At 34.9% G+C, this 72089-nt stretch overlaps 3 protein-coding genes across 5 annotated transcripts; 2 read left to right on the top strand and 1 right to left on the bottom strand.

The window, feature by feature from the left end:
• Positions 1-7871: 7871 nt before the first annotated feature.
• DNAJB9 (DnaJ heat shock protein family (Hsp40) member B9) lies at positions 7872-18317 on the bottom strand. 2 transcript variants are annotated; one of them, XM_051963180.1, is made up of 3 exons: positions 18226-18317; positions 15878-16104; positions 7872-10583 (listed from the first exon to the last, which is right to left on the bottom strand). In XM_051963180.1, the coding sequence occupies exons 2-3, from the start codon at positions 16098-16100 to the stop codon at positions 10147-10149; spliced, it is 660 nt and encodes a 219-aa protein (XP_051819140.1). In that variant the 5' UTR covers positions 16101-16104; positions 18226-18317; the 3' UTR covers positions 7872-10146. The 2 variants fall into 2 exon arrangements, with proteins under 2 accessions (XP_051819140.1, XP_051819139.1); XM_051963179.1 differs by lacking the exon at positions 18226-18317 and adding an exon at positions 17907-18167.
• Positions 18318-18336: 19 nt separating this feature from the next.
• On the top strand, positions 18337-31633 carry THAP5 (THAP domain containing 5). Its single transcript, XM_051963176.1, has 3 exons — positions 18337-18628; positions 26752-26944; positions 27724-31633. Exons 1-3 carry the CDS (start codon positions 18549-18551, stop codon positions 28657-28659), a joined length of 1209 nt encoding a protein of 402 aa, XP_051819136.1. The 5' UTR covers positions 18337-18548; the 3' UTR covers positions 28660-31633.
• Positions 31634-66284: 34651 nt separating this feature from the next.
• Positions 66285-71453, top strand: SMUG1 (single-strand-selective monofunctional uracil-DNA glycosylase 1). Of its 2 annotated transcripts, XM_051963177.1 has the most exons (3): positions 66285-66478; positions 68303-68604; positions 70199-71453. In XM_051963177.1, exons 2-3 carry the CDS (start codon positions 68314-68316, stop codon positions 70727-70729), a joined length of 822 nt encoding a protein of 273 aa, XP_051819137.1. In that variant the 5' UTR covers positions 66285-66478; positions 68303-68313; the 3' UTR covers positions 70730-71453. The 2 variants fall into 2 exon arrangements, with proteins under 2 accessions (XP_051819137.1, XP_051819138.1); XM_051963178.1 differs by lacking the exons at positions 66285-66478; positions 68303-68604 and adding an exon at positions 68615-69051.
• Positions 71454-72089: the final 636 nt, after the last annotated feature.

Raw genomic sequence — 72089 nt, forward strand, 5'->3', positions numbered from 1 at the left:
GCAGAGACAGGATGGTGGCTTAGGGGCAGTAACTAGATGAACTTTCCCAAATTCTCTTCCAAACAATTTTAAAATAATACCTCAGATCAAATTTTGAAGGAACAGAGCCAACAAAAGTTCAGGGTGAGAAATTTTTCCACCTTAAAAAAACTTAAGAGGTCAGCAGGAGAAATCTGTAGCACTGAGATGAAGACTTGTACAGAGCTCACACATATGGCCATGGTAAGAATGGCTGTTGAAGCAGTTCGACAAGTTCTTGGCCTCGAGTTGCTTAAGGGGGTTAGGCAACTGGTCACAAAGTGATTACAGGAGACCTTTTGCTATCACTAGGTACAATTGATGCTTTATTGCCCACAAGCAATTCTGGGTCATAGAAAGGAGAAGTTGTGGTCAATCATAAGTGAACAAGCACCCTCAGTACAGTTCCACTGCAGAAAGGAGCATTAGCACTTCTTGCTGTAGAAAAGCAGGAACCCTCCCCTGGTAAAGACCTGGACAGCAATAATCACTTTCTCTCAGAATCACACAAACATGAAAGCATCAAAAACTTGAAGAACCTCAGAACTAGATCTAAAAATAGCAGCATGAAAAAAATCTGAAGTTTGGGATAGTATCTCCCTAGCTCTGGGTAAACAGAGTCCAAGATTAACATAAAATTCAAAGTGAAGAAATAAGCTGGAAAATGAGCAAATAAAGACAAAAAAAAAAAAAAAAAAGAATTTTACCATTAAAAAAAAAGCTTGTCAAGGAAAAATAAGACAAACTCAGAGGAAGACAACAATGTAAAAACAGTTCCCCAAAAAAGCCTTAAATGAAAAACACTAATTGTACCCAAGCCCAACAAGAATTACTGAGATAAGTGTGGAGAATGGACAAGTGTGGAAAATTGGGAAAAGAAGTGAATGATGCAAGAAAATTATAAAAAGAGAATTAAAAGTTTGATAAAAGAGATGCAAAAATTACTGAAGAAAGTAACACCTTAAAAAAGCCAGATTTGGCCAAATGATAAAAGAGGCACAAAAATATACTGAAGAAAATAAATCCTTTAAAAAATTGAACAAATGGGAAAAGAAATATAAAGTCTCAATGAAGGAAATTATTTTCTAAAAATTAGAATTGTGCAAGTGGACATTAATGATGAAACCTCAAGAAAAAAATAAAAGTCAAAAGAATAAAAAAATAGAAGAAAATGTGAAATACAGGAAAAACAACTGTAAAAAACAAAAGAAAATAGGATGGAAGAAAATACAGAGTAAATATACTATGTGAATGCGAGTAGCATGAGTTCTCCCATAAAATGGAAGCAAATAGTAAAATAAATGAAAATCAGAATCAACAAAATGTTATATACAAGAGACACACTTGAAACAAAAGATTGGAGCAGAATATATTCTGCTTCAGCTGAAGTAAAAATGGCAGGAGTAGCAATTGTAATCTCAGAAAATGCAAAAGCAAAACATAGACCTAATAAAAAGAAAAAAATCATAGAAACTACATTTTACTAAAAGATATCATAATAAAAAAAAGTAATATTAAAAGATTATAAGAAATTTCTCTAATAAAGATCTCATTTCTCAAATATTTACTGACTATAGAAATTAGTCAAGCTTATAAAATAAAAGCCATTCTTCAAATTCCTCAAAATTATATCTTATATATTAATATAATAATTATATAGTATATAATAATATAAATATATGATATAATATATAACAGTTATATATTATCATATTACATATAATATGATAATTATATATAATAAGATATAAACATGCAATTTTCATAAGAAATCAAAGCTATCAAATTTCATAAATGGCTATCCATTACAGAAATGCAAATAAAAGCAATTCTAATGTACCACCTCATACCCATCAGAAATGACAAATACTGAAGGGGATGAAGGAAAAATAAGTATACTAAAGAACTGCTGGTAGAATAGTGAACTAGTCCTATCATTGTGGAGAACAATTTTGAACTATATCCAAAGGACTATAAAGTTATGCATACTTTGATCTCCCTCCCAGGCAGCTAGGGGCACATTGGATAATGTGCCAAGCATGCAGTCAAAGAAAACCTAAATTCGATCTAGCCTCAGACTAGCTGTGCAACCTTGGCAAGTCATTTAACCCTCTTTACCTCAGTTTCCTAATCTGTAAAATGAGCCAGAGAAGGAAGTGACAAACTATTCCAAGTATGTTTGCCAGGAAAACCAGATATGATTGAAATGACTCAACAGCAAACAACTCTTTGACTCGCTAATACCACTCTAGGTCTGTATCCCAAAGAGAATTTTTTTTTTTAAAAAGAAAAAAGTATATATACAAAAATATTTACAGCAGCTCTTTTTGTGATAGCAAAGAATTGGAAATTGAAGGCACATTGTGGTATATGATTGTAATGGATTACTATTGTGGTATAAGAAATGATGAGGAAGTCATTTTAAAAAAATAGAGCAAGATCTATATGAACTGATGCAAAGTGAAATGAGAATACATTTTTTCCCTTTTGAACTGATTTTTTTTTTTGTGTGTGCCTCATGATGAATGTGGAAGAATTGCACATGTTTAACCTATATTGGATTATTTGCTGTCCAGGAGAGGAGAGAGAAAGGAAGGGAGGGAGAAAACTTTGGAACATAAGGTTTTACAAGGATGAATGTTGAAAATTATCTCTGCGTGTATTTTGAAAAATAAAAAGATATTATAATTAAAAAAATAAAAATTAAAAAATAAATTGAGAATAATCAAAAAATCATTGTGTATAGTAACACCAATGTTGAAATAATTATCAACTATGAAAGACTCCGGTCAATACAATTATCCAAAACAATTTCAATGAACTTATGACAAAAAAAAAAATGCTACCCACATTTAAAGGAAAATAAACTGTCCCAGGGGGCAACATCCTGGGTAGTGAGATGGATAAATAGTTGGATTGTTCTCCTGTTGAATCCAAGAGCCAAAGGAGCTCAAGGTTCACATAAGGTTTTCAGACAAAAGGTCTGTCAAGACAACTCCCAGATGATACAAAAAGGATCAATGAGGATGGATCAGTAGCCAAAGGGTGATTTATAAAATTAACCAAGGAGGGCCTACTAATAATGAGGAAGGTATAAATCATTGTTCTTCTTCAGCAAACTTGATGGACAGTTTCAGAAACCATTGCTAACCAGAATTGGATACAATTTAAAGCTTATATATTCTAGAATTGCATAATATGACACAGTCCTAGGAAAAGAATGCCATTTTGGCTATTCAGATACCAATTCTTCCCAATAACAAAGATTCTATTGTATTAACCCTGAGAGATTCCATACCCTTAGCTATATAGCAGTCACTAACTATGGTTAGTATATATAAAGTTTTTGTTTTTCATAAGTGAATTCTAAAGCTTTTTTACCCCTTTTTCCTGAAGCAGTGCTGCTCAAAAACACCTTTTATGGTTCCTTCAAGAGCCCTAATTTATGTGTTAGAAGAACATAATAAAAAAAAAAAAAAAGAAAAAGAAGAAAAGTATAATAAATTATATTCTGCAGTGCATAGAGTAGTTAAAAGACTTTTAGCTAATGGTAATGGTAAATTGGATAATAACCACTGGTCTGAAAGAATTTTGCATACAATTTTTGAGTATATAGTTGTAGATTCCATTTGGCTGAGATGCTAGTTACTTGATGAAGATTAAAGTTGCTCCAGGGTATTATAGTAGAAAGTCTTTAATAATTTCCTGATGTGGTTATAATTTACATATTTTGAAAACTTGTGAAAGGCAGCCTATTTGTTCTGCTTTTACTAGGACAAAAATGGACATAGTAATAGTGGTATTATAACATAATGAAGGAGATAAGGCCAGAAGTGAATTATGCTCTCACAAAACTTTCTTACCCACACTTATCCCAAAACATCAGTATTTTAGGAATATGCAGAAGTGCAAATACACTTTTTTCCATTTCTCTAAGCAAGCTTTCTACATGGCTATATTAAATGCTATCTGTATACTTGACTCTATTAAGTTTCTACTGTGTTTGAAAGTGTACTCTCCCGGATTTTTTTCTGTACATCTTTAAAAAAATAAAAATAAAAAGATTCATTGTTAAAGGCTTGAATCATGAAAATTCATTGGTAAAATAGCTTAAAGGCCACATTCCCGTAGGAAGATAGACATCTGATAGAACTAGTTTTGTGCTGCAATCAATTGACCTAGGTATATAAATTTAAAAAGGAAAAAAATTTTAATTGAGCATCATTTCTAGAAAAGGGGCCACCTCTAAATTCAGTTACATAATGCATTTGAAGGAATTTGTTTTACTAGAATGTATGAAATAAACCCAATATATCTGAATCATGCCTAAAAAGTTGGCGAATATGCTGATTTTTTAGCTATAATTTCAGAATATTCTCAAATGTTACTACAAATGTGTTGTAATGGTACAATTTAGAGAAAATGTTTAATGAAAGCAATGAAATCTATATCTGAAAGGACAATTACATACTTATCCCTTCCACACTGAGACTTTGTCCATGGAGGTCTGATGAACATATCACATCTGAAATTTTGTATTTGTATACATTTACCTATTTCTATGTATACTATATATATTTACTATTGTATACCACACATATTTGTATTTTTCCCTTTTTCAATGAGTAAGGGAAGAGAAGAGAGAGGATTCAGAATTGAAAATAAAATTGAATTTTTAAAAATATGCAAATTCACCAATAGCTACATCTGAAAATGTTTTATTTTCAGTTTATCACCTCTGTGCATAAACTCTATTGTCATACTTGATCATTGTGTTAGTCACCATTCTTAAATTTTCCATAATTGTTTTTCTTTAAAATGTTGTAGGCAATATATAATTCTGTACATTTTTTTTTCTCTTGGTTCTGCTTATTTGACTCCACATTAGTTCATAGAAGTTTTTCCAGATTTCTTTGGAATCATCCCTTTCATCATCTTTTACAGTACAATAGTATTACATTACATTCATATCCCATAATTTATTTAGACATGTCCCACTTTGTTTCTATTTCTTTATTATAATAAAAAGTGCAATTATTGATATTTATATGCCTTTCTTTGATCTCCAATGCTAGTAACATAAGAGTAGAACCTTTGGGCAAAAGGCTATGCACAGCTGAATTTTATATAGGAGACAGTAACAAAAATCATTCCAAAGAAAAGGAAGAATGACAAATCAAAATAGCTATTTAATGAGGCGTTATTTGAAGAAAGATTGAAAGCCCAAAGGGCAAAGGAGAAAGGGAAAAATACCCAACCAAGTGTAGAATTCCAGAAAATAGCAAGGAGAAAAGATTTTCTTAAATGAGCAATGCAAAGAAATAAAAGAAAATAATAGAATGGGAAAGACAAGAGATCACTTCAAGACAATTAGAGATATCAGAGAAAGCAGAGAAGAAGCAGAGAAAACAGAAAGCAAACTACCAACATTTGCTGGATTATTATGAAAGCAAAGGAGTTCAGAATAACATCTACTTCTGCTTCACTGATTACACTAAAGCTTCTGTGTGAATCACAATAAAATGTGGTAAATCCTCAAAAGAGATGACATTACCAGATCATCTTACTTCTCTCTTCAGGAACCTGTATGTGAGCCAAGAAGCAACAATTAGAATCAAACATAGAACATTTCCTTACTTTAAGATTGGAGGGGAAAAGTACAAGGCTGTATTTTGTCACCTTGTTTAACTTATAAGCAAAAATGCATATATAATATATCATGCAAAATGCTAAACTGATGTATCAAAAGCTGGGATTAAAGTTGCCAGGAAAAATATCAACAATCTGATATGTAAATGGTACCACTCTGATGATAGAAACTGATGAGGAATTAAATTTTTAATGAGGATGAAAGAAGAGTATAAAAGATGGTTTTAAGTTTAACATAAAAAAAAAAACTAAGATATTGACATTGATCCCATCCCTTTCTAGAAAACCAGGAGAAAAAATGGAAGCATTGTCAGATTATGTTCTCAAGCTCAAATATCATTCACTGCAGATTGGATAGGCAGCCATAAAGAATGGTGAGTACTGCAGAATTGGTGCTTTCCAATTATGGAGAAGACTTTTTAGAGTCTCTTGAACAAGAAGATTGAATCAGTCAATATTTAAAAGAAATTCAGGCTTTTCACTAGAAAGTAAAATACTGAAGCTGAATCTTAAATACTTTGGTCCACAATAAGGAGGACCTTATTGGAAAATAGGCTAAAAGGAAAAAGGGGTAGCAGAGGATGAAGTGGATAGGATAGTATCATGGAAACAATGAACATAAACTTGGACAAACTTTTGAAATATAGTCGGGGATAGAAGGGTTTGGTATGCCATGATTCATGGGGTCAAGAAGTCGATGACAGAAAAAGTTAATGGTAGAATCCATCATGAATTTTTTAGGGTGGGGAAGACTCCAGCAACAGAAAAGGAATCAGTAATTAGGGAAAGATTAAATAAAGGGGATGGGGTGATTATAGTGGAGACAATCTGCTAGTAAAAAGAGAAAGGAATGGGAGCAAGGGTATATAAAGAAGTTAGTTATAATGAGAAGTGCCATCTCCTCATCAGAGAGCAAAGCATTTAACAATACTTCAAAGGCTCATGATGTATCAATTGACATTGCAATTATTTTAAATCCATAAGACCAAGAAATTCATCCTATTTATATAGGAAGAAAGATATTTCAAAGTTGAATTGATATCCACATATAATTTTCTAAAATATATTTGAAGACATAAAAGAAATTATAGTATTTTAAATTGCATCATAAGCCTGATCCTTCAGTTGACATCCTTGACCCTTCTAGTACTAAAGAAGAGGGGAGATGATTTCAAGGAGAAAAGAAATCATGAAATGAGGGTGAAGAGAAAAATGATTCTAAGAAGTAATCTCCTTTTATTTTCTAGGTAAAATATGAGCAGTTAGAGCTTCATCTTGAGGTTTGGAACAACCTTTGTGTTAATAGGATAAATAATAAATTTGGGAGGGGTAAAAGGATTATCTTATTGCAGCCTGATCCACTTAGAATAAATTTTTAATGAACCCGCTAAGCATTATTGGGTAACATTATCCCCCAACCAATAGCACAAGTATAATGAAGGTAGATGTGTCAGTAATACAATGTTATGGCTGAAGTCCATGAAATATCTCAAAGTAATTTGAATAATGTAAACTCTTATATGCAAATGAACTTTATCATTTTTAAAATATTGAGGTTGAAATCACTGCATATTTCTCCAACTTTTTAAGTCTTAGTTTATAACTTTATTTCAATTAAAATTTAATTGCTATTTATTGAAGTGCTTCCTGTGTTGGTAAATTCCCTCCCACACGCTTAATACTCTCTAAATATATCTTTTCCTCTTCCTAGTTTTTGTAACATAGATGTGCTAGTATTTGTGAATTTAACTTGTACCCTACTTTGCTGATGCTGCCGTCTCCATTTCTTTTGATTTTCTAAATAAACCAATCACAAAGCTAGCTTTGTATCTTTTCTTTGCCAATGTATATTTATCTTTTCGTGTTACCACAATTTATATTTCTCTGCCAACTTCCTCTCTATCTCTTCAGTCCCTATCCTGCTCCCTTGCTCTACGTCTTCCATATTCTTCTGGATGTTGCCTCACACTTCAACCTTTGGCTCAAAAGTGGATGACTGGTTACTAGAAACCATTATGAAAATCTTGTTCTTGTTGTCTTCAGCATAGTTAATAATAAACAGTAAATTCTTTAAAGCAAATCCATGCCTATAAAGTCATTTTTCCCCCATTCTCAACTACTGGTTTGAAATAATGCAGGTATAGCCTTATTTCAAAGTAAAGCAATATCCAGTATTCTTATTCGCACAACAAAAAGACAAGATGTCCTGAAATTTGTTTATTTAACTGCAAAACTGAGTGCATACTTTACCTTCCTCATTATATGTTATTGAGAATGGCTATAAAGTACAACATTATTGCAGAGTCTCTACTCTTCCCCAATAAGCAAAAAATCGTCACCCAGGGGAAAAAATATCTTGTGGCACTTAGCCCAAACAAGCAAAGTCAAACAATAATTAAATAAAACCTTCTAATGACCAGATATTTGTCAAGACAGAAATGTGGAACCATAAGAAAGGAAACATGTAGCTTTTAAGAGGAAAAAGCAATATAATAAGAAAACAAGGTCATATTTAGGATTGACAAAAAACTTTTTTGAGTACATGGTCTAGTCAATAGACATTCAGCCCAACCTTTTCTAAATTCTACAGTACTATACAACAATACAAAATGATATTCAGAATTACATTTAGGCATTACAATATCCTAAATGAAAAATGAAATCACATACATTAATACTCCTAAGGAAAGAAAATATACTAACACAGTTTAAAAAGACTTTCATGATTACAAGTTCAAATAAACTGTGATGTATAGAGAGTATGAGAGATTAAAACCAACTTCCAGTACTGATTTGACTGTTGACAATTAGATGTATAGTCTTCTTGAACAAATTCTTTAGCCTTTGTGGCCTGAATTACCTCTGCTGCCTCTCCCATCTCTAAAAACCATTTATTGTAACTCTCAGTTTACAATTTATCTGACTCTCAGTTAACCTTAATAAGCCCAATTCCCTAAGCATTCCAGTTGAAATTATACAATAGTTTCAAAACTGCACAACTTCTACAGAAGTACTGTTATTTAATATTTAGCCACACTCTCAAAACTGAATGGCTAGTGACAGTAGCAAGCAAAATAAACTAGTAGAACAAATTATACTAAATGTAAAAAGAAATTACCATTTTTGATAATCTTAGTCTCAAAACAAAGTAATCTGTAAATTAAAATCAACTGAAGCCTATTTTCAGGCATTTAAAAATGTTTGATTAATTCCCCATAAAAGTAAAATACTGATAAATGTTGAAGCTCACTTGCCTTGAATTTTGGACAAATGATTTTGTAGCTTTCATTATATTAAAAGAAACACTTTACCCTAGTAACCAAGAATAAACAGAACATTCAAGTTGCAAATATTGTATTTGTTTCACTCACATACAACTGTTATGATAGGTGCTAGTTTTGTCAACAACAAATATATAGATATGATTAATACTCAAAGTATGACATAGAAAAATACAGAACTGAAATTTTATAAAACTACAAAATGTAGTTACACAAAGAAATTAAGTCTGTGCAAAAAACAAACAAAAACATTACTACTATTTAAAAATATTGCACATTAAGATAAGGGTATACACATTGGCTGTTTTTAAAGACTGAGGTATTAGTTAATTACCAAATGATGAATGCAAAGAAAAAAGGAAACGCACTTGACATAATGAGGACATTCATAAAAATAAGTAGATGGTCAAAAACTAAAGAAATATGAATGGCACTAAAAAGCAGGTATGAGTTCCATTACAAAGAGAGTAGCTCAGCAAACATGAAACAATTTCTTGGCAACATATCAATTATATTTTATATCTGTCAAAATAATCAGTCCAAATATATGTGAACAAGGTTAATTCCTTTCACAAATACATATTCCATGTTTAAAAAAGTATTTTCATGGAAAGCACTACTAAACTATCCCATGACTCTTTTCTCCTTTGAATAAATTCAATAGAAAAATAGAATTGCAAAATTCCTAAATTTCATGAATGAAATGCTATCTCTGATAATCCTAATGGAATCAGACATTTTACTTAAGTAGCTCTCTTCATAACAAAATTCTATATTTTAGGCATAGTTATCAAGAAAATTAGTACAGATCATGCACATAAAGTTACTAAAAATTTCACTGCAAGAGTCTATTTAGTTCTAATTTAAGTCAAGTAAATATCTGTTTAATCATTAAATTCATGAACCCTTTCTTGGTTTTAACAAATCTAACCAAATGAAGGAATTTGTTGTCAGGTAAACCAAATTTATTATAATTAATTATATTTCTAACATACTTTCATGGCCTAATTGAGGAAATGTTAATTAAGCTCATTGTCATCTAAAGTTGTCAAGATTGTTTTACATACACCTCTTTATGATATTTATTAAGTACTTTAAAATGTGAATTCATGCATTTGTCAAAACAGTTCACAGAAAGGTTTGTTTCTATTTGTATTCATAAGAAAAGATTAGTTGGCTTTATGAGAGTGAGATAGAATTACTGTCCTGAACAGTCAGTGTATGTAGTAACCATATTTCCTCTACGTTGAGTGACAGTCCTACAATGCTTGCCAGACCCATGGAATCTCTTTTCAGTTTGCACTGTGTGTCGGTTTGCATTGTCAAAACCATTAAAAGAAAACATTTTTTCCATATCTTCAAACATGTCATCAAACAGTCCACCTCCAAAAGAGAATTCCTGAAAATGATGTCTTTGCCTGCTGGAACCATCCTGCCGTGTTCGGAAGTGAGTTTCAAAATGTTTTTTGGTTTGAGTGTTTTTGTCAGAACCGAAGAAATCAAAGTCTTTAAAAAGATCATCAAAGTTGAAATTGAATGACTGCTGGAAGGTATTTCCACCACTACTAGTAAAGGTACTATGTCCAACTGAATCATACTCTTTTCGCCTATTGGCATCTGAAAGTGTTTCATAAGCTGAAAGGGAAAAAAAAAAAATTTAACTGAAGGCAAAGAAATATGAAATTTTACACAATAAAACCTTTAAATAAGGTAAATCTTTTAACTCAATGACTCTTAGATATTATGGCCATTTTATAAAACATTTGCTTTGCGTAGTAGTGATTTTTTTAAAAATATCCACGTGTGTGTGTGTGTGTGTGTGTGTGTGTGTGTGTATGTCTATATATACGCATGTATATATACACATCATATATACACACATGCATACATAAATACACATCCAGAAATTGGACTGTATGAATTTGTTGGTAAATTACTAGACATATAACCATATATGTGTCTCTAAAATGTAAAAGAGCCATATGGCCAAAAATTTTAGAGAGGTCTCTTACATAAAAAAAGCAGAATTCTAGAATCTAAGATGGCTAATAACACAATTTATACCACAGATTATTGGTCACAACTTGTTTTTCTTAAAATCAACACTGTGAAGCACATAGTGTAAATATTAGTACATTCATTTTACATATGAGGAAACTAAGTCTGAGAAAACTAAAGGTGCCACTAGAAAATGTTTTGCTGAGACAAAGATCATGTCCCATGTAATATTTCAAGACCAGTGACCTTTTTTTTCACTCTATCAAATATCAAGTCAACAACAGTAGTGAAATTTTGAACCAGCACCAAAATATAATTTATCAAGCATAAGTAATATTGTATTTAACAGTCCTACTTAAGTCGAGAAGATATTTTAAAAGCATTTTTAAGTATCATTACATCAAAGTATACACAGAGGCTGTTCTAAACATTCTCATTGCTCCTCAAATATCCTAAGGAACTCTTCCCCACACCCTTGCTGCCTTCTTCGTCCATTATTTCCTTCTCTCCCATCCCCTAAACAAAGGGAGCCCTTCTCTTTGTCAAAGCCAACCCTTTCACACGCACTCTTGGTGCCATACTCTCCTGAATTCTCCTGAAGACTTGCTCTCACTCTCTTTCCCTTTTTCTTCCATTTCTCCCTATCTACAATAGCTTTATCTACTATTTGCAAACACACTCAAGTCTTCTCCTATCCTTAAAAAAATTCCTGTTTGACCCTAACAGCTGTTCTCTCACCTCTCCTTGTCAGCTAAACTTTTTAAGAAAACCACCTACATCTGGCGACTTCCCTTCTACTCCTCTACATCCTCTAATTAGTCTAGTTTCCAATCTCATCATTCAACTGAAAATGTCTCCTCAAAGTTACCAGTGACTTCTCAATTGCAAAATATAACAGGCTATTCTGTACCTGATACTATTAATCACCTTTCACTACTAATACTCTCTTTTTTCTAGCTTTTCATAACACTGCAATACAGCTCTCTGATCCTTTTCAGTTTCCTTTCTTTTTTGAATCTTTGTGCATAGGGAATTCCCATAGTTGGTGGGCATGTACTGAATCTTGTTTTTTGTTTCTAAACCAGTACACTTGGGGAATTTCAGCATCTTCTAAGATTCCATTTACCATTATTAGGCTTATGGTCTCCAGGTCTATATATATATATATACTGCTCTACTTTCTTTTAAGTAAGTCATGCATCATCAAATATCTTCAAAATATGTCAAACTATATCTCCATCTCAAATCTACAAGTCCAAAACAGAATTCACCTTTCTCCTCCCTGCCTCCCTTTTCCAGTTTCTAAACTTTTACTATAGAAAATACCACTATCCACTCCCAATTACCCAAGTTCACACCAAGGTTTACAACCTTAGTGATTCCTCACTCTTTCTTAGCCCTTGTTATCTAATGTATTATCAAATCTTGACATCTCTATCTTCCCAACACCTCTGGCATATACTTCTTTCTCTTTATCCACAAAGCAACTCTAGTACAGGACGGCATGGCTTCTTGCAGGGATTATTACAGTAGCTCACTTTTTGTTCTCCCTGCGTCACATCTCTTCCCACTCTGGTGATACATCACCCAATGTGACTTTTCCCAAAAGCATAAATCATATCAACCACTATTCAAATAAGTCTAGAGTCTCTGAATTATCTTCAGCATTCAATGCAAACTCCTCTGTTTGGCATTTAAAGCTCTTTACAACCTCAGTCCCTTCTTATTTTTCTAGTCATCTACCTTTCTTCCATGCTTTCTATGACCTATCAATGCTAGCCTACTTTAGTTCCATCTTTTCACTGTCCTTCAGGCCTGGAATGATCTGCCTCTTCATCTCTATTTCTTAGCTCCCCTAACTTCCTTCAAGATAGTTCAAATTCCACCATTTTATAGGAATTCACTAATGCCTCCCTCTTTCAAACTACCGTCCATCTACAATATACATGTGTTGTAAATATATATCTCATTATATCTTATTCATTCAAAACTGAGTTCTTTGAAGGCATGGCCTTTTTTAAATTTTTGCCTTTCTTTTAAAATCCCAGAACCTTGCAAAAGGCTTGAAAAACAGTAGAAAAAGAAAAATCCATTAACAATGGTTCATCAAAAATTTTAACTGGGGAAAAAAGGAGATGAAAACAAAAGGGGTAAGGAAATAAGTATTATATAACCCCTACTATGTGCCAGATATTGTGCTAAACACTTTAAAAACATATGTGTATATTAATCATTTGATCCTTCCAACAATGCTGTGAGATGGGTACTATTATCCTCATTTCACAGGTGACGGAACTGAGGCAGAGGTTAAATTACTTGTCCAAATAAGCATCTGAGATTGGATTTGAAATTGTCTTCCTTTTCCCAAGACCAACACTTTATTCACTGCATCCCTAGCTGCTTCTAAAATCCACTAAATCTATTCTCCAAGTTTGTCCGAGGACTTATAAATATAAGCTTTTAAGGAAAATGAGAAGAAATAGAAGTAATGGACTATTTACAACCAAAATACGAATAACAGAAATAAAACTTTTAGATTTAGTAACAAAATGTTTAATATCTTAAAAGAAACTACTTTCACTGAAGGAAATGTGATTACATATACATAACATACAAAAATTTAAAAATTTGCATCACTATGTTACTTTAGGTCCTACACATACATGACTCTAAAACCAGGTTTATATTTGTTTTTAAAATATAGCATTTAAAAAACAATTTTCTGAGCAGTGCATGATTTCAAATGTACCAAGGAGCTTTTTATTTAATGAAAATCTTTCATATATTCAAAAATGTACTTTATTATGTGGTAACAGCAAAATGCTATACAGGGCAGCTGAGTGGCATAGTGAATAAAGTACTGGGCCTAAAGCTAGGCACACTCATCTTCGTGAGTCTTGAGAACATAGTCTCAGACTTTTTAGCTGTGTGATTCTGGGTAGGTCACTTACCCTGTTTTGTTTCAGTTCCTCATTTGTAAAATGAGCTGCAGAACTCAACTCCAGCATCTTTGCCAAGAAAATCTCAAATGGGGTCACAAGGAGTTGGAACAATTGAACAGTAACAAAGTGCCATATACATAAGCACTTAACATAAAATGTTTGTGAACAATGAATGACTACTCTTAATTTATGTTTCATTGATGTTTTTATCAGATTTTCCCATAGCATGCCATTTACATTCTAATATATTCCCTCACAATGAGCATTTTCAGTAAACTCTTACTTTAAACTCTTAAATTTAAAAATTAAACTTAAATTAAATTAAATCTTAAATTAAACTCTTAGATTTCATCATAACACAGAGAGGACCTTGGATTATCTAAGGCTATAACAATAGAATTCAGGCTCTGATGGGTCCTACACAAAGCTTTAAAAGTTTACTTTGTAGAGCCAGTGACAAAATGTTAACATAAGTTTGGACTAATTCATAAGTTTGAAGAATCACCAGAACATTGGCCAACCAGGTAGTGAACACTTTTATGAACATGCAATTCATAAATGGGGATAAAGAATTGAGTTCTATATCCATAGGCACTGTGGATCCACAGCTGCTACATTTTGGTTCTTTTGAAATAAAAATTGATAAATTTAATTTTAAGATGTGATCATATACGTCATCATTCCCTAAGCTTTCATTGAAAGAATCTGGTTTACTGTAAACCACATAATAGCATTAGCTAACATTTATATAGCATTTACTGTATGTAAGGCCATTAAGCGTTTTACAATTATTACCTCATTTAATCCTCACAACCACTTTGGGAGGTAAATATTAGTATTGCTCCTCCCTCCTCCTCTCCCACCCTTCCCCATTTTACAGATGAGGTTATTGAGGCAAATAGAAGTTAAGTTATTTGGCCAAGTCACACAGCTAGTGTCTGAAGCTGCATCTGAACTCAGATCTTGATTCTAGGCTCTGTTCTATTAACTGTGCTACCTACCTACCCTTTAACAAGTGTGACATACTATTCAGGAAGTATTTCATGGCATTAGATGAGATCTATTTTTAATGTATGACTGAACAATCTCCTTCTATGGTATTTAATACAAGTTGTATTTTACATACAACTAGGTCCTGATTTTTATGAATAACAAATCCCCCAAAGTGATCAAATTGTTCAAATTCACACTGTATATTTCCATTGGATGGAAACAATGACTATGGTTTATATAATTATAACTCTGAATAGTGCTGATTCAAAAAAAATGCAACAACTTCATAGGATTAATTATTCACATGAACCAGAACCTAGCTGTACATACAAACCAGAAGGTAAAACTTACCAATTATAAATTATGAGGCTAGTTATATATACTATAGAAGAGGTAACAATCAATTAACTCAAGTGGAAATTTTGAAAAATCTAAAATTCTCTATGTATTCTAAAAGTAAACTTTTTATTTTCAGATAATCAGGTGTTTTCATTGCTGACAATTTTTTAGTTTTCTTTTACAAAACAATCAGAGAATGCCCTTTGGGAACAAAGAAATATCGTTTTATTTTCCATGTATAGTCTACTTGTGGCTATTTTAAGATTTATCCATTCCAAAGGATATATAAGGAAAAAAATTCATATAAAGATATCTTTAAATAGCAATATAGTACAGTAAGATGGATATCTACAGTAACTTATTTACATTCACTTAATTCACTTAATCTCTATGATATTCAGTTTCTTCATCTATAAAATAAGGACTAATACTTCTGCTATTACCTATCTTATATGACTGAAAGGTTTTCTAAATCTTAAAGGGCTAGCTATATAGCTATATAAAATGTGAATTATTACCAGATATTTTCCATGACATTACCCAGAAACTACAGAGAATGTTTATATTTCTTAAACATTCTTTTTGAATAACTATAAACCCCACAAATTTGAGAAAATTAATCAACCAATCAATATAAGTTATTTATGTCTTCATTACCTTCTGCAATCTCTCTAAATTTAGTTTCAGCATCAGGACTCTTATTTTTGTCAGGGTGGTATTTCATGGCCAACTTGTGAAAGGCCTTCTTGATTTGGCGTTCAGATGCAGATTTTGGAACTCCTAAGACATCATAGTAATTTTCTGTAGCTAGAATTAATTCTGTAATCATTAAAATGCAGATTGCAAAGGTGAAAACTGCCTGTGGGGTAGCCATTTTCATGACCCTGGAAAAGAAGAAAATAATAACATAAAACAGTTATTGGCTAGCATAAGTGCTCTCAAAATTGAGAGGTAGACTGGCAGAGAGGATAACAAAATGTCACTTCATCTCTCTACACCTATTTCCTCATATGTAAAATAAGAGAAATGGATTCTGTGCACCTCAAAAGTTCACTCCAGATGTAAATATATTATCTTATGAATTTTTTCATAAATATAGCATTCAAGGCTATCATAAAAGTACACAAATAGTATTTTTAAAAGAAATGATTTTTTATTTTTTTAAAGAAAATTTTGTTTAAAAAGGTGGTTTTTAAAAAAAATTTTTTTTAAAAGAAAATGTTTTTATTAAACATAGCTAAGCCAAATGTTACATAATGCTTTATATGATGAAAAAAGCAATAAACTAGTGAAGAAGGGAAACATGGACTCAAAACCTGGTTTAAAAATTGTTCAGTCATGGAACCATGAACACATCAACTATTAGCTTCTCAGGGCCTCAATTTCCTCATTTTTAATGTCAAAATAATTCCAACTTGGTGGAATTATCTATTCTCTTATTATTAAATGGAATCCACAATTCCATCTGGCCTACTTTGGGGAGGATCAAATATGGCCAAGTGATATGCAAATCTCAAAAGCAATAAATGTTGGCCTAAAATTTTAAGTTCTTGTATGAAGCTTTACTTTCACATACCTTCCAACAGCATCTGCCAATAACACACTCAATAAAAGCGTAATGACTATTTTTCCTTAATTAATACTAGAGGATGAACAATATGAAAAACTTTTGCAAACATAAACAAAAAGTTTAAATTAAAAATCCTTAAGTGGGGTATTCATTCTCAAGTCAAATGTTGAGAATGTCAGTATCTCACAAATTTTCTTCCAACTTATTCACACGTCTTAAAACTTTTACACCGAAAATTTCAGATAAAAACCAGTCTCTTGAGCACTGTATTGCTCCTGAGAGCTTAATACTCGAAGGTGTTATAACCACAGAGATGATGAAAAACACTATGGATTAATTGAAATTGCCAATTTAACTATCAGGTGGAAAATCCCTCCATCCCCACCCCACCCCCAATTACTCATAGTCACGAGTACTCGGGCTTAAAGTACACCTTCCTGTGTGAAAAAGAATATAAATTTAGTAACTTGTTTCAACTGGGTTGTAGATTTGTTTAAGAGTTTAAAATGCCAGAAAAGCCCCGGATGCCAGGACCTTCAACAAGCAGGCAAGTGATGAGCTTCAATGCGTTCAAAACAAAAGCATTTAGGACTAAAACCTCCTTTCAGTTTTAATGGTCTCTCTGTGGACTGAGAAGGACCAGCCGATCAGCACAGGGCCACCTACCAGTTGCTCACAGTCAAAGTCTTTAACCTGGCAACGTAGACACAGGGCCAACGTTGCAACATCAAATCCGAGCGACGGATGCTGGGCTGGGGCCCTTTCCTGAGGTGATGCTCCCCAATCAAAAATCAGAGAAAAGAGCATCGGGTACGAGAATACTAGACACCTGCACTTTGCCCAGCCTCTCCACTCGAGCTCCCCTAGACTCATCTCCCCCACCCCCACCCCGCCTTCAGCCAATGCCGGGTGAGCTCAGCTGACGAGAAATGGGCCCATCAGGTGCTCAGCCTGTGACCACCGCCCCTCTACCCCGTAACTCCCGCAGCTCTGCCATCCCTAGATATAGGGCCCTTTGTCACCAGCTTCTCCCCTTAACTTCAGTTCCAAGTTCATTCCCTTATCCTTCTCCCCGTATCTTGTCACAGCCACGGCCGCCACCTTCCTCAGTCTCACCTTCTGCCGCTCCGTGCCCCCTCAGGAGGCGAAGACGAAGCAGCGGCCCACCTCGTCCTCCAGACCGCGGTGGTGCCCTTCTTAGTGCCAGACTACCCCCTTTTTAACCCGTCCTCCTCCCAGACGCGCAGCGCCGCCGCTGCACGTCAGCCTCGCACCAGCTCCAACTCTGGGTCCCACAGCCGCCGCCGCTCCCCAGCAACCCGAGCCAGCGCCAAACCCGCACCAGGCAGAGTCCTACACGAAACGTTTTTCCATTGGCTGAGGCCACCCCACCTGACTCCCGGCGCCTTTAGCGCACGTGGAAGACTGTTGTTACCTCTTTTCTCTCAAGTCACTTCCGGCCTGACGTGAAGAGAGGGCGAGATGGAGGAGGGATTTCAGGTCGGACGGAAGGCGGAAATGGGTGTGCGGCGGCAGTGACAGCTCTAGAGCCTCCCTCCTTCCCTTCCCATTCCCATCAGCCTCCGGGGAGGCGCAGTAGGCCTTTGGGTCGCGCCAAGGCTGGTCTAGCAGCCCTGAGGCGGGCCCGGTCACCCTCACACCTCCGTGCAGGCCTTTGCCCGTCGCTTCTAGCGGCGCGGTTGTCTTGAGTCTTCTATTCCTCTTCCCCTAAAGCCTCTGCGCGGCTCGACGGACGCAATGCCCCGTTATTGCGCCGCGTTTAGCTGTAAGAACCGCCGAGGACGAAACAATAAAGACCGGAAACTGAGTTTCTACCCGTAAGTTGTCCCCTTGAATGAAGCGCCGACGCCTGGGGCCGATCCTGCGGAACGAACTGGTGTTGGCATTCGGTCTCGCGCGCGCACTCTTCTGTCTCTTTCTCCCCTTCTTGCCTTCTCCTTTGGTGCCTGATGAAACCCGTGGCTTTATTGCGCTTTGGTCCCCAGCCGAAGGAGCGAGTGACAGCAGCCTCGCGGGGCTGCTGCAACTGGGCTGTAAGAGGCCGTTGAGGAGTGTCTCCTGCAACCTGCCCACTCTCCACTCCCGCTCCCTTCGGGAGTATGCTTTTTCCTTCATTTGCTCGCTAGCTACCCTTTCCGACTCTGGGTCAACCCCACTCTCTCTTTCTGCCAGTAAGAAAGGTCTCCAATCAATTATGTGCAAGCCCATTACCATTTAAAAAGCTCTTTGACAAAGCGTGTCTTTTGAACCGTACTGCGTAATCGCTGTGAAGCTAGGAGTACCGGAACTGTAGGAAGTTCAGTAATGTAGATGAGGAAACTGAGGCACAATCTACCAGCCATGTAAGCCATATAGCAATGGATTAGAAAGGCTTGAGGCTCCCAGTCCATTGCTGTTTCCATTTTATTCCATGATGAGACTGGAGGAATATTGTCGAACTAAAAACCTTTGACTTGAATCAAATAATATAAGGTGTGATAGCCTCCATCTTTACTGGGAGTGTACTTCGTGATGCACCTGGTATGGCTCCCAGGGCTACATTTGATGTAAACAAATTATGCTTTGGGAGCTCAGTGAAGCCAGGAAGCAAGTGTGACCACTCAGATACTGTAGCCAGTTGCCTTTCTTTTAATTAGCTGTTTAAGGCTTAATTATTGAATATAACAAATACTAATAATAATATTAATGATAATATTAAATATCAGCAGTGAGAACTAAATGCCCTAAATTATATTGAGGACACCTGCTAAGCAACTCAGGTTAATACTAATATTTTGACAGGTATTATAATTTTCAAATTTCCAAAGACTCTAATGCAAATCAATTTTTTTGTTTTTATATGTAATCTTGGGCCTATGAATATAGAGGTGTTATTAGTTGTTTATATTTATTTCTCAAGCCTAATTTCTAGAAATGTAGTATAAGAGTTCAACATTGCCAAGTACATTGCTCATGATACCTTAATACTTTGCATTGAAGCATAGAGAACTGATGTCTTCAGATCTATTGTAATTCTGAACTCTTGTCTTTAATTTTTATCTATCATACCCTTATTTAATCAAGTACTGCTTTAAAGAATTGTTACATCTCACAAAATAGAAAATTATTTTACTACTAGTTTTAAATATGCAATCAAAATTTAATGTACACCATTTAAAACGTCTACACTATTTGTAGCATTTAGCCACCAGAGTACATTTCAGATTCAAATTCTCACATTTACTGTGAGAAAAAATTTAACACCTTGAAGAAATACTTGATTTATTCTTTATGGAAGTTTTTATTTGATTATTCAACTTCACTTTGCTTTTCATTCTCCATTGCTTATAGGCTGTAGTTGCTGCTTCCTTTGTATTACAGGGATAGAATGAAATAAAATTATAGGATGAAAGACAATTTAATCTGCTAGGTAGTAAACATGTATTGAACACCTGTGTGCTAGGCATTAGGGATACAAAGAAAGGTAAAAGACAGTCCCCACTCAGGAATTTCATTATCTAATGAGACAACATGCAAACAACTATGTACAAACGAAGTTTTATACAGGATAAAGTTGAAATAATCAACAGCAGAAAGGCACTAGAATTAAGGAAATCTAGAAAAAGCTTCCTATAGAAAATGGAATTTTAGCTAGTGATGGGGGTGTGAAACTGTGCTCCCTTTTGATCTGTAAAATTAACACTCTGAAATTCTGTCTCCTTTGATTCCTGACTTTTTCCCCCTTCCACCTCCCCCCCCCCCCCCAGACTCCAGAGAGTCTATGAGACCATATCCTCCTGGCTGGGCCTTTTCTAAGGCAAATCACCCCCATGGTGCAAACCCTTTTCAGGAAATTCCAAATTCCAGAAGCCTTCAAGAAGTGATTTCCATTCAGTTGGAGATCTAGGCCTGGGGACTTTGGCTTTCTTTTCAACCTGAAACCTGAACCTCAGATTTTCCTATTAAGGGATATTTCTAAACTCCTGATTCTTGCGGAAGTCTGGAATAGGGCATAGCTCCTGCCTGCACTTTTCTTCTCAGTGCCAGCCTCCATTTCCCTAATAGGGCTTTGCCACTGAAGAAGTCAGTTTTTCTAGCAAAGCTGACTTCTCATCCAACAATAAACTTCCATTTTTGTCACTTAAAACTCTTCAGTTTCGTGAATTCTTTCACGAAGGACCTCTGCCGAGCAAAAGGGGATTTCCACAACTCTCTGACTGCCACTAGAACTTCATCACTAGGACTTGAAAGAAACCAGGAAGCAGAGATGAGGAAGGAGAGTATCCCAGCTATGGGAGAAGGCTGGAAAATGTCTGGAATCTACAGGTGGATTATCTTGGAAAGCAAGGAAACCAAGTCAATAGAATACTTGGAAAATGGGTATACTGTGGAAGGGTATAAGGTAAAGGGAAGAGTCAGATTATGAATGCTAAAGGATTTTTGATGCTGGGGGTCCTTAGGGAATATTCCAGTTAATTTAGTAAATAAGAGGGCATGTAGCCTGATGAATGGAGTATTGGCCTTGGAGTCAAATTCTGCCTCAGGCATTTTCTGGCTTTGTGTCTATCAGGTCACAACCTCTCAGACCTTCAGTTTTTTCCTTTGTAATGTGGGGAAAATAATTGTAGAATTTATCTCATGTAATTGTAAGCATCAGATGATTTCCAGTGCTTTGCAAACTCTAAAGTAGTGGTTCTCAAACTTTTGTTCTCAGTATCTTCATGTTAAAAAACTATTGAGGATCTGTTCAAAAATTGTTGTTCACATGGGTTATATTTATAACTATTTACTATATTAGAAATAAAAAGTAATTTTGAATTTGTAAACCCTCTGAAACGGTTTCAGAGACCCCAACAATTCTTTGGACTACACTTTGAGGACCACTGCTCTAAAGCAATATAAAAATGTCAGTTATTGTAGATATTTACCATCACTGCTTCGTTATATTTTAGTTTTTAAGTGTTGATAAAAATTAAGGTCAATCCTACTCCTTTCTTCAGATATGTTTTACACATAAATACCAGTATTTGCACATTGTTGAGATGTTTGGAAGACAAATGAACCTTTTTAGTGTATTGTTATAAACTTTATAACATGTATAATGTATAGGAATTGTTGCTCTTAGAATGATTTTCTGTTTTCAGTCATCCCAAAAGATAAGGAATCGCTGGTTGGGAAACTATATTTGGGAATACTTTATGTTACATATGTGCTATATTTCAAGATGATACAGCTAGATGGCACAGTGGATAAAGTGCTGGGACTAGTGACGCATTTTCTGAAGGTCAGATCCAGTCTCACTAACTGTGACCCTGGGCAAATCACTTAAGCCTGTTTGCCTCAGTTTCCTCATTTGTAAAATGTTCTGAAAAAGGGAATGGCAAACTACTCCAGTGTCTTTGTTAAGAAAACCCTGAATGGGGTCATGAAGAGTCAGAGACAACTTAAAAACAACTGAATCAGCTATTTCAAGATATGTTTTTCCTTAGTATAGTGTTTTATATATAATCCAGGATGAGTTACTGTAGCTCCTAGCTTCATAGGACAAAGCTTGGTAATTGCAAACACATGATAGAAATTACATGATTTTATTGTAGTAGCTGTTAAAAAAGGGATAAGCCCTGGTTCTTTTTAAACTTCCACTTTTAAAAGCCCTGAAACTCAGTGTTTGGTTTATTCAATTCAGCAAGCATTAAGTGACCATCCAGGGTAATTAGACCCAAGGAAAACTGAATTACTTTGCTGTAAATTTGACAGAAGATAAGAGAACAAGAACGTCTGTTATCAGGATATCCATTTATTTGGTGTGGGAATTATGTCTGTCACACACACAAAAAAAAAAAACCAGAAAATGTGCAAGCTCATTCTTAGAATCATATTTGGAAACTTAATCAGTAAGTTAGGTGATAAGCATTGGAATCATGGAGCAAAATCTCAAAAGTATATTTTTACTAAACTATTAGCCTAAATTAGCCTTATAAATTCTAGGCATGTCACTGTCACTCATCTCCACTAGTCATAAAATACTGTACTCTTAGAGTTCTAGAAAACAAATGACTACTTTTAGTAATCCTAGAGATTCTCACTCCTGGTTTATTCAAGAACGTTAATTGTTTGTTTGTTTGTTTTCAACAATAAAAACATCCTGTGGATCCCAAATTATTTCTTTGTTTTAGTAATGACATAAATGGTCAAAAGATTTTGATGAAAGGCACCATGGTATAGAAAGAACAGTGAATTTGTATTAACAGCTGCTTACTCTTATTTGCTTAATTTATAAAGTCAGGGAGTCAAACAAAATAAGACTTTGAGGATGCTTCAAACTCTTAAATATGAACCATTTAGTAATCCAGAAAGAAAAGTTGCAAATAAGTAAATTAGAATTGCTTTCAAGTTTTAAGTTACTGGATTTAAGCACATGTTTCAAAGACATTTGTCTAGGCCCAACTCACTAACTGCTATCTCCCTTGCAAGAATATAGTTGCTTTGAGGGACCCTACAATCCAAAATTTCATCTTAATTCTATTCATCATCTATTATGGCTGAGCAGTGTGCTAGGCAGCTGGGGATGAAGAGTAGGAAAGAAATGTAAAATATCTAATAAAAGATGTCCTGTGCTTTCATGATTGGGCTTGGAAGACAGTGAAGAAATTTGAACACTAAATGAGAGATGGCCTATGCCTTAATGAAACAATCTAAAAAGATCATAAATCGTTCAAAACAAATCATAAATAGCTATGACACAAAACTAGAATATAAGCATATGGTCCAAGGAAAGAAAGGTTCTAGTCATTTCTGACTAGCAATGAATTGAAGAATGATCAGAAATTTCTTGGAAGAAATAAAATTTTGAATAGAATCTTTTTTGTTTTATTTAATTTACTCATTTAATATTTTCCCCAGTTACATTCAGAACAATTTATTTTACATTTGTTTTTAAGATTTTTGAGTTCTAGGTTCTCTCCCTTATCCCCACCCACAATTAAAAAACCACTTGTAAAGTTATGCAAAATATTTCCATAAAAGTCAAGTTGTGAAAGAAAACATGCATCACCCTAATTAAAATAAAAACCTCGAGAAAAAATAAGTTAAAAATAAAGAGTGAGAAAGAGAATGCTTCAATCTATAGTCAGATTTGATTAGTTCCTTCTCTAAGTATGGATAAGATTTTTTCATCATAAGTTTTTCAGCGTAAATATGTATGATTATACTACTGAGAATAGCAAAGTCATTTACAGCTGGTCCTCCCAGAACATTGCTGTTATTTTGAGTACAGTATATTTCATTTTATTCATAGAGGACTTTCCATGTTATTGGTTTTTTTTCCCTGAGAGCATCCTGCTCATCACTTTCCCAGAGAATAATAATATTCCATCAGAAACTTGCTTAGAATTTTTTTTTATAATTACTATTGTAATTCCCCCCATTTATTCTCTCTCCTTTTCACCATGTCCCTCCTCAGAAGTGTTTTGCTACTGACCACTCCCTGTCCCAATATGCCATCTCTTTTATCATCCTCCCGGCCTTCTCACATTTGACATCCCCTTCTCCTGTTTTTCTGCTGGGTAAGATAGATTTCTGTTCCCCTATTGATTATATATGAACAGAATCTTGAAAATTACTTAAGCTTCCCAAAATCATAGATGGTAGGAAATATATTCCAAGAATGGAATAAGTTGGAAAAGAGTAGACCAATCTCATTTTACAACTAAAACACTGAGGCCACATAAATACTGCAAATGGGAAAGAAGTATTTTGAATTTTGGTCCTCTGAATCCAAATCCAGTGATCTTTTCACTGTACCACAAGTAAAGAATTTGGATTATATAGCATGCAGGTAGTAGTTAATTATCACAGCATTTTGAATCAAGAAGAAACATTAAATCTATGCATGGGGAAAATTATATGGTGGATATATTGGCAGGAGACTAATAAGAAAAATACTGTAATAAGATAGTTGGCAATAAAGTCATGTGTCCATCTCTGGTGACAATAGAATTAGAAGATATCTTAGAAATATCGTTGAAACAAAGAGCTCTTTTCAACAGATTGTAATGGGTGTGGGAAAAGGAAGTTTCAAGTTTTCAGCATTTTCTAACTTGGTAAATAATGATGCCATTGACAGAATCAGGAAACCAAGAGGATGAGGCTCTTAACCATAAGGAAAGAGATAGGAGGAAAGCAGTTGTATAGAGATGGACATGAATTCCAACAACATACTCTTCCCCCATCTATCCAAACAGTTGGTTTCTTTAATCTTCTATTGTCATTAACAGTTGCTTTTTTAAAGCACAAAATAAAGGTAGGAGTTGCTTTGGGAATAGATTGTTCAGTACTTATTTTCCCTGTTTTCTTTGCAAAATCTGCATCTAAGTAAATTCATAGATAAATAGTGATAGTATCCAAAATGTTTGCTACAGCAAATCCAGTTCTTAAAGTGTGGTGTCATTAGGAAAATAAATACAATTCTCATAATCTATTTTTATATGCATGCATGCACACTACTCCTAAATCTTAGTGGTAAAGAAACTTTTTTGCTTGTAATAGTCTGTTATTTGGCATAGTGATTTAAGTGTACATTTGTTGCTCCTTTAGGAGTTATTGCAGACAAATGGTCAGTTTAAATAAGATAAACTGTTATTTAAGTTGATCTAATTCAGGGCTTTAGAGAAATTGATTCAATAAATGTTAAGTTTATGCATGGTATAAAGAACCTTTGGAAAATGTCTCATACATACTAGCTAAAGTTTCCACAAAAGGTCTTCATAAATTCCATATACACTTTTAAAATGTATTAACTAGTAACACATTTTTGCCATGAAAACAATGTTAAGTAAGGAGGTTAGGTTACCAGGGCCAAGCTATAGTACCAAGAGCTCTCATTACCAGAGGCCTGAGTCTCAGTAGGCCTGCACTATGAGAAAGAATGCTTTGATGCTAAGGAAAGCCTCCCAGAGAGTTTGTTGAATGGAGAAAGAATGGTAATTCTGAGAGTTTGATCTAGAAGGGGAATGAAAAACTCAAATAGCTTGTCCAGATGGTGATGGGAAACTAGGGTAAAGTAGAATGAGAGCACTAGGTGAAGAATGCCATATAGATAGTGGTATCCCAAAAGGATAGACTCTTTCAGAACATTGGTCCTTCCTGGCAGCAGCTCTTTTGCCAAATAGCATGTTAAAGGTATGGTAACAGAAGATCATTTTGTGAATGTTCATAAATAGATATCTCTATAATATTTGTCTTAGGGACTTATGAAAGTTATGATAATAAGAATTTAGGATTTGTCATGAAAAATAAATGTTAACAATTCCTATCAGAATAAAACCATGCTAATAACAAATACCAAATGTTTAGAACCTATTTTCTTAAAAATCTTTGCCAAATAATTTACTTTGTTTTATACCAAAAAGTACCAACATCTGATGCCAAGTGTTTGCTTTTTCTAAAATAATTCTTTACTTAGTCAAATTAATCTCCTTTAGAATTTGGGTTTGTATGTGTGTTTATGATGTGTATGCACCTGCCTTTGTATATATTCATCTATGCATGTTTGTATATGTATATGTATGAATATCCATATATCTATCTATATATATATGCATATGTATACTGTGTATCTATACCAGTAGCATTGGTAAACATTTTCAAAAGGTAAATTGAAATCTGAAGTTAGAATGAAATTCAAGAAAAAAAATATTTTTTTCATAGTTACTTCTAACTTGTAGAGAAGGTAAAGTTTTATTTTCCATCAATAGGATTTCTTGTGAGTACAAAATTGGTGAAATGTCATTTTTCTTATTGCTGATAAAAGGATCATAATGGTTTCTTCATTTAATAGATGAGAAATCTGAAGCCCAGAAAGTGACTTACCTAACCCTCACATACACAGTATGAGTCAGAAGTTGGATTGGAATCTAGATCACCTGAGTTTAGAGTCATTGCTTTTTCTTTTCAATTCCAGGTTTCCTCTCCATGACAAAGAGAGACTTGAAAAATGGTTACGGAATATGAAACGTGATACATGGGTTCCCAGTAAATACCAGTTCCTATGCAGTGACCATTTTACTCCAGACTCACTTGACATCAGATGGGGAATTCGATATTTGAAACAAACTGCTGTACCAACTATTTTTTCTTTACCTGAGGACAGTCAGGTAATTTTTTTTCCCCCAATTTCTTTGGAAGTAATTGAAAAGGTGACTGAGGTTGTCAGAGAAGGACGATTGTTATTTATTTACCTTATAGGAAATCCTACATATTTGGGGACTAGGTGTAGAGACAAAATTCATAAAAGAAAAAAACCTAATTTTTCAAAATAATTATCTCACATAATAAATGTGGGGAAAATTTATTTAGTCTTTTAATTATAAAACTTGTCAGTTAAAGTATAGCATGAAACTTGGCATTAAGAAAAGTATATTTCATGGTAATGTCATGCCCAAAAAAGGATGAGGTTTCTAATGTAGGAAACATCTGTTTTTCCCATTATGATGATGAATTTTTAGAAAAAAAAACTTATATAGAAAGTCAACAGCTCACATAATTTGAGGAAATTTAGCCTTTTTATTTTACATATAGGATATAATACTAAAAGTGAGTGGGATTCTTTTATTAACTATTTACCTGATGACTGTTGTTTGCCTGCATTAATTGCTGAATAACTATTACAAAGAAAATGGATTTTAAAATAATATTTACCTTCTAAATTTAGTTTATTGTAATGTTTACCTATTTTTCTAGTAAGAAGATATTTTAAAATACCTTGAACTTTTCAAATATTTACTAAGTTGCTAGATATTTAGTAGAATATTTTTGAGTATTGATCATTTTTACTCTTACAATATACCTTTTAATGTTATTTTTCATAAAATAAGAATTATTATTTAAAGCTTTGATAAATGAACTTGCTGAATTTGAAAATACTGTTTTCTAGGAGAAAGACCATGCAAAAAACAATCCTCAGGAGGAAAAAGTAGAAGATGAGAGAGAAATATGCCTAATGGTAAAGTCAGAAGAATTACCTGCACAAATGGAACCAAAGAAAAATATTTTAAGCACAGAAAAATTTGATGGAAGTACAAATTTACTTTATTCCTCTTCTTTGAATGAACCATTACAAAAGGATAAGCCACCAGTTTCCAATATGGAAAATCTACATAATGACACATTAACTATTAATTCTGCAATTCCACAACATATTGAAAAACCAAAACCTGTTTTAGAAACAGCAGTTGTCCAAGATTTAGAAGTTAGTAGCTTTCATACATCTCTTGAGAACCTCTTAAATACTACAACTGCTACTTTGAATGTCTCAAATCCAGAGCATGTGCATCTCTCTGTGGAACCCAGTAATATAGTTGAAACAGCTATAGATCATTTCTCTAATCCAGATATCACAGATATTTCTGTATCAACACAGGAAAATACTGTCTTACTGAGTACAATTACTCAGACAATTGAAGAGCTGAATACAGATGAAGAATCAGTTATTACCATTTTAGTGCCTACTGAAAGCTCTAAGCCTGAATCAGCCAGTTCGTTCATGCCAATAGAACAAGAGAGAATAGATGTGGAAGATCTAGATATTGAAGATTCCTTATATGATGACACAGACTATGGAATTGAAATACTACAAACTGAGCATTCTTATTGTAGACAAGATATTAACAGGGAACTTCTCTGGCAAAAAGTTACCAAACTACATTCAAAGATAACCCTTCTTGAACTACAAGAGCAGCAAACTCTAGGAAGACTCAAATCTCTGGAAACTCTTATAGGACAGCTAAAACAAGAAAACTTACTATCTGAAGAAAAACTCAAGATTGTAGAAAACTGTTTCACAACATTTGAAGTTACTATGATAGAATAAAAACTTTTTAGAAGCCATGATTTTATATAATATCATTGCAAATTCTTTGATTATCCCTGAGTGATTTGCAAAGCGACCTTTTTTCCCAGCATGAATCTCATGTTCTTAATAACATTTATGAAAGTACAATGTCATAAAAGGGCGCTTGTTTTCATAAAACCCAGAAATTGGAAATTGCCCTTTAAAGTGATTGGTTAAAAAGTATGAGTGAAACATGGAGGAGGGAATTTAAATATTTGTATTCTAGCTCAAGGAAGCATTTGTGAAACAAATTCTGTAATTTCATTCTAATATTCCATGTTGATGTTAACACTGTAAAGGAGTAACATCCTATGGTAATTATGTAATGATGAATTTATTGTAAAATATGTCTGAATCCTAAAGATTGAACTTCTGTTCTGTAAAGTGAGAAAAACACTTTAGATGGGAGTCAGTAAACCTGTGATGTAGTTACACAGCTTGCTATTTGCTAACTGTATAAACTTGGGGAAAATCACACATATTTCAGGTGTCTCATCTGTAAAATAAGGGAATTAGATCAGGGGATCTTGTTCAGCCATAAAATTCTGTTCCCATTAGACCCTTCCCTACTTAAGAGCATTATACACAGAGATTTACTTATTTTATAATATATCTTGATCATAATTGTTGCTTATGTTGTCTAGATAGCCTCGGTATTCATTTTTATAAGAATTCCTATGTGGTTTGACCTTTCAACTGCAGTACATTTCTGTAATAAAGTGTGCCCCAGGATTGTTTTGTTTTCGTTTGAACTGCATTGTAAACTGGGCATCATCTTTATATTGTGCCCAATTATGTTCTTGGGAGAAGATTCTCTTAAACCTTAAGGATTACTTCTTGCATTATGAATATACCTTGTGTGATGGACTGTTGTAATAGTCTCTTGGGAGCTATATAAAAGAATATCAACTGTATCCTTATATTTCATAAATACAAGGGATGAATTAATAAAAAGAAATTTTAAATTATAATTTTCATAATAATCATCCTCTGTATTTATTCCTTAAGGAGGAGTATTATTGACTTTTTCTTTTTTCTTTTTTTTTTTTTCCCTGAGGCAATTGGGATTAAGTGAATTGCCCAGGGTCATACAATTAGGAAGTGTTAAGTGTATGAGACCAGGTCCTCCTGACTTCAGGGCTGGTGCTCTATCCACTATGCCATTTAGCCTCACTATTGACTTAAAAAGTCAATTGATTGTGTGTTGGGCATTCCAAAAATTTTGAGAGGAGGGTCAGGAAACATTGATATAATAAGAAACATTATTCCTGCTCATCTACATATTAATTTGCAATGTTTAGCTTATAATCAAGAAATTTTAAGGAAATTGATAAAATACATTGGGGAAATAAAATTGAAAGAAAAGAATCATGCAAATAAAAATTACTTTTACATAGTACCATGAGAAAATTAACCAAAAAAAACCTAAAGTAGGAATGTAGTGACTTGGAAAAAAATAACAAAGTTTAAAAATAGCTTGTATTTTCTCAAATTAACTCAACTTGATTGATAAATGTTAATAAATAAATATAACAATAGAAAGTATAATATATTTCAGCTTGGAAGGCAAATAATTACTTTTCTCCTCTCAAGCCCATAAATTTTATGATTATTTTTCTTAGTTCTAATTTTCTTAGGTTGATGTTAAACATTTTGCCTTGTCTTAAATATTTGCCAGTTGACAGTAGATAAAGGTGGCTTTGGATTGTGTGAGGTGATAGAAAGAAAGCTAACCTTAGTTTTAAAATATGCTACAGATTGAGAATATTGATAACTAAAATAATTTTTTTGAAAATGTAACACCCATTTATTTAAAACTTAGTGAATAGAAATATTTTGTTGTGTTGGTTCAAAATGAAAGCATGATTTTTCTCCCCATTATCACAGTCAGGTAATGTTGCAAGGTTGGCAGTTCTCAGTTTTAGTCAAAGAAACTACAATTGATTGTTTATGCAAAGACATAATTTATATTTTGTTTTTTCAGAAATAAGTTTGGTTAGATAGAAAAATTACCTGAAAAGAATTTAGGACAATTAGGGATTGTCCTTGACTTTTGTCTTCCCTTTTGTGTGTTTGTCTTAGTAATATAGGAAACACCCCATCTTGCAAACAAGTTTGTGTTCCAAAAATTGAATTATAATTATAAGTTGGTTGGTTAGATATTATTTGAAGCCATTTTCAAAAGAAAGTGTTATGAGGAATGATTAAGTTCCCAAGCTCCCTGATAAGAATTTGCTTAATAGAAATACAATACTATACATTTGTACTAAAGAAAACAATAAAAATTCTAGTCATTAAAACCAAAAAACAACAGAACTATAAACTACATTTTATTTATCTTGGGTGCTCATGCTTGAAGAATAAACAGATTTAAGTAGGAAAAGAGAAGAAGTAGTTTGTAGAATGAAGTATAAGGGTTATATAGGTTGGTGGCATTATGATGATTAATTTTTCTCTTATGCTTATCAACTGGGATCATTCTTGACTTACATAGGGAGATAAAGACATTTTTCCCGTGGTAACGAGGAAAGAGATAAAGCACAAGAGTGAAAAAGGACATAGTGGAATAAAATTTGCTTGAGATCAAATTGTTCATGGCAAAAGCCAGATGGGAAGAAATATGACATGTTTTTATAATTCAGTTCTTCCCAAGGTGGGGGAAGGGAAGTCACAGTCCCCCACGATTACTACCAAGTGCTATGGTTGACCTTTGATACCCTTATGATGTCTGGGAGAGAAAGGGGACAGTATACAACCTGCCGTATGTATGTTAGGTTCACAGATCAAAGGTTTGTAACTCAAATAAAATTTATAAGATATGTTTCTAATGAATTAAAATATGGACTTTTATGAAGATTTGTCTTTCAGTTGAAATGTTAAATACTAAATACAAATGTAATAGCTCTTTTACATTTTCAGTAGAAAAATAAATTTTGTAAAGCAATTCTGAAAATTTTAATGCATCTTGGATTCCTAAAGCTGTATTAGATAGAACTTTATATAGTAAAAAAAGAACATTCCTTATCTTTCCCCAAAAAAATGTTTTTTATGATTCTGATCTACTCTATAAATCATAGGTTTTAATTATTATACAACAAAGTATGTATGAGGCCCGATTAAAAATATCTCAAGAGTTTAGGAATTTTAAACATTAAATAGACCTATTGAAATGCTGAGTTTTCCTCCTGCAACTTTTCTACACATTTCAAGTGCTCAAGAGAACAAAATTCCATCATTTATCCACTAGTTTTTACTTAACAATCTTCCCTGTTATTGGTTTCTTTCTAACATAGTAACTTAAGCTAAACAGACTAAAAGAAAACTCTACCTCACAGTTCTGAGTCATTATCGTAGAACAGTGATTTTTTTTTACACTAATTTTACACTGATTCTTTCAGCTTTCCAGCCAATGACCAATTACTAATTTTGTATCATTTTTTCTTTTTTTTATCTGAACAGATTGTTCCATTTTCCCTTATGACTTCCAGATGTTCTATTTCCAAACTTTTGGTATCTCTAATAGAAAATGGGAATGTCTATCATTCAAACTTCTTCAAAATCGAAGTACTGTTATACTTATTTCAGTTGTGTTTCTATATATTATACATTTACTTTTTGAAAAAAGCCTATCTTGCATTTCTGGGAGCATTTACTTAACTTTTTTCAATTGTGCTTCCAGACATTTACCATTCAACAAAAGTAAGAAGCTTGTCACATTCCCAGAGGATATGGGATATATTCTCTTGCACCATATTCTCAGGATTTTTCTTTAAAAAAAAAAATTAATATTTTTCCCCTAGTTACATGTAAAAACAATTTGCAACATTTGCCATTTAAAACTTTTGAATTACAAATTTTCTCTTACTCTTCCTCATTGCTGCGTCCTGTCTACTACACATTGAGAAAGTATATAATCCAGTGATATAGACTATACATTCATGCAGAACATATTTCCATATTAGGAAAGAAGACATGAAAAAAAAACAAAAAGTATATTTTGATCTGCATTCAGATTTCATCAGTTCTCTAGAGATGAAAATCATAAGGCCTTCAGAATTATCTTGGATCATTGTATTGCATTGTGTTCACAATTGATCATCTATACCATATTGCTATCACTATAAAATGTCATCCTGGTTCTGTTCGATTCATTTTGCATCAGTACAAGGCTTTGCAGATTTTTTTTTTTTCTGAAAGTATCTTGTTCTTCATTTTTTGCAGAACAATTAATATGCCTTTATAATCACATAAAACAAGTTGTTCAGCCATTTCCCAGTTGATGGACATCCCTTCAATTTCCACTTCTTTGCCACAACAAAAATAGCTATTAGAAATAGTGTGTGTGTGTGTGTGTGTGTGTGTGTGTGTGTGTGTGTGTGTGTGTGTTTTTCCTTTTCCTTCAATCTCTAGGATACAGACCTGGTGGATTGCTGGGTCAAAGGGTATCTATAGTATTATAACCCTTTGAATATAAGTTTCAAATAGCTCTACTGAATGGGTGAATCAATATACAAGTTCAACAGTCCATTAGTGTTTCAATTTTCTCACTTCCCTTTCAAAATCTGTCTTTTTCCTTTTCTGATATGTTAGACAATCTCATAGGTATGAGATAGTACCTTTGAATTGTTTTAATTTGTATTTCTCTAATCAATAATATTTTGGAACATTTTTATGTAACTATAGTTAGCTTTGATTACTTTTGCCTGAAAACTACTTCTTAATATCCTTTGACCATTTATCAATTTATGAATGGCTCATTTCTAAAAATTTGATTCAGTTGTCTATATATATTTGAGAAATGAGGTCTTTATCAGAGAAACGTACTGTAAATTTTTTCACAGTTACTATGTGTTTTTCTTCATAGTTTTCATATTTATTTTACTCTTCCTTTTACCCTGTTTATTCTCAAAAGGGTTTATTCCTCAAAAGGAGGAAATTTTCCTCCCTTTATGTATAAGATAGATTTCTATATCCAACTGAGTGTGTTAATAATACTCTTTGAATCAATTCCAATAAGAGTAAGATTCACAGATTCCCTCCCAGCTTCACTCCATTGTAAAATCTCTTTGCGTCCTCTTCTGTGTTAGATCATTTATCCTTTTCTCACTCTTTTCCCTTTCTTCCAATGCATTACTCTCTCACACCGTAAATTCTCACACCATTTTTAAGTATTTAACTCATACCTGTACCCTTTGTGTCCTTCTTGTATTTGTATTTGTGTTCTCTTTGAAAGTCTCCTATTTGAAACCTACATTTTCTATTCAGCTTTGATCTTTTCATCAGAAATTTGTGAAAATCCCCTATGTCATTTATGATCCATTTTTCCCATAAAAGATTTATACTCAGCTTTTTGGGGTAGGTGATTCTTGGTTATAATTTTAGCTGTTTTGCCTTTCAGAATATCCAATTCAGAAACTTTAGATCTTTGTGTTATCCTGATTGTGGCTTCATGATAATTGAATTGTTTCTTTTTGGCTACTGCAATATTTTCTCCTAGATTTTAGAATTTAGCTCTAATATTCCTGGGAGTTTTCATTTGGGGATGTCTTTCAAGAGGTGATTGGTGGATTCTTTCAATTTCTCTTTTACCCTTTGGTTATAAAATATCAGGGCAGTTTTTCTTGATAATTTTTGAAAATGGTAGGCTCTTTTATTTTGATCATGACTTTGGGATAGTAGAATAATTCTTAAGTTATCTCTCCTGGATCTATTTTCCAGTTTCATATTTTCTATTTTTACATGCTTTTGATTTTGTTTCTCGATGTGTTTTAGAGTTATATGTTTCCACTTGTTCAAGTCTAATTTTTAAGGAAATACTTCAGTGAATTTTTGTACCTCCTTTTTCATTTGACCAATACTACTTTTGAAGAAATTCTTAAGTGATTTTTTTTTTTTTTTTTTTTTTTGCTGAGGCACTTGGGGTTAAGTGATTTGCCCAGGGTCATACAGCTAGGAAGTGTTAAGTGTCTGAGACCAAATTTGAACTCAGGTCCTCCTGACTTCAGGGCTCCCTTTAGTGAATTTTTGTATATCTTTTCCCACTTGGCCAATCTGCTTCTTCAAAGCATTCTTGTCTTCATTAGATTTTTATGTCTATTTTACCATTGGGCCTGTTCTGTTTTTAAGGTGTCATTTTCTTTGGTATTTTGGTGCCTCCTTCATCAAATTGCTGAATCTTTTTTCAAGATTTTCTTGTGTCACTTTCATTTTTCTTCCCAATTTTCCCTTTCCCTTGCTTTATTTTTAAAATCCTTTTTGAGCTCTTCCACAACCTAAAGCTGCTTTGAAGCTTTGGATATAGGCGTTTTGACTGTTGTCACCTTTTAAGTTTGTTTTGATCTTTTCTGTCACTATAGTGACTTTTTATGGTCAGGATCATGTTCTGTTGTTTGCTCATTTTTTCCAGGCTATTTCTTGACTTTTAACTCTCTGATAAAGGAGCTCTGTTTCCCGAATGGAGAGGGCACTGTCCCAAGCTTCCCGATTTTTTGTGTGCAGCTGTTTTCAGAGAGAAGTCTAAGGACCTGTAAGTTTTTGGTCCTTTGAAAGCAGCATGATTTAAGGAAAGGTGTGTGTTTACTAGTCTCTTGTGATATGCTCTGGTCTGTGAGGGATTACTATCATTGTTTAATAACTTGGAACTGTGACCACAAGCTTTTGTGTGATAATGCTCTTCCTCATCCTGTGACCCAGACCTAAGTATGGGCAAGGCAACAAAGTCCTGCATTTTGCCTCCACTCCCCAAGGACCATCAAAGGGACTCTTTTTAGTCTTCAGATCAGTTTTGACTCCCTTACTGTCTATGGGCTGAGAGGTCCAAAAGCCTGCTGGGGCTACCACCGATTCAGTTGCCCTCAAGGCCTACTTGATGGTTCAAATCCTGGAATGGGCTGCGCTCCACTGTACCCTGAAGCCACAGCACTGATCTAAGTTGTTTGGGACGGGAAAATTATTTCGCTCATCCTTTTTTGGATGCTGCCACTCCAAAATTAGTTTTAGAGGCATTATTTGCATTATTCAGAGTTTAGAGGGGATTAGTAAGAAGGCAGGTGAGTCCCCACTTTTTTCTGTCATCTTGACTCTATCTCTAGGAGTTTCTAAAAATGATATTTAAGATTTTGGCATATTGTACTAATTTTCACTAACCTAGGCTACCTCTTTTACCCATCTCAGCTCTTTATTCCCTATTTTCCATCCTAATTGGAGGAGTAATATGAATAAAAAGAGCATTGGATATAGAATTAGGAGAGACCTGGTTTTAAATTTCAATTTAAAACACTATGACGTAAGACCAGTCACTTTTATTTTTGAGTCTTCAGTTTCCTCTTGGGTAAAAAGAGATTTAAAATATTTGTCCTATTTGGAAAATGCCATTTACATCCTGAGAGAGAATTATGGAGACTGAATCAAAGCATACTACTTGCACCTTTATTTTCCTGCTGTTTTGTTTTCTCACAGTTTTTCCCTTTTGTTCTGATTTTTCTCTTCCAACATGACTCATATGGAAATAGTGTAAAAAGTGAATGTACATGTATTATCTTAAAAAAAATTTGAGTTCCATCAGAAAAAAATAAAATGAAACAAAATATTTTTCCTATCTATTGCTCAGTGTTGTTAGGAAAAACATTTTGTAAATGATTTAAGAATTTGAAGTATTTAAATTTCAGTTCAATAAACATTTAAGTACCTAAGTTATGGCAAAGTTCAAGATTACACTTATGGAGGTGTAATGATCCCTAGATAGAACATGAAGGTAGGTAAATTTCCTGACTAGTTTAAGAATTTAAAAATAGTGTGAGAAAATGGAAAGCCTTTATTTGTTATGATTTTTTTTTGGGGGGGGGGAGATCTGAGACATGTCTAAATTCATTCTTATTTCCTTGTGTTTCCTGAGGATAGATTTTTGGAGGTCTTTGAATTTGAGTAGGAAAAATATTACATATTTACTTTCACTAATTCACTATTTCATTTCTTTGTAATCTTATAAATCTTATGGTTGTTAAAGACATTATTCTAACAAGAGGTTCATAGACTTCACCAGATTGTTTAGGGTCCCTAATGCAAAAAAAGTTCAATATGTCTGTTTTTAAATTTTGTTATTTCTTTTTCTTGTAACTTAGGTCCAACTGTTTGGTTTGGGAGTTTTGACCTGTTCTGTTTTCAACTTGTGCTGGTCACCCCTCCTTAAGGCAATCTAGTGGCCATTGACCTTAGAGCTCACCCTATTAAAGTCAAATTTAACTACTTAAACCCAATCAGCTTAGCCCACTGCAATTCAAAACTTTCCAAGCTGGAGATCTGCCAACATCGATCTCCTCATGTGCAAAGATTACAGACCTATATCACCATGCTCAGTTATATGTAATATACTTATCAAATTAGATATTGAAGAATAGTGACTGGTAAGTACTTATTTTAAAAGACTTTAATTATGTTTTATGTGATCAAATGGCTTTATTGACTGTAGAATTAAAGTCAATAACACATAGGTAATGGTAGATTTTAACTCTGACAATGTAGAGCTAGAAAAGACCCTTAGAAGTCATCTAATCCAATTCTTTCATTTTACTGATAGGAAACTGAGACCCAGGGTCACACAGAGAGTAATAAACAAAACTAAGGTAGGTTGCTGTCCTTGACTCAACTCTGAATTAGTTGGTTATTGAAGAACTAAGTGATTTGAATTCTCCATGAAATCAACTGTTCATTAAATTCCTGTTTTTATGGGACAGACTGTAATACTAGAGAAACTGAGCCAGGAGAGAGATTAGAGAGTTTTTAATATTTCATTAATTGGAGAGCATAATTGACTGGACAGGACTCTCATCTCAAAGTATCCAGTGATGAATGAGATGAAGCCAAATCCTTAAATACCTTTTACAAACAAAGAAGGGACAGAAGTGGGAAACTTCTTCACAGACCCATTTGGTTCTGTCAGGATGGGGGGAGGCCATAAAAGCCAGAGTCAGGATGTCTGAATAAACAGAAGTAAAGATGTCAATGAGGTATCTGGGATAGTCTTATCTTTTGGAATATTTTAGAGGGATAGTGTAAATCAGTGGTTCTCAAAGTATGGTCTAGAGAATCCTGGGGATCTCTGAAATCCTTTTAGAGGGTCTATAAATTCAAAAATAGTTTTTATTTCCAATATGGTAAATGTCTATAAATATAATCCAGATAAACAAAAACGCTTTGGAGATAATCCTCAATAATTTTTAATAGGATAAAGATACTGAAAACAAAAGTTTGAGGACCACTGGTGTAAATTCTTGAGGACAGAAAGAGTTAGGAGTCAGGAAGTCTGAGCTCCTTATCTTGAGTCTTACATTGACAATTTATAACCTTAGAGCAAATGGTCCTCAGTCTTAATGGAGCAGAGGGGTAGTTTACAACTAAGGGGATGAAACAGAACAGTTAAGGAAACTGAGATAGAATAATTCAGGGAAACTCAGTACAGGAAAACTGAGTCAGGACAGTTAAAGAGAACTGTGTTGTGTGCACAACAAGACCAAAAAAGGAAGTATAATATAATCTCCATTAGAAGAGGGAGTTGAGTTTTGTTTGGTTTGGTTTGGTTTTGTCTTCATATCCCCAGAGCACATTAGAGGAACTTCACTAGTGTTTGCTGAACTCCCTGGCAGAGGTAGGGGGACTATGTGGAACATTGTATATACTATCAGACTTTATCAGTATGTTGGCTAGTTACATCATATTGGTTTTACCTCCACTTTTTATTCTGTAATAAGGGATGTTTCTCTGGGTAGGAAAAAGAGAAAGTTATAAATATTTTTAAACTGATGTTTTAAATGTTTTCTGAAGTAAAAAAAATCAAGCCACACATAATGAAATATCCTCTTATCCAAATTGGTGACCTAATCAGATTATGGTAAAATAATCATGAAAAGAATTATAATATTTTACTCTGTGAAGAGGATTTAATTTGGGGGCTGTTTTCAAAGTTTCTGTAGATAATTTCAAGGAAGTCCTAAACTATTTTGTTAATGTAGATATATAAATTTATAATGTAGGTACACAAATGTATAAATGTATAATACAGATATATATTGTGTAAACATATATGGCATTTGTGTGTTTACATGCATACCTCAGAGTTTTGGCAGATTTGTTTCCAGACCATAACAAAGCAAGTATCGCAATAAAGCAAGTCACATGATTTTTGTTTTTGGCTTCCCAATGCATATAAGTTATTAGTTATATAGAATTATTAGTTATATGCAATAGTATTATGTCCTTAAAAAGTATATATCTTAATTTAAAAATATGTTATTGCTAAAAGAAATGCTTGCCATCATCTGAGCATTCAGCAAGTCATAATATTTTTGTTGATGGAGGCTATTGCTCTGGTGATGCTGATGGCTGCTGACTAATCAGGGTAGTGGTTGCTGAAGGTTGAGGTGGTTGTAACAGTTTCTTAAAATAAGACAATGAAATTTGCCATATAGATTGACTTTTTCTTTCACTTAAACATTCAGACGTCATTGTTAATTGTCCTAATTTCCATATTGTACTCTGTCATGGAATACAACATTCCATATTGTACTCATCAGGTACAGGTGGTATTTGATACACCAGTGTTGGAATCCTTACTAACTGCTAACTAATTAGAGTTGATGTAAGGATTCCAACACACCAGTACTCATCATTTATGATGGCTGGTGGAGAACAATCATAATACACACAACATTTAATCAATAAAGTTCGTCTTAAATGGGTGTGGTTCACACATGATGTGACACAAACATGATGTGAGCTTGTGCTGATGTAAGGTTGCCACATCTTCAAATTATAAAAAATAGAATATTTGTAAAGTATAATAAAGGAAAGGACAATAAAACTGGATATGCCTCTATATGAAATTTTTTAAATCAGGGTCCAGAATGATTTTTTTTTCCTATTTCATTGGAGAAGATAAGCTATCCCAAAAAAGAGCAACTCGATAAAATGGAAGAAGTACTAGGTTTAGTCAAATGACCTGAATTTGAATACTGTCTTTGTTATACTCATAGGATCATAGATTTTAGCCAGAAAGAAACCTTAAAGTAATAATAGTGAATGTTTATATCCTGCCTTAAGGTTTGCAAAGCACATTACAACTATCTCATTTTATCCTCAGGAGAACCCCACAGAGTATGAGTTCTTATCTCCATTTTACAGATAAGAAAATTGAGGCTGAGAAAAATGACTTGCCCAGGATCACATATCTAATTAAGGGTCTAAGGGTGCCTTTGAATCTTGCTGATTCTGCATTCTTGTCTCTGTCCACTGCATCACTCAGCTGCCTCTCTTCTAGTCCTAGAATGTCCATACTTCCCAGGCTTTCTATTCCGTGTAGATCCCACTCAGGTCATTATATGTCCATGTCCTCCCTAAAAGAACCTTGGACTTTCTCCCTGATACTACCCTGGCTTCTGATAGATTATTTTTGAAAGGCTGAAAGGCTGATCTTGCCTGGTTCCTCTGAAACACTCCACGGGTACTGATGAAATGGCAAATGATGAGTACTAAAGCTGATGCAATTTCTGTGATAAATTTCCTGGGGATAAGGTTTTCCTTGGGGGAGCGGGGAAAGATGAGTCATGATAGTTAAATTGAATCTATGGAGTGCAACTGGTATGAAATAAAGAGCTTTTTAGGCTAAAGGAAATAGCATTATCCATTGGGTTTTGAGAGATGGATATAAAACCAGACAGGACTTCAAAAACAGATCTATACAGGTTAAGTGAACTACCTACTTGAAGTCATACAAATATAATCAGAAACAAGACTTGAAGCTAAGTTTTACAACTCTACACTGTCTCGTGGCCCTGGGCAAGTCACTAAATACACTTTTATAAACCCATTCCTTATTAAAAAAAAAAAAAAAACCCAGATAATACATAGACTTACTACTTTCCAAGACTGTCAAGATCTCTGTAAATCATAAAGTGATAAATAAGCCACTCTGCTTACATCAGTACATAAGTAGCAGTTGATTTTAGTTCTTTGCATTCTCTTATAAAAATCAAGCAATCAATACACATTAATTAAAAGCATGTGCTAATAGATGAGAATAAAAAGAGGTAAAAGATAGTTCCTTCCCTCAAGGAGCTCACTATGTAAAGAAGGAGAAAATCAGCAAACATCCAGGGTAGAGATGCAAATAATACATCTGTGGGCTCCTTTGAGGATGCTGATGGCCCACCCGACAATCCTGAATGCCCCACTACCCACAGAGCTCCCTAGCCAGAAGGCTAAGAAGGAATTAACTACTGGTAGGGGCCATAGAATGACATCAAGAAAAACCAGAGAGAAATTGCTAGGAGCAAAGTTCTCATCCTTGGAGTGGGAAATGGCAAAGAAGAAGACTAGAGTAGAGAAAAGACACAGACAATTTCACCCTTATTTCTCCAGAGTGTTTTCAAGGGTCTTGCAGAAGAGTAATTTCAGGTCTTCTATGGAATATTCACAGGAATATTCTGAAATATCAGCCACATCTGAGGGTACCACATCCAAGTATACTCCGTGTTCAGCTGTCATGGTGGAGTGAGGATCAAGCCCCAAAATCCTGCTAGATGGTAGGACATTGGTGGGGAGGGGCGATTCTTCCCCTGTAGGCAGTCTCTCCTCCAGGGTCCCTCCTGGTTACATTGGGGCAAGGACCAGGAATTTCCTCCAAGAACAGTTTTCAGGCCTGATGACCCCATCCATTATACCTGAAGCATGAACCCCTATGTTTCTCAGATATGACACCAGCTAAAATTTGGGGTTCTCTATTTCTCATTTTAACTCTACAGTCTTTTTCCTTTGCTACAGTTTGGTCCCTATTATTAAAGACTCCAAAAGCTGTTTCTAACAGCTGACTGGGAGAAGTTTGAGGGCCCAAAGCTGACTTCTGAAGCTTCCTTTGTATATCTGGATTAGATTATTTAATATTAGCATCTCTCCAGGAAAGATCAAATTGGAGGGCATTGATCTTAAACCCCTCAATAAACTTGGTGGGGTCCTCAGAGTAATGGCCAGCTTTTTCCTTAGTGTGGGAGAGATTTGACATTGAAAAAGGCACCTCTACCCTGAGTGTCCCTCCTGAAAATCTGCTGCTTTTCACAGCAGGCAGAGGTTAGAAGGGGTGGCTGAATCAGGATCCTGAGGAGGAGAAAAAGGGCTCCCATTCCTTGTATCAGAGGACTGGAGGAATGGGAGGAGGGAAGGCTCAGGTTCTGGTTCAGAAGGTGAGAGGGATAGAGATAAAGAAATATTGTCGAACATAACGTCCTGTCTTTGGTAAGGAGGTAGTTTTGAAAGGGATTCAGAGACATCCTGGGTCCCTAGAGGAGTAGGAAGGAAGGGGTTATTTAAAAAGTTAGTATCTAATTTTGATTTCCCTCCAATAAATTTTAGCAGCATCCTGCAGTGTTGTTTTAAGTTTTTTAGTTTTGAGATATTTTAAGCCAAATTTGTCTCTGTTTAAAGACAGCCTAAGAAAGAATCCTTAGGAATAGAGGCAGAAGATTGTCCCTTTTTCTTTTTTTTTTTTTGCCACAAGTGTTAGATTTTCCAGATTCTATTAACGTCCTGTCCTCTCAGGCATCCCTAGAGAGGGAGACAGGTCACAAAAGTTCCCTAATTAAGGGTACTTCTGCTAAAAAAAATGCAGGACTTCCAAGTCTACATGTCCCTAGTCAAGGAAGTTTGCTGAGCATAAAGCTCCGACAGCCCAAACCTTCCTCCGGTATTTGGGTGTCCCAGCCACAGAATAGACAACAGCAAGAGAAGGCTTACTTCGGCCAAAATTTTGGAGATCCCCTTAGCAAGCCACCAAATATTGAGGTATAAGAAATGAGAGGCAAGAGATACCCAAGTCCATATCACAGATTCTTGTGAAAGAATTTGCTGTCCCAATCTGCAGGAAAGGTTTATGGGGGGAAATGGGTTTATTACACTGAGAAATAACTTCCCAGTGAGCCAAATCCAAAAAGGAATTTTAGCAAAGATTTTTTTTTTTTTTTAATTAGCCCAACCTTCTAAGGTTTGAGGCTATGGAGATTAAGGGCTAATTTTCAATTCAATAAAGGGTGGTGATTATGTCCCAGGCCAAGATCTCCAATTGAATTGTAGGTGGAGATCCCCATGGAAGTTTCCCCTAGGGAACAGGAGGGGGGTGCCCCTCCCAAAGGTGGTGAGGAGTTGAGATTTTAGGGTTTCTCTAACCCAGGTCTCCCCAAAGATCGGGGGACTCAGTTTGTATCGGGGGACACATCAAAAGGATTTGAGAAGGCTTCCTATAAATGAGATTTTAATTGGGATTTAAAGGAAACCAGGAAGCTCAGTAGTCAGACTAGAAAAAGGAAAGAATTTCAGAGAGAAGCCAGAGAGAAGGAATGTCTCCTTCATTTAACAGTCCTGTATTACTAGGCAAAGAGTTCATGGTTGAGAGTAAGGTAGGAGTCAAATCATAAAGAGCTTTGAACGTCAAAGAGAGTATTTTGTATTTGCTTCTGGAAGCAATAGGAAACCCCTGGTGTTAATTGAGTAAGAAAGTAACACTATCCGACCAAATCCAATCTAATTCAATAAATGTTTATTAAGAATTTACTAAGTATTAGGCACCATGCTAAGTGCTGGATATACGATTAATTTTTTTAAAAGCTAGCCCATGCTTTCAAGAAGCACACAGTGTAATAGGAGAACTTAACACGAAAGGGAAAAGTCCAAGGAGTATCCAGCTAGGGTGCATCTTGTTCCATGGAGCTGAAAAAAAGCAGAACAGCCGTTACAAGGTGGAAAATCATTCCAGAGATTGGAATGGAGACACATACGGTTGCAATAATCACAGCATGAGGGGATGAGGGACTATGTCAGGTGGCAGTGTCAGGGGAGAAAAGAGAATATTCAGGAAATATTGCAAAGGTGAAATCAGCAGGCTCCCCTTTATAGTAATAAGAAGAGTAAGAGTAGGGGATGACTGAGGGAACAAGATAATGAATTCTGTTTCGGACATAGTGAGTTTACGATGTATACTGAATGTCCAGTTAGAGATATGTGAAAGGCAGTTGGAGGAGTGAGATTAAAAGTTAACAAAGACACTGGGACAGGAAAGATAGATTTGAGAATCATAGAGATTTGACAATATATAGAGATGACAATTAAATCCATTGCAGCTGATGAGAACACCAAGTGAAGTACAAAGCGGAACACTAAAATTATATTAATTGGCACCACTGGATTTACCCAGATTTAATATCTTACTTGGCTAAACAGAAGGAAAACTCCTAAATGATGATTATACATAATTTATCCCTTCCTAAAGTGAATCAGTGCTAAATTAAAACAGCAGGTGGCACTGGAGAACAAGAATGAAGAAGAAACTAATAGAGGAGTCTATTTCTAATTTTTTTTTTTTTGCAACAAACCTACAAAATACACATGTTCTAAGGCTCTTTTGTATTCCTTAAAGATTCTAAAATCTGTCCCACTTGACCTGGTTGCCTTAGTTTTTCATAGTACAGGTATCCCAGTGACTTGGGGATACCTACAGTAAAATTACTTTTTTGAAGCATGGTATAACACTACTACTGCTACTTGTGCTCTTCAGAGCATTTTCCAAGCCTATTAATTAGGACTGATATTATATGGATAGATCTTGGGAATGACTGTTTCTATTTTTTCCATAGAATTTAAGAACTAGAAAGTTCATCTAGTTTGTAATGTGGAATCTAACAAACTGTTACCATATATTGAATTAGTTTTAGAGTTCATACTTTCTAATATTGAAGATTCTGCATGTTAACTAACCAATAAACAAACATTATTAAGTTTATGCTTTGTATCAGACATTATCCTAAGTGTAAGAAATACAAAGACGAAAATGAAACAATCCCTGCTCTCAAGGATCTCGGGTTTTTTCAAGTGTGTCTACTACCAGATAGTTTTCTCCATTACAATTAGGAGGCAACTGATCCTTGAGTCAACTTAGTCAGCCAGCTTTAGACTCTACTTTTGCTTTTTAATAGATAAGTTTCCCTTCTAATGAAAAGCTCAATATCATTGTTGATTCCTTTAAATGAAATTAACTTCTATTTTGTTATGCTGTATTTTTGGAAGATTATAGTTCCAGAGCTGAAAATGACTTTAGAAACCCTGTTGTATAACCCCACCATTTTGCAGATATGGCAACTGAGTCCCAGGGAGCTTAAGTGATTAATCAAAGTTAGATGGTGTCAGAGATGGGATTTGAACCTAAGACCCTGACTCCAGGTGTTTTTTCTATTGAGCTACAAAAGGAATTCCATTATAAAGTGCCAACACACACACATTAATTATAATTATTATTCTTCCAACCCACTTGGCTAATGCCATCTCCTTTGGAATTATTTTCCTTCTGATCTTTATATCTTACGTGTATCTAAATAGTTACATGTTGTTTAACCTATTAGAATGTGAATATCTTCAGGGATAGGACTCTTTTTTTTGGCTTTCTTTCATTCACTTTCTATGTTCCACAATGTCTAGTGCACAGTAAGCATTCACTTAATAAGTGCTTATTTGCTAACTGAAAAAAAAGAACAGAAAACTATTGGCAGATACTCTGTGATATTCTTAATTTTATTTTTAAACCTTAATTTAGATATTAGGTGAATTTAAGGCTAATGGTATTATAGTAGTAGAAATTTTGATTATAATTTCAACATAAATAATAATTAGTGATTTCATCTTTATGGATTGGGGACTAATCCATCATTAAGCACTAGAAGCTTATTTATTTGAATGAAAAAATGCATAAATTGGAGAGCAATTATGGCATGCATGATGACTAGAAATGCAGCTCCGGAGTCAGAAAGACTTGTGTTCAAGTCCAGCCACTGAAACATAGTACTCAGCCCTTCAATGCCTCAAGCAATTCTCTAAAACTAGAAATTGCAATTGTTTCTGATTTATATTGGTAAAGGGAGTTTCCTTATTGGGAGTTCCCTGTACCACATAATCACAAGTATGGAAAAAAAAATCTACAACTTAATGAATTGACATAAATATAACCCACCAAGGAATTTGGTTGAAAGGAAATAGGGAAAAGAAGAAAGTGCAATAAAAAGCTTGTGGGCTTCTCTTGAATGGAGACTTTGAGATTTTGAGTTGGCTGGAATTATTTCTGCCCTGGCCTGAATAGGCAATAAGTGAATTTCTAATTCAGGAGCTATGTACTACAAGGCTGGGCAATATCTGCAATAATTTGATGGGACAGGGAACTATTTTCTAAATTTATATTTTAAAAGTGTCTTGGCATATAATGATCTTGGTGCTTCCATCCTAAATTTGTTTTTAAAATATAACTTGTTTTTGCTGTTCTTTATATTTGGTTTAGGATAAAATAAATCCCTTCCTAGGTTAAATCAAGTAAATTGCACCTTGGTAGAGAAAAATCATATGAATGAGCTCATAATTTAATTTTGTCTACTTACTCTCAAATTCCTTATATGATCTTGTTTCCTATGGGATAATGCAAGAGAGGATAGTTAAATTAGTGCAAGACTCCTTTTGTAAAATTATCTCTGCCATAATTAAAATAGGACACAACTGAACAGCAACAAATCTTTCACCAGTATTGTAAACATTGTCTTTCATGTTTTTATCAACCTAATATACTCCAGATCTTTTGAAAGCCAGCTCTGAAAACCATAGAGGCACTAGCCATAAGACTGTCCAGAAACCAAGCCCCAGAAAATTAAGACATAATTTTGCTAAAGAAAGCAAGACGTATTTAATAAAAAGTTTCAGGCATATAATCCATAGAGGAAATTTTTGATTCGATAATAACATACAACTCTGATTGTAACTGGAAATTATTAATCACGTGGGCTATAGAAGGAAATGTACTTAACTCAGCAAAACGTATACATCTAATCAAAAAATAGTTCTATAAAATGAACTTTAATAATAATTCTAAATATATTAGAAATGCTATCATTCCTAAAAGCAAAATGACAATGGATTAATTATTAACATTCTGTCTTGGACCCAATGGGCCTGCCATATTCCCATGTACCCAAGAAGGGGGCCCATAAGGGAAAAGAAAAGTAGCCAATTAAAGGCTTCTTCTTTCCCTCAAACCAATCAGTCAGCAAGTATTTATTAAAGCCCATGTACCAGACACCAGATTAAGTACTTGGGATATAGAGGATAAAAAAAAAAAAAAAAAGTAATCTTTGAGGAGCTTACACATTTCAGGGAAAACAAGGAACACATGTGTACAGATTTTTAAATATAGAAGATATATGCCAGTTGAGGAGATAGTGAGGGGAACACGAGCAGCTGGGAGAAAAAAATTGGGGACAGGGAGTAAGGCCGAATATAATGTTATTGCTCTCTTTTTCAACAAGAATGGAGAACAAGATGAAGAAAGACACCTCAGAAGACCTGTTTTGAAATCCCACCTACTACTGGATAAGTCAGGTCACCACTTCTTACTAGGATCCAAGCTTGTTGCTCAATCCTAATTACAAAGGGAGCTATGAAATCTTTTATCTTCAATATTTCAAGCTCTGGAGGTGGAGGTAGAGATAGAAGAGGAGGAGATAGAGGTGGAAGTTTACCAAGGAAAAAGTCAGCTTTGATTCAAAGGGGACCTCCCATCTTAATAAACAGAAAATTAGCTCATCAATCTATTCCATATGATTTATTGGATTCTACAGTTTTAAGCCTATTCAAAACAGAAAGTTGTCCTCTCAATTCATAACTTGTTGGAAACTACTGTTTGATGAAGATTTTTCAGGCCTCTAAGTGGCCTAGGAGTTAGAGTTGGATTTGAAGTCAGGAAAACATGAATTCCTGAGAAAGTCATAGAACCCTCAGTTTCATTTTCCTAATCAGTAACATAATAACTATTACTTCACAGGACTATCATATTATACAAGAGCTGATATGCAAAATGCTTTGCAATCTGTGAAGCTCTAATATAAAATGTTAGCTATATTGTCCTGGAGAGTCAAGTGAGGAACAGGCATGGTTTTTTTATGCCCCATTTTCCCAAATTCAATCAGCTAAAAAGTAGCTCAATGTGAGTTGTTAACTGTAATATTTGTTAAGGATGGCTGAATTGTCAGTCTTGTAAGAGTCCAGGGTGAGTTGATGATACCCATCATCATGCCCGTAATATCATGTTTAACCAGGAAAAGTTCTAAAAAAAAAAAAAAAAAAAGCTGATGGCAGTGGTAGTCAGGTAAATTTTTTGTGATTATTCAAGATTCTTGTTATAATAAATTCCCAAATCCTCTAGTAGATAGCAAATGACAGTACTGGAAGATGAAGAGAGATTATTTTCTTTTCCTTTTAAAAAAAATTTAATAGTATTTTATTTTCCAAATACATATAAAAATATTCATTTTGTGTAAGACTTCTCCTCTCTCCCTTACCTCCCTTTTCCCCAAGACAGCATGGCTAAATATGTGCAATTCTTTTAAATATTTCCTTATTGCGTTACACAACTTTCAAAAGCAGAAAAGTACAGAATTTTATCAAAGATTGTATCTTAACCACACAAGTACTCTATCCCATTTCCAATGCTAAAAAAGGAAGTCATCCAGGTTATAATGTTTGTTTAAAAGAGTACCACCAAAAAATTTTTTTATTATCTGAAATGCAATTTTTAAAAATTCACTAGGAAAGACATATGTTTCTTTTCATCTGAGAAAAATAATGTTAATATTTGTTCTCTTTTGAGAATATGAAAACATTTGTAAGCCACCAGCTTTCTTTATGTAGACTAGCCTGTTGTGGGGAGGTGGGATAGAAGACAAGGGGAAAGAGATATGGTGAGGGCTTTACCTAATCTATCTAAACAGACAGGATCGATACCAATCACCTGTTATTTCAAGTTTAATCTTAAAACAAAATGAGAAGTTCTAAAGTCATTGAACAGAAAACAAAAGGAAAAGGCAGTTGGGTGGCACAGTGAATAGAGCACCAGCCCTGGTGTGGGGATATATTTATTTTCTCTCTATATATTACATGTCATATATTTAGCTTCTAGATAATGGACATTGGTCCTAGGAGTTAGAGTTGGATCACATTGAGTCAGGAACACTTCTCTTCCTGAGTTCAAATGTGACTCACACATTCAATCTGGACCTGAGTTCAAATCTGGTCTCAGACACTTAACACTTCCCAGTTGTGTGACCCTGGGCACATCACTTAACCCCAATTGCCTCAGCAAAAAAAAAGTCATACAAAGAGAGATACAGGGGCATTAAGGTTCCATAAAAGCAGAACAAAAGAAAAGGAAGTTTGCTTTCCCTCAAAGTCATACAAAAGATACATGGGCAGTAAGTTTCCATAAATGCAGCACATTTCTCCATATAGAATTATGTCTACCCCACAGAGAAGAGTATGGTGACTCCTGAGTAGCTCTCAGACATTTACCAAGTCAGAGAGGCTTTAGATCCATTCAAGTGGGACTTTTATGCCCTTAGGTGGCCAAGAAGCTGCATCAAGGCCTGTAGGGAACAGTCTGGTCCTCTAGGCAGCTTTATTGCCTGTTAGAGAAAACTAATCGCTGTTTTAGGGATATGAGGGAAGCCCTGGTCTACCAGTTTCTGAAAATCATGGCAATTCCAAGACAACTTCAAGGAAACCCTGAACATTCCTCAACAGCTCTCTTCTCTGCTCCAGAGATCATGTTCCTTGAAACTGCTTCTTGCCCCTATCTGTGTCTGTCTTGCCTCTCAACATTGTTGAACACAGTTGCACAGCAATCAAATTCCATAAAATGGTCCCCTCCTCCCTGTCTTGAACTGTGCCCCAGCTCCTTCCAGAACTATCAGACCAATGGCCTACTGCCCTTCCTATTTCCATCAGAAAAACTTCCCATTTAGTCAAGGGTAACAGAATGTAAGCACATCTTTGTACCTTTTATACTTTGTTTATATATTAACATCTAATTACCTCTGTTATCTTCCCTCTACTTTATGTGATATCAACTAGGCTAGGTGACAGAGAACGGATCCCTGACACACATATCTATTCTTGTTCTCTTCCTTCCCTTTTCTCCTATTTAAAGGATGTTTAATAAGATGTACCAAACATATTTTATGTTCCCTCTATATTTATAATAATATAAATAAATCTTAAGCTCAATTGTGCAAGCAATCATATCCTATCTAAACTTTGCACGTTACTAAGTGCCTAGAAGAATACCATCCAAAATAAATATAATAGTTTGTATTGAGTTAAATTGAATAGATATTAGGATCACAGAATATTAAGAGTCTGGGGGAACATTTGAGAGCATTTAGTCCAGTCTTCTCCTTTAACACATTAGAAAAATAATACTGAAAGGTTTTGATTTGCTCAGTTGCACAACTAGCACCCATCTGGGACTAGGACATGTGCCATTCTACCCAATTCAGTTCCTGTGTATTAATAGACTTTATGGGAGGATAGCACTATTCAACATATTAATGACAGAACCATTTTTTTTATATTTGCTTAGTTTGCTCTATTGTTTTAATGTCATTTTTTCCCTTAAAAAATGAACTCTTTTCATGGTTAAACTTCCTGCTGAGTACTTTTAACTGATTTGCATAGATATGTTTTGAGTCAATCACTTTTGCTACAGAAATAACCAAAAACATCACAGGAAACAGACCCTTAACACCATAATGCCCAGATGTTAACAATCATTATGAGACCAATGTTCATTATCTAGAAGCTAAATATATGACATGTAATATATAGAGAGAAAATAAAAATATATACCCACATGTACATTTCCTAAAAATTAAAGGCAAACTGTTTCCTTCACTTTGAAGAAAAATAAAATTGTGTTTTGTGGTTGTTTAGTCTTTTTTCAGCCGAGTCTCACTTTTCATGCCCCTGTTTGGAGATTTCTTGGCACATTCTGGAGAGAGTTGCCATTTGCTTCTCTAGCTCACTTTACAAATGAGGAAACTGAAGCAAACAGAGGTAAGTGACTTGCCTAGGGTCAAGTACGAGGAATGATCTGTCACTGTACTACACAGCTGCCCATTGTTATTCTTAGATGTTGTTATTATCTCCTGCTTACAGACAAGGAAATTAAAGCAAACAGGGTTCAATGAAACACAGATTGAATGTGTGAGTCACATTTGAACTCAGGAAGAGAAGTGTTCCTGACTCGATGAGTGTCTCAATATTCTATCTATTGCACCATCTTACCTTCCCCTAAGATATGTACATTTTATTCTTAAGATTTTTTTTTGATGTTCTTATCCTTATTCTACTCTAGCATTTTCAGTTAAATGCAGCTAAAACATTTCAACTAAATTCACATTATTATGGTTAAACAAAATGAGGTTTCAAAAACTGATTTCTAACTTATTGTAGACTATAATTATCTCTGAAAATCTCTGCTTCATTTGAATTCTGATCCCTTCTGACTGATATATCTAACACTTCTCCTGCTATATTTCCATATTATTCCTATATTACTTTCTATGTGTCAGATATTTCTTTGTACTTGTTCCATCCTTTCATATTTTTGTTTTTTTAGTTTTTGCTTTCCCAACTAAATAATAATAAAAATATGTGTCAGGGGCCTTTTTTTGTCCTGAGCAACTGCTTGTTCAGTGACTATAAAAGAATACCTAAAATTCAATTTGTTAAAATCAGAAAGTAGACAAGGTCCTGGGTAATAAAGTCTGACTTTCAAAGCTATATTGACTACCAATCCCATATCATTTTCTTGAGGGATGGTAAATATAAAAGACTAGGAACAAAATTTATCTTAGCATGCATAGTACAGATTGACTTTGGAGTCAAAGAATATAGGTTCAAATTACACTGCTTTTACATTTGTTTTTTGTTTTGCTTACCTACTGTATGATTTTGAGCAAGTCAGATAGTCTCCTTCACCTCAATTTCTCACTTGTTAAACCAGAGAGTTGATTTGATCCAGCAGTATCACTATTGGATCTGTATCCCAAAATGATCATAAAAAAGGGAAAAGGACCTATGTGTGAAAAAATGGTTGTAGCAGCTTTCTTTGTAGTGTCAAGGAATGGAAAATGAAGTAGATATCCACCAGTTGGGGAATGGCTGAATAACCTATGGTATATGAATGTAATAGAATATTATTCTTCCATAAGAAATGATGATCAGGTTGATTTCAGAAAAGCCTGGAAAGACTTACAAGAATTGATACTGAGTAAAATGAGCTAAACTAGGAGAACATTGCACAGAGTAACAGCAAGATTATGTGACAACTATGATGGACTTAACTCTCTCTTCTCAGCAATGCATTTATCCAAGGCAATTCCAATAGATTTGGAATAGAAAATGCTATCCACACCCAGAGGGAGAACTAAGGAGACCAAATGCAGACTGAGGAATACTATTTTCACTTTTTTTATTGTTGTTGTATGCTTGCTTGCTTTCTCTTTCTCATGATTTTTTTTTCCTTTTGTTCTGATTTTTCCTTCACAATATGACTAATATGGAAATTTGCTTAATATGGTTTTAGCATGTGTAACTTATAATAGATTAATGTCTTGGGAAGAGGCAAGGGAAAAAAATTGGAGCTCAAAATCTTACAAAAATGAATGTTGAAAACTGTCTTTACATGTAATTGAAAAATAAAATACTATTGAGAAAAAATAAATGAGAGAGTTGGAAAAGAAAATCTCTTAAGTATCCTTCCAACTAAAAAGTTATACGATTTTATAGTTATAATTAGCTTATCAATCAATCAATAATCATTTATTAAGTGGCTGTTATGTGTCAGGTACTATGCTAAAGTGCTAATAATGAATAAGGCTTAAATTGGAAGCAGGAAGATCAAATTTAAATCCTGCCTCCAACATTTATTCTGTATGTCACTGATCAAATTATTTGATATTGCTACATCTCAGGCAACTCACTGGAACTTATGCAATGTCATAGATGAATGAGGTTTATATTGGTAGAGGAAGTTCTCTCCTTCTTGTTAGAGGGAGAAAAAAATAGAACCAGAGTTTTTAGAATATGTTCAATATATATGACTTCAATGCTGGTGAACTTTTAGAATTCCTTTCATCATAATACTTTGCCTCTCTTGTTAGTAAAAATAATGACTCCTGTAAAGAGGTCACATTATTTCCATTTGTACTGGCTGTTTCCATGGGGTTGGAAACAATTGCCATATTTTACATAATTATAATTTCAAATAATATTAATTTGAATACATGTGACCGCTCTTAATTCCTACTAGTTGGGACCTTAGTATAAGGAGAAAACATTGGTTGGGTTCTATTTCTTACCCTAACTCACTAGGTGACCTTAATTACCCTATACCTCTGTTTCCTCATTTGTAAAATGTGGGGTATAGTTCCTGTTTGGTTGGTTTTGTTTTTTTTTTTAAATAGATATCATGTGAATTCATGGTTATCAAGGTGATTTGATTAGTACAAAGCATGCTATAAATGTGAAGGGAATATCATTATTATCATAAATTCATACAAGACAAAAGATAAAAATTAGCTTTGATAGAATAGGTGAATATGAATTTAGGGTCAAGAGAGACAGAAGTTGGCTTTAATTTTTTAGGTATCTAGAAGAATAAACTAGATTTTTTTTTCCTATTAAATGATCACATTAGTAATTCAAAACTAGAAGTAATAAAGCTTTGTGGATGAGCTAAGGCTAGAATGGTTAAGCAGACATTAGATTGGGAATTGCAGCATAAAAAGTTTGGTCTTCATTTGTAAGCAATGGGAAGGTAAGGTAGTGATGGAAGAACTTGGATGATTTTGAGGTGAGTGTCAAATTAAGACATTTACCATTATTGTATTAATCTGATAACAGATCCTAAGAGCATGATGGCAAATGTAACAGCTGGCTCTCAGGAAATGCATGACAGCTTTTAAGTTTTATTTGTACCATTAATATTTTGCCCATCACTCTCTTAAGTTTAACAATTTCATAGCCCAGTTATACTGACAAAACTTAGTACTATCAGAAACAGATTAAAATAAAATTTTTAAATGTTTAACAAAATAAACTAAAATACAATTTAAATAATGTTAATATGTGGTTTTCTAACTCAAATGCAGCCCACAGGGATTTGTTTTTATATGAATCTGACACCACTAATCTAGTCAATTAACAAAAAAATAAATCAAGAACTGATTTGTTTTGATTTCCAAAGTGTAAATGCTCATACTAAAAATGTAACAATTTAGAGTACATCTCTAAATTTGACCTCCCTACTATATTCTGAATTCAGCATTTGATCTCTTGCCTCGAGCCTTTTCATAGGCTATTTCCCATACCTAGAATTCTCTTTCCCTCCTTTAACTCTTGAAATTCTTTGAAACTAAGCTCAGATCACTGTACATGGCAACCACAAGAGTATACAATGATCAATTCTGATGAATCCAGGCCAGTTCCAATGGTCTTGTTATGAAGAGAACCATCTAGACCCAGAGAAAAGACTGTGAAAACTGAGTGTGGTCCACAACATAACATTCTCACTCTTTTTGTTGTTTGCTTGAACTTAGTTTTCTTTCTCCTGTTTTTCCTTTTCATTCTGATTTTTCTTGTGCAGCAAGATAATTGTGTAAATATATATATATATATATATACACACACACACATATATATATTCATACACACATATACATATATTGTATTTAACATATATTTTTAACATGTTTAACATATATTGGATTACTGGCCATCTAGGGGAAGGGGTGAGGAAAAGGGGAAAAATTTGAAACAGAAGGTTTTGATGAGGTTTAGGTTTTGGGGTTCCCTTTTGTCAGGAAACTGAATGATGAGGTCTAGATTTAGGGAACCAAAATGACAGGGCTCCTGGTGGTCAGAGAGTTAAATGATGAGGCCTAGTTCAGGGAACCAAATGGAGAGATTTGGTTCCCCTACACCCCCTTGGGATTCGGTGCAAGGAAGGGAGTTTTGGGGAACTCCTTTCTGGTGGCACAGAGATTCTCTGTAAAGGAATTTACAAACTCAAAAAGTCCGACTGATAAAAGAGGTTTATTATTGGCATTGGGAAGTCAGCCTTTACTATGCAAGAATAGAAAGGTAAAATTCCTCAGTGGAGGAGTTCTGGCAGAGAAGTAAAGTTTATAGAAATCCTGACAGAGAGGCATAAAGTCTCATTAGGAAAATAGGTGAGGATAAAAATAGGGTAGCACTGAAAGAGAATATTTTTCAGTGGGCAGAGGTTTCCTTGGCATAGCATGGCATGTCAGTTCCTCTGCAAGGAGTTGTTTCAAGTTGGCTCTTTTTGTCTACAAGCTGGGTTTCAGCTATAGCTGGAATTTGAATAGAATTTAATGAGTTTCTTTAATTCAATAGTATTGGAATTCTTTACCTCAGGACTGAACCAACCCCACATAGATAAACCATTTTATCTGATTCCTGGGGCAGTCTCTCACTGAGACAGAGTTGAAGGAGATTTTCTCCTTCAAGGAGTTTTAGAGGGTTTGGGGGTCCCTTCTTCAGTTTTAAAAGGGTCAAAGTTGAAAAATTATCCATGCATATGTTTTGAAAATAAAAAGCTTAAATAAAAATAAATAAATAAAAGATCCTAAAAAAAAAAAAAAAAGAAAGGAAAAAACTAAGTAAGCTCAGGTGCCCCTTCTGACAGAGGCCTTTCCTTATAATCCCAGTTATAGGAAATGCTCTCCCTCTCCCAAATCCTTCCCCAAATTACTTTGTATTTACAAAGTTTGTTTTTTGTATTTGTGCCTGTTTCATATTCTCCAAAACAGAATTAAAATCATATTGTGGGGAAAGAAGAGATTTTGAGAGAATGATCAGGAATAAAATGGAATTAGTAATTAAAGAATTCTTTAATGTTAAACTTCATTCAATTACTCATTCAACAAAACTTATTCACCTGAGCTCTATTCAATGTAAGGCTCTATACTAAACTCTATGGGAGATATACAAAATACAATAGACATGCTCTTTCCCTCATGGGGAAATCATCAAGTATTCATATGACAAATATCTAAATATTATAGAAAGTAGGCATGTGATAGTGTCAGTTCTGATCTTCTGTGACACACATTTGGTTATATGTCCATTATCTGTACCCGCTTGTGATCCCAGTGTTGGTCACAGGAAAAATTTCAAGAACCTTCCTAAACTTTCAATTTATGGAACAGATAGGCACTGTAATGCATAATGTGTTCACTATGGAGGCAAAAGACCCTGAATATGAATTTACCTCAGATAATTGATAGCCATATGAGCATAAAGAAGCCATTTAACTTATCTGTCTCAGTTTCCTCATTTATAAAATGGAATTAATTATAGCACCTGTTTCATAGAACTATTGTGGGAATCAAATGAGAAATATACATGAAAGGCTAATACCTTAAAGTTCTAAATACATTTTTGCTATCATTATCATCTTCATGATTTAGGGATTAGGGTCCATGCGCTCTGTGAAACAAAGGAACCAAGAGGACCTTGCCAACTGTTTAGTGGCACCCTGGTATTTGCATCCCTTTGTGTAGTAATTGGGTCCTCTCTACCCTGTCACTGGATAGCCTGTTCTCTGATGTGTCATAGCTGTGACCTGCTAAAAACACCACTGAAACCATCATTTGGGGCTTTTTAATTTTACAATTTTTATGACATATTTTTGGAAACAAAAATAAACTGCAAAATCTAATCTTTATCCTGAAATATGTAAAAGAGGATGAGAGCAGAATGTCCTTCCTTTCTTCTGTCAAATATGACATGGACTAGTGAAATTAAAGAAATAATATATTTTTGTTCCTACTCTTTCTTTTTCTGTGATAGACCCCTGAAAGATTTATGCTCTGCCCCATTGAAGAAAAAAAAAAAAAAGCCATACAAATAAAGCTTTATAATCTCTCATACCAAAAAGACCTAGAAGAAATAACATACTTTTTCACTGATCTCCTAGAATATGTCAGAAGAATTCAAGTATCTCTCATCTATTAAAAAAGCAGTACCTCCCTCAAGGCTTTCCTGGGAAGGATCAATAGAAATCTTATTCCTTTTATTTGATTCAAAGAATCTCAAGAATGGTTTACTGATTAATGGATGCTTTAGTTCCTTTTTCTTTTTTTATATATGAAGCTTTTTATTTTCAAAATACATTCATAGTTTTCAAAATTCACCCTTGCAAAACTTTGTGTTCCAAATTTTGTTTTCTCCTTCTCTTCCCACCCACCCCCTCCCATAGATGGCAAGTGATCCAATATATGTTAAATGTGTGCAATTCTTCTATACATACTTCCACAATTATCATGCTGCACAAGAAAAATCAGATCAAAAAGGGGGAAAAAAAGAGAAATAAAACAAAAAGGAACAAACAATTGCAAAAAAAGAAAAAATATTATGTTGTGATCCACATTCAGTCCCCATAATCTCTCTCTAGTTGCAGATAACTCTCTCCATCACAAGACCATTGGAACTGGCCTGAACTATCTCACTGTTGAAAATAGCCATGTCCATCCAAATCAATCATTATATAATCTTGTTGTTGATGTGTACAATGTTTTCTTGGTTCTACATACTTCACTTAATATCAGTTCATGTAAGTCTCTCCAAGCCTCTCTATATTCATCCTGCTGGTCATTTCTTACAGAACAATAATATTCCATAACATTCATATACCATAAGTTATTCAGCCATTCTCCAATTGATGGGCACTTGCCACTACAAAGAGGGCTACCACAAGTATTTTTGCACATGTAAGTCTTTTTTTCCTTTTTAAATGATCTTTTTGGGATACAAGCCCACTGTATGGGATACTGCTGGATTAAAGGATATGCACAATTTTATAGCTCTTTGGGTATAGTTCCATATTCCTCTTCAGAATGGTTGGATCAGTACACAACTCCACTAACAGTGTATTAGTATCCAAGTTTTCCCACATCCCTTCCAATATTCATCATTATCTTTTCCTGTCATTTTAGCTAATCTGAGAAGTGTGTAATGGTACCTCAGAGTTGTTTTAATTTGCATTTCTCTGATCAATAGTGATTTAGAGCATTTTTTCATATGATTAGAAAGGGTTTTAACTTCTTCATCTGAAAATTGTCTGTTTATATCCTTTGATCATTTATCAACTGGAGAATGGCATGTATTCTTATAAATTTGAGTTAATTCTCTATGTATTTTAGAAATGAGGCCTTTATCAGACCCCTTAGATGTAAAAACAAAACAAACAAAAAACTTTTCCTAGTTTACTGCTTCTCTTTTAATCTATCTGCATTGGTTTTGTTTGTACAAAAACTTTTTAACTTAATATAATCAAAATTATTCATTTTGTATTCCATAATGTACTAATGTTCTTCTTTGACCACAAATTCCTTCCTTTTCCTCAGATCTGAGCGGTAAACTACCTTTGTTCTTCTAATTTGCTTATAGTATCACTCTTTATATCTAAATCATGAACCTATTTCAACCTTATCTTGATATTCAGTATTGGGTGTGAAACACTGCCTAGTTTCTGCCATCCTAACTTCCAATTTTCCCAGCAATTTTTGTCAAATAGTGAGTTCTTATACCAGAAGCTAGGGTCTTTGGGTTTATCAAATACTAGATAATTATAATCATTGACTTGTGAATCTAACTTATTCCAATGATCAACTATTCTTTTTCTTAGCCAGGACCAAATGGTTTTAATGACTGCTGCTTTATAATACAGTTTTAGGTCTGGTACTACTTCCTTTTTCAAATCTATATTTTATTTTCTTTATTATTTAATTAGGTCTTTGACTACCATTCAGAATCCATCAAATTTTGCTCTCTTTTTTTTTTTGGCCTATTTCATGAATCATAATTCATGTAACAAATTTTGTCCTAATAAGATGGTCAATAAGCAATAAACTGGGAAAACATTTTTACAGTCAAAGGTTCTGATAAAGGTCTCATTTCCCAAATATATAGAGAATTGACTCTAATTTATAAGAAATCAAGCCATTCTCCAATTGATAAATGGTCAAAGGACATGAACAGACAATTCTCAGACGAAGAAATTGAAACTATTTCTAGTCATATGAAAAGATGCTCCAAGTCATTATTAATCAGAGAAATGCAAATTAAGACAACTCTGAGATACCACTACACATCGCTCAGATTGGCTAGGATGACAGGGAAAGATAATGCAGAATGTTGGAGAGGAGATGGGAAAACAGGGACATTAATACATTGTTGGTGGAATTGTGAATACATTCAGCCATTGTGGAGAGCGATTTGGAACTATGCTCAAAAAGTTATCAGACTGTGCATATCCTTTGATACAGCAGTGTTTCTACTGGGCTTATATCCCAGAGAGATACTAAAGAAGGGAAAGGGGCCTGTATGTGCAAGGATGTTTGTGGCAGCTCTCTTTGCAGTGGCCAGAAACTGGAAACTGAGTGGATGCCTATCAATTGGAGAATGGCTGAGTAAATTGTGGTATATGAATATTATGGAATATTATTGTTTGGTAAGAAATGACCAACAGGATGATTTCAGAGAGGCTTGGAGAGACTTACATAGACTCAAGCTGAGTGAAATGAGCAGGACCAGGAGATCATTATACACTTCAACAACAATATTGTATGATGACCAATTCTGATGGATCTGGCCATCTTCAGCAATGAGATGAACCAAATCAGTTCCATTAGAGCTGTAATGAACTGAACCAGCTACACTCCGCGAAAGAACTCTGGGAGATGACTAAGAACCATTACATTGAATTCCCAATCCCTATATTTTTGCCCACCTGCATTTTTTTTTATTTCCTTCACAGACTAATTGTACAATATTTCAGAGTCCGATTCTTTTTGTACAGCAAAATAATGATTTGGACATGTATACTTATTTTGTATTTAATTTATACTTTAATATATTTAACGTGTATTGGTCATCCTGCCATCTAGGGGAGGGGGTGGGGGGAAGGAGGGGAAAAATTGGAACAAGAGGTTTGGCAATTGTCAATGCTGTAAAATTACCCATGCATATAACTGGTAAAAAAATAAATAAATAAAAATAAGATGGTCAATAATTGGTTGTTTTTTGACAGCATGATCAAGTCAAAACAAGTGACCTTCCTCAGAATGTCACTTTCCCATATTGACAATTTACATTTTCCTTTTAAAAATTAATTCATGTGGTTCGCAACATAGCATTTTCACTCTTTTTGTTGTTGCTTGCTTGCATTTTATTTTGCTTCTTTTTTTTTTTTTACTGGTTTGATTTGATTTTTCTTGTGCAGCACAATAATTGTATAAATATATATCATACATTAGATTTAACATATATTTCTACCATGTTTAACTTAAAAAAAAAAGAAGCTGGGGGCTAGATGATTCCAGGTCTCCCAGCTCCTAATCTATGATTCTCAAATCCTACAACCTTTTGTGTAGTATCAATATCAACTCTAACTGGAACAAATAACCACAATTAAAAAGAAATCATTCTCTCTGAAAAAAAATATATTAATAATAAAAACAAATAAATAAATAAAGATAGATTAATTCATGCTTCTGAACTTTCAAAATGTTTATTAGGCCATTTGTGCTTAATGAGGCTCCAGGATAATCGTAACCACTCACATTATAGCCATCCAAACATTAGCAAGTTGTGTTCATTTTCCATTAAGCTTTCTAAGCAATGAACTTGCTTTGCTAGATTTCCGACTCCTTGAGGTCCAACTACTAGTATATCTTGTTCATCTTTGCAATACCTACAGCACTTTGTACATTGTAGATGCTCCATAATTTTTGTTGAATTGGATTAAGCAAATCCTGTAAGTCAGTATTTAATTGTACCTTAACAAGTAGAAAAAATATTCCTATCGATGTATTTGATGTATTCTTCAGCAATCAACATTATTTCTGGAAAAATAATACTAAATCACTTCCAAACTCTTGAACTGGAATCTGATAATGGAACATTTTTAAACAACTTCCTTGAAACTCAGGCTCACGTAAGTGTGTTCTTTTTTGTGCATATCCACAACATAGTTGGAAAATATATTGGGGTTATCTTGACTTTCTACTTGATCTATATCCGGTCACTGGATCCAGATGGTTCTGGAGAGAGAAATTGAGTCTGGTGATCATAGCATCTCCTCTTTGATGTCATGATTCGCTTAGAGAACAAAGGACAAATAACATTCTGCCTTATACAGAAATCCTTCCACAGTACTTAAATGGATCTATGATGTCTAATCAGCACTTAGCACAATGCTTGGCATATAGTAGGTACTTAAGAAATGTTTATTGCTTAAATGATTGAATGGTTATTTACTTATTCAGTATAGATAATAACCCATCCTTCTCATACTGTTTGATTCTTGTCTCTGTTCTCCCATAAACCCTCCTCAGGAAGTAGAATCAAAGTGCTGAAGGAAGGAGTTGTCTTGTTTTGATAATGCATGGGTATTAATTTAAGATTCAACCTATTCATAAGTTATTCCTCACTCACATTACATGATTAACCTTTTCAAGTCCAGAGTCTCTTTGATGATATATTTTCACATTTGTAACATGTTACTTATGGCTACCTTGCATCTCTTGGCATTGCTTCCAAGTGACCTATAATTTTCAATTTTTTGGAAATGTGGTGCTATATTGCAGATTATATAGCACCACAAGAAGAATATTGAAATTAAATATCGGAGAATTTATTGACGTGTTTGGGTAAATGAAAATGTGTAGTTTCTTAAATGTAATCCAAGGGGGTTAGGGAGGTTCCCTTTCTCTTATTCAATTATGGACTCAGTACTTTGTCCATCTTGACCTTGATATCATCTTCTTTATGTCAGTACTTCTTTAAGTCTACTTATTGCTTATTACTACCTCATTGTGGTGCAGATCTAAGCCCATTTCCTATCTACATAATTTTTTTTTCAAATCCATGGTGATTGATATTTTTGCGTATACTTACTTATATCCACTTTTTCAGACATCTCATTTTATTCCTACACAAGATAGTTTGTGATGTATTTTTTCAAACTCTGTGAATGTTATGTTATTAATTCCTGTATTTTCAACTCATTAATTTACTACTTTATTTACTTAGAATTCCTATTTTAATTTCAGCTCTAATAGATTGAACTTCTCTTTAAAACTATTGCTATTCCATCATAGGATAAGGGATAGAATTATCATTTTGCTGTAGCAACAAATTTGTTTTTTCATGCTTTTGCTTTTTGTTACCTCTTTCAGATTCATTTTTATTATTAATTTAACTGGAATTTGATGCTAAATCACTTTGAAGTAAATTCAGATCGATATGTGGAAGATACATGTAGACCAATTTCCATTAGCCTCAATATAAGTTGGCCTATTTCCATCCAATGAATTGAACTGAAATTTGTTCATTCTCTGAGTTCAAGTCATTTGCATGAAATATGAACCAAATGTTGACAGTCAACTTATGGATTTTCCTTATGAATTCAACTGACAGTTTTTTACTCATATCACACATTTCTTACCTTGCCTGTTGTTAAGAGTAGACACCAGTTAATTCAGGCATGGTGTTAAGATGAAATGAGGCACCTGTAGGTCACTGAACAACTTTTTTGTAAAAGAAGCTTTTCTTAGCCTTAACATAACAAGGATATATAAAATCCTTGAAAATAATGAATTACCTAGCTCTGGTAGACAAAGTCAATGGATGGAAGTTGCAAAGAGGCAACTTTTTAGAAAAGAATGTTCTCTGTCCTATTCCATCTCCTCTATACAAAGTGAAAGCAAAATCACTTACTTAGGACTAACAGTTCTAAAGACGGACAGAATTTTTTTGTAACGCAAAATCAATAATGTCAGACCATAAATTTGGAGATATACAAGACCTTTAAGGTCATCAAGTCTAACGTCGTACAAAAATATGACTCTTTGCATCTTCCATCCATGGCTTTTCTTCTGTGGCCAAGTCTAACCTCTCTTCCACATGACAGCCCTTCACTCATACCTATAGAGAGATGCCCCACTATTGAAAAATGACTAAACAAATCATAGTATATGATTATGAGAGAATACTATTATGGTGTAAAAAATGATTAGCAGATTAATTTTAGAAAAACATAGAAAGATTTGCATGAAATAATGAAGTTAAATAAGCTACAGTAATAGCAACATTATCTGAAGAGTAACTGTAAATGACTAAATTATTCTGAATATTATAAATAACCAAATCAACTACAAGGACCTATGAAGGAAGATGCTGTTTATCTTGGAAGGAAAAAAAAAACCTGATAAATAGGATACATAATATGGTTTTACATATATAGTATGTAATTACTTTTTAGAAAAGAATGTTCTCTGTCCTATTCCATCTCCTCTATACAAAGTGAAAGCAAAATCACTTACTTAGGACTAACAGTTCTAAAGACGGACAGAATTTTTTTGTAACGCAAAATCAATAATGTCAGACCATAAATTTGGAGATATACAAGACCTTTAAGGTCATCAAGTCTAACGTCGTACAAAAATATGACTCACAAATATTACACACAATTATATATCAAATGATGGCCTTCTCTAGTATGGGGTGGGGAAGGATGGAGAGAATTCTGACCTTAAAATATAACAAAAAATAAAGACAATTTTAAAAAGTAGAATGCTATTTCATTTCAAGTTAGAATTTATTGAAGATTTCTTTCACTCTCTGGCAGCATTTGCTCCTTCATTACTGCTAGTGATTTCTCCTACTGCAGAGTATGAGTATCATTTAATCTGTACTCCCTGCAGGGATATGACTGCAAGTAAAAATGTCATAGCTTTCCTTGAAATGTTTCTTCCAGAGGAAGGTGCTTGATAATTGCTAGCACTTTAACTTGAAAGCTATTTCTTTTTCTCTAATGGGGACAATGGAGCTGATTTTCCATTGTACCCCATCAGGAGTCTGGAAGTTTAACTTCATTACTCTCTCCTCCACCAGCTGCTGCAATCCTCATCAGTGGAGATGGAGAACTTGCAGAATCTTCTTTAAGGATCGTATGGCCAAAGGATCTAGAATTGGGTGTTTGAGATCAAATAGTCTAATCCTCTTATTTTACACTTTAGAAAAATGAAGTTCAAGTCCAAGACCAGGCAGCAGAAAGATCATTTCTGCTCAGGCCTCAGAGGAACGAGATTCAAATATTCCCTCTATCATTTACCACCTGTAGAAACTTGGGCCATTCTTTGTTTCTTCATCTGTAAAATGAAGGATCTGAGAAAATCACCTGCTTCTATAGATGTTTGATGATGTAAATGCCTCTCAAGTATTATCATCCCAATATGAAGATAAAGAAATTAGCTCTTGCTCAATACAACTAATAATAACATTTTAATATGGCAAAATGTTTTCCCCTGTAAATTCCAAAATATAAGTATCATGTTTCCTATTTTACGGAAGGCCTTCAGGATGAAACATCCTTTAAGATCATCTCTCTATCTCCAGAAAGAATTGAACTACCCAATAAATAAATGGATAAATACACAGTGATTACAAAAATGGAATACCCAGGGAGGCATATTTTGATTGAACTCAGTAGCTCATGCTTATTAAAAAGTCCTGCTTATGTTCAATCTACACCACTCCTATTGCCAGAAAGGCTAAAGAAAAGTAGTTATAGTCACACAGGTAGAATTAAAATTCAAGTCTCTCTCCATTACCCCAGGTCCCCTAATCTCATGTTTCCTGTAGCACTGAAGATCTATGTCTATTTTCAATCCCTACCATTGCCAGATGATGCTCATTGTCTCTTACTCATTGTCAATGGGCAAAAATAGGAACAAGTAAACTATACTTTCAAACCATTCAGAGATAGTGTAGGAGGAGCAGAGAATACACATTTTCCTTCTGTCTTTTCTCTCATGTACAAATGGACACACTAAATCAGGTGTAAGGAACTTTTTTTTTCTGCCAAAAGCCATTTGGATATTTATAATATCATTCATGGGCCATACAATATTATCAACTTAAAAACTCAAGCAGTGAGAAGTTATTGTACCTAGCTTTTAGTTCATAATTACCTATAGTTGCTTGGCAGGGCCAGACATGTTCCCTACCCATAAACTAAATCACACACAAGGGTCTCTGAAGACTGCATATTGACTTAGAAAACCACATATCAACATCATCTATGTTCATTTTAGTTTGTTTGGTTAAATATTTCTCAATAACATATTAATATTGTTCAACCACACCTAGGAGTGTTACTGGTAGCATGTAGGACATCTCTGGCCAACAGTTTCAAAAACAGCAGAAAGGTCAAGGAAAGTGAGAACTGAAAAAAATTGGATTTAGTGATTAAGTCAGAGAGTACGAGAAACTGACAGAAACAGAGAGAAAGTGACTAACAACAACAACAACAAAAAATCAGTTCACTTCACAATCTCCATCCCAGAGATGCCAGGAGGGAGGGGAAGGATGGGGGTGGTGGGGAGGGTAAATAAACAGGAGGGAGTGGAGGGTGGAGAATAGGGAATATGAATGACTTATTAAAATTTCTGTTTTTAAGGAAGGGGGACGCTATTCTGAAGTCAACTACCCCCAGTAAATTGTGTCTTGTTTTTTCTATCTTGGGTATGTCTGATTCACAAACCATGAGGAAAGAACACAGGAGAGAGAGATCCAGGGAGAAGGGACTATAACAGTCTCCAGAGGAAGGCCTATCCAATATGGAGGCAGAGGTTTTAGCAGTATGACTTTTAAAGAGTGTTGATCGGGGGAGGACGGGACCCTTGACCTTTATAGTTTCAAAATGTGTTATCAAGCTAGTCTTTTATTAGGGTCCGTTTCTTTCTCAGAGGTTGGGGGACACACCAACAAGACATGGGAAACAATTCTCATTACTCACAAGAGACAGAGGGAGAGAGAGAAGATGAAGGTAAATTAGGAGGAGAGAAAACAAGAGAAAAGGAGGAGAAAGGAGGAGGGATACAGAGACAGAAACAAAGAGGGAACAAGGCAGAGATGGAATCATAGAATGACAGAGAAAAAAAGAGACAGACAGAAAAAGAGAAGGGAAAAAAAGGGAAGGGGTAGATTGTTTTATAATCTAAAAGACCAGAGCCTGGCTCTAAGAAAGGGTGCTTGACTTTAAAAGTAATAGAAATCAATCAATCAAGAAGCATTTATTAAGCATCTACTATGTGCTGGGCACTGTTAGTCTCCAGGGAAACAAAAACAAAAATGAAACAGTCTCTGCTCCCAAGGAGCTTATACTCTAAAAGAAGGGAAGACAAGTACTTGTACATGCGTATGCAGGATTTATATAAAATGTATACTGTCAGGGTAGTTTCTGGAGAGAGGGCTTGGCAGCTCAGGGATGGGCATGAAAGAAGGAGATCAAGAAAGTCTAATGTAGAAAGTGTCATTAGAGCAAAATATTGGCGGAATATAACGATTTTAATAGGTGGAAAAGAGGAAGAAAACATTCCAGTAAAACGGAGGGGAAAGGAGGAAGGAGAAGTGAGAGGAAATAACATAGTAGTGAAAGAAAGGGAAATGGAAAAATGAAGAGGAGAGAAGGAAGAAAACAAGAGAAAAGAGAGAGAAAAAAGGAATGGAATAGCGTAAAGAAAGGACTTGATGAGACAAAGAAAAAAAGAGGAAAAAAAAGAGACTAAGGGGAAAAAAGTGAGAAATACAAAGAAATAAAGAAACTACAACCCCCAGCATGCCTTGGGTCTGTGGTGCAGGCTTTCCAGGAATCGGAAGCAGGGTTTCCAGCGGAAGTGCTGAGTTGACCTATAGTTGCCTCCCTCAGTCCTGCCATCTCCATGGGCAGCACGGACTACATCACCCAGTGTCCTTCGCGCGGATCCGGACTCTTCATGGAGACTAAGTGCTGGCTTTCCAGGTGAGAGCCTTTGTCTTTTGGGATTTGGAGAGGTAATGGAAGGTTCGAGGGCTTCTGCGCTCTCGGTGTGACGCGGTGGAGGAATCAGGGGAAAATTGAGAAAATCTCTTGGGAAGGGAAGGAGTTAGGAGTGTGGTTTGCTTTGGGCAACGGAGGCTGAATGAATGGAATGAGCTTGGGGGTAAGGACAGGGGAATAAAGGGACGTTCTCCCCATAAAGAGAACTGGATCCCGAGTCTGGAGAATTCAGTTTTAATTCTGGGAGACGTTAACCTTTCTGAGCCTCAGTTTCCTCATTTGTAAAATGGAAATAGTCCTTTGCAGACTATTAAAGTGTTACAGAAATGTGAATTCGTGTTGTGGGAAGACAACATTGGGCTCACATTTCATGTGGAATGTGCCCTTTGAATTGACTTTGGAAGGACACAAAAGACCCCAAGGAGCATGAAGTGAGGACAGGGAGTACTAAGTCATCAGGGAGAGGAGCCCGGGCCAAAGCATGGAGACGGAAGATGCTGAGGAAGCAGGCCAGTATGGCAGGTGCTTGGAGAGAAGAGTGAGAAGACTGGGAAAAAGGGAAGAATGTATACGTCTTATATAGGCTGTATAAATATAAATAATATAGAAAGAAAAACAACTTAATTCTGATCAGATCAATAAACAGTCATGACTCCAGAAGACTCGATGATGAAGCAGACTTCTTAGCTTCTCCTAGAGGTGATGGACTAGAAGTGTTCAGACAGGTAGAGAATTGTGTTGGGCATGTGGGTCAGTGGTAGTAATAATGAAAAAAAGAAGAGAGTTAAAAAAAGTGTCAATGAAACATTAACAGATCACACAGAGAACAGAAAGCAGGGCGCATAGGCCGGCCAACAGTTTAGTTCTAACATGATGAAAGTGTATATTTTTAATAACCTCAAACTACATATCAGAATTTTGTGGTTTAAAATACCATTCTGTTTTTGTTCTTTATATATCAAGATGTTTGTTGATATTTAAATTCATACTAAAAAGAAGAAATCTTATCAAAAAAATATAAAGGTAGGAAAGGTTGGAAGAGGCCAAGTTGTGAATTTTTTTAAAATTTTGATCCTAGAAGTAATTGGAGCCATTAGAGTTTTTTGAGTAGGGGGTGATATGATTAGACTTGGACTTTAACAGACTCACTTTGATAGCTACCTGTTTGATGCAGCAAGATGCTTAGCAGGTCTATCTGGATGCAGTGGCACTTTAGCATTGCATGAGTACAAGAATTTTTCCAAATTGTGTGGAGGAAAAGTTAAGGAATCATTAAAGACAGGGCACAAGCCTTTTGAACTGAAAAGATTGGCTACTTTTGGTTCTTGAATATAGGAAAGAAGTTATTAGGAGGAAGGTCTTTCAGGAAAGAGGGAGGGTAATGGAAATGATTATAAGACTGTCTTAAGATCTATCCTTTCAGATCTGTAGATCAGTATATCCATTCCTTTTTTAAGGAAAACTTTCCTGACTTTCAACTCTTGCACCTTTCATTGTTTCTAGGACACACCCTTACTTTTCTAAAATTTAAAATTAGAAGATATTTTATTATTAGAGAAGGATTTGGCCAAGGCTTCCATAAGAGCTTCAAGAGAGGAAACTTTTCTGTTATAGCAAACTTGTAGTCTTTATGGGACATAGAAAAGAAAAGCAATGGAGGTGAGTAGATAAGATGGCGGTCCAATGGAGAAGATAAGTCAGATGGAATGGAGTGGGAAAGTTCTACATGGAAGCCATGAAACTCTGTCATGTGGGATTTTGCTAGTGTCATGAGTGAATTATAGGAATCTCTCTTTTCTCTCCCAGGTGATAGTAGCATGGCCAAGCTACTGGCCTCCCCAATGGGCTCCCTAGAAGAATCTTTACCCGGTTTGCAGAAGCTTCCCTGCTGTCTTTCCAACATAGCCCAGGATTTCCTGGAGGAAGAATTGAGACTGAATGCTGAACTGGACAAGCTACAGTTCTCAGAGCCTGTGGGCTTCATTTATAATCCCTTGAAATATGCCTTGGAGCTTCATCAGAACTATGTCACCAAATACTGCCAAGGTCCCAAGGAAGTGCTGTTTTTGGGCATGAATCCAGGGCCCTTTGGCATGGCCCAGACTGGGGTGAGGGGGTCTGGGAAATGGGGGGGGAGAAGAATTGGTGATCCAGGTACCTGGGTTATATAGGAAAAACATGTACATATTTGAAGGAGGTAGAGAACTGTGAACATAGTCCCCCATTCTTTTGATAAATGTTACTCTAGATACTTTTTCTATTCCACAGATGGTTGATAGCCAAGCTTATTAGCTATCGTTCTATTTCACCTCTTTTTTTTCTTTTATCAATTTTTTAATTTACTAATTGCGCCTGGAAGCCTTTACTTACATAATTTTTACCTCCTCAACCCTATTGCTGCACTTTGATTTCTGCCCCCTCTTAGGTCTAAAAAAGAAAAAGGAAAAAAGAGGAAAAACCTTTCATTCTTTTCCCCCCTTCTGAGGGGGAATCCTGAGAAAGAACTCAGTTCTTTTCAAAGAGAAAAAGAGGAACTCAAATAGGGAAGGATGGAGGTAAGAGACAGAAGGGGATATTGAACTGGGCTCAAATTATAATAGTTACTGCTGAAAAGTCAAAATGACTGCACATTTTCTAAGATGAGTAAATGCCCTCTTAGAAGGGATGACAATCATTTGAGGGTGTGATCTCTAGAGCAGAAGCCTTAATCATTTTTACTGACTCCAAATAATAACAATATTTCCAATAATAATCCAAATAATAAATTTTCTCTACCCACCCTCCTTGTCTGGGTCCCAGAAACTTCCTGCTTCTCCCTATCCCCAACTCCTTTTATTTTTTTCCCCACAGACAAAATGCATTTTATTACAAAACATATTTTCTTGCAGTAATCTTAGAAATAAGGTGTTGCTTTTTCTCCCCATCCCTATTCCTTCATCCTCCTGTGGAAAAAAAAAATTGCTTCTGAAAAAATAAAGCTTTAGAATATGTGAACATTAGGCCATATACACATTCCTTCCTCCTCTTCTTGATCTTTGCTGTTATACCTTGACTCAGAGATCACAGTATAACAAAGGGAGCCCAGCTCCAGAGGTCAGTGGGAGGAGGAAGCTATAGGTAGATATTTCTCAACTTACAGTGAGAAGTTTCAGCACTTAGAGATTTGAAAACTAGGAGGAAGGTGGTGGAGGAGTGATCAGTTTTGTTCTATGTGTGTGTATGTTTATATACATATACTCATATTTTTATACACATATATTCATGGACATTTAAACATGCATAATATGTGTATATAAATAGATACATATATATATGTATCTATATCTAATATATATATGCCACCCATCATTTTACATTGAATCCTTCCAGTCCTGACTTCTTTTCCCAGCCTCATGTCCTATGTAACTTTAATGCAGTCCTACCTAGAACCAAGGATCTAGAAATACTCATAGATTAGTATTTTTGCTAATTTCCTGCAATAAAATGTTGGCAAGAATTATGAACCCTTTAGTTCTTATTGGAAATTGAAGTAGAGAAGCCAGGTAATTTCTGGAACCCAGTCACTCTGCTTTCCTACCTTCCAGGGAGGTGGATAGAAATGTGAGATTAGATTATTCAAGGAGAGTAGAAAGGGGAAATTATAACATAACCATGGTATTCTGTAGCTAACCTTGTGGTTCTCATGTCTCTCTTTCTTCTCAGGTGCCCTTTGGGGAAGTGTCTGTGGTTCGGGATTGGTTGGGCATTGTGGGGACAGTATTAACCCCACCCCAGGAACACCCCAAGCGGCGAATCTTGGGGCTGCAGTGCCCCCAGTCAGAGGTGAGCGGTGCTCGCTTTTGGGGCTTTTTCCGTGCCCTCTGTGGGCAACCTGAGACCTTCTTCAAACACTGCTTTGTCCACAATCTATGCCCTCTTCTTTTCTTGGCCCCTTCTGGGCGCAATCTCACCCCTGCGGATCTGCCTGCCAAGCAGAGGGAGCAGCTCCTGGGAGCCTGTGACGCTGCTCTTCGACGCCAGGTGCAACTTCTGGGTGTTCGCCTGGTGGTAGGAGTGGGGCGGCTGGCAGAACAACGGGCTCGCCGAGCACTGGCAGACATTGCGCCTGAGGTTCAGGTAGAAGGGCTCCTGCACCCTTCTCCTCGAAGCCCACAGGCCAACCGGGGATGGGAGGCTGTGGCCAGAGAACGACTGAAGGAGTTGGGCCTCATGCCTCTGCTGACAGTTGAATGATGTGCCCAAAGCGTGCCCATTCATGGGTTGAAGACAATAGGGAAAACCATTGTTCTCAGGCATAGAAATTCCATGCTGTGTTGAACATATGTGTAATAAGGTGCTATTTGTACATATAACATCCTGACCAAATCCCGTCTAGGGAGCTGGAAAACGGTCACTTTTATTCTCTGAACTCTTTACACTATTTCAAGCCATAACACTATTTGTCTCACTCTCCCTTCTGCTTCAGTGCTTCTTCTCTCCTTTGAGTCATTCCTCTTTGGAATACACTACAGTGAGTTGCCAAGTTCATACTTTCCCAGATAACATACTTTCTCTTCCTCCTCCTTGGTGGTCTAGCTAAGTGGTTGATGATATTAGCACATACAGAGGATTAACTTTCTGTTCTCAGGGAGAGACCCCAACCAGAAACCATGTCTATCTCTCGAAAACTTTGGTCTTGCCCTTTTAGGATAGGAGTATGAGAAATGAGCATTATTGCAAAGGAGAGATCAAGGTTAGACTTGGAGAAAGCTTTCTGACTTTGGAGAGTTGGAGGCACTGCAATGCACTACCAAGAGGAGATATTTCTGTTCTTGAAGATCTTTTATAACAAGATACTTTCATATTCATACTTTTTGGTAAAGAACTGTTCTGCTCAGGTGGATCTGATGACCTCTAGGAAAACTTATTTTTTAGCCTGAAAACTTTGTTCTGGATGCAATTAAATTTCTAATCCCTCTTTGCTGTTTCCTTTTTTATTTGTCTCAAGAAGTTTGGGCTCCTGGCAGTTTCTGTTCTGTAGGATTAAGAGAGACTGTGTATAACAGGCTGATTCAAACTGGTTTCTGTTAGTATAGGTTGGATCTTGAAACAAAATGAGACATTCAGGATATTCAGCAATTAATGAAAAGAAATCTATTTAGCATAGCATAGAAAGGATATTCCACAAAGATACTGCAGCACTAAGCTTGGGTAGACATGGTCCCTTTGGCCTCCATGTAGAAACCCATGTGGTCAACAGAGCCATATGGGGACTCAGGTGACCTGGAGATAACCACCATAGTCCCTGACTCCTTGTGGGTGGATCTCTTCTAACAGGTCACCAGGGAATGCCCAGTTAATATACCAAAGGCTGCATCAATAGAGATGATATTTGAGCTTTAGACTCCTGGACCAATTAAGTCTTGGAATCATTTATTTTCTTTTAGGAAAAGAACTAGTTAAACTTATATGAGTAGTAAGCAGAAACCCTAATGATCTTGCCACAGAGACCATAAAGGATTCTCTCCTTACATTCTGGAAACAGTGTCCCAATTAAAAGCCTGTCTAGTTCTTGGGAGATAAATCACAACTTCTAGCCAAATGTTAGACACTT

The sequence above is a fragment of the Antechinus flavipes genome, chromosome 5, assembly GCF_016432865.1.
Source record: "Antechinus flavipes isolate AdamAnt ecotype Samford, QLD, Australia chromosome 5, AdamAnt_v2, whole genome shotgun sequence".
Classification (NCBI taxonomy): Eukaryota; Metazoa; Chordata; class Mammalia; order Dasyuromorphia; family Dasyuridae; genus Antechinus; species Antechinus flavipes.

What these genes read in the sequence shown, in the direction of transcription:
- SMUG1 (XM_051963177.1), top strand. Translation starts at nt 68,314, where the DNA reads ATGGCCAAGCTACTGGCCTCCCCAATGGGCTCCCTAGAAGAATCTTTA. An exon ending in TTGGCATGGCCCAGACTGGG is followed by an intron (nt 68,605 to 70,198) that starts GTGAGGGGGTCT and finishes CTTTCTTCTCAG; the next exon opens with GTGCCCTTTGGGGAAGTGTC.
- DNAJB9 (XM_051963180.1), bottom strand. Translation starts at nt 16,100, where the DNA reads ATGAAAATGGCTACCCCACAGGCAGTTTTCACCTTTGCAATCTGCATT. An exon ending in ATTTAGAGAGATTGCAGAAG is followed by an intron (nt 10,584 to 15,877) that starts GTAATGAAGACA and finishes TTTCCCTTTCAG; the next exon opens with CTTATGAAACACTTTCAGAT.
- THAP5 (XM_051963176.1), top strand. Translation starts at nt 18,549, where the DNA reads ATGCCCCGTTATTGCGCCGCGTTTAGCTGTAAGAACCGCCGAGGACGA. An exon ending in CGGAAACTGAGTTTCTACCC is followed by an intron (nt 18,629 to 26,751) that starts GTAAGTTGTCCC and finishes TTTCAATTCCAG; the next exon opens with GTTTCCTCTCCATGACAAAG. An exon ending in CTTTACCTGAGGACAGTCAG is followed by an intron (nt 26,945 to 27,723) that starts GTAATTTTTTTT and finishes ACTGTTTTCTAG; the next exon opens with GAGAAAGACCATGCAAAAAA.